This window comes from Cervus canadensis, chromosome 27 (genome assembly GCF_019320065.1).
Source record: "Cervus canadensis isolate Bull #8, Minnesota chromosome 27, ASM1932006v1, whole genome shotgun sequence".
NCBI lineage: Eukaryota > Metazoa > Chordata > Mammalia > Artiodactyla > Cervidae > Cervus > Cervus canadensis.
The window spans coordinates 23,166,790-23,238,878 of NC_057412.1; positions in this window are offsets into that span (position 1 = coordinate 23,166,790).

Genomic DNA, 72,089 nt, shown 5'->3' on the forward strand with positions numbered 1-72,089 from the left:
CAACTAAAACCAAAAGAAAAAAGTAGGGTGGTTGGTTGGTCTCAGATTAAAGAAGGTCAGATCAATACACTAATCATGCATCTCCGATGTGGGCATAGAGAGAAATGGGTAGTTGTGATACATCTTTTGAGATAGATGTTAATGAGCTCTGTGTGTGGGAGATAGAAAATCCAGGACAACTCCTTGGTATTTGGCTTAAGCTACAGTATGCATGCTGCTACCACGTATTGACATAGGGATAAGGCAATAAAGTCAAGGGCTCCATTTTGAATATTCTAAATATGAAATGTCAAATACGTATTTATTGGAGATGTCAAGTACCATAACATCTGTAGCTCTAAGGAGAGGCAAAGATGACAGAGAGGCTTGGGAGTCATCAACAAATAGAAAGATTTAGAGTAAGGAGAATGAATGAGAACATGAGGAAGAGTTTAAAGAGAAGTGACACTTGCCCTTCAGCGTTTAAAGACAGGCTATGAAATAAAGAGCTGTTGAAGAGGAGGCAGGCACAAAGTGAGGTGGGCAGAAAGAGGAGACCATGTTGGCATAAAAATGAAAAATAGGAGCTGTTTTGTTTGTTTCCCCAGGAGCGGATGATCAAATTGTTTTAAACACTGATGAGAGACTGATTATGATGAAGCAAGACATAAAGATCACTGATGCATCATTGTAGTCTCAGTCAAAGGATGTGAAAAATACATTATTGGTTCTAAAGTGGGGCAAAAGTGCAAAAAACTCACTTAGGGAGTTTTACTGTGAGAGATACCAAACAACAACAACAAAAATGCAGCAGTAACCAGAGGTGATGCAGAATAAACAACTTTTTCAAGTGGAGAGATATTAGAGACATATAGTATTAGAAATGTAATAAAAATATTAGTGAATTACCCTGATATGTTTGGGCTTTTTTCTGAGGATATAACATCAGATTGGAGGAGGGCATGGCTACCCACTCCAGTATCTTTGCTTGGAGAATGCCATGGGCAGAGGAGCCCTGGTGGTTTACATTCTATGGGGTCGCCATCAGACACAACTAAAGAAATTTAGCGTGCATACACACAGATAGCATCAGATAAGTGTTAATTCAGCAGGTGTAGCTGACTGAAAAAGAAATGACTACCTCCTCCACCTTGGGCCTGTCAGATTGTCACTCTGAAAAATTGTAAGTAGGATTCTAAAATACCCATATGAGAATCCCTATGAGGTCTGAGTGATTTTCTATCCTTATATTACAATGCTGCTAGTTTCCTTCCAAATGACTCTTTTTTGTTTGTTTGTTTAAATGAATTTAAGTCGATTTCTCTGTAACACTGAAAGACTACTAGGAATACTCAGTTAAACTTCCCTGAAAATTTTCCAGATCTAATAATGCTCTTTCACATTGTGCAACTTCAAAGAGCAGACAAAAACTACAGTGTTTTCCAGTATGTTTGAATTATAATTAGTTTGTGAAGAATATTTCAGGGGACTAATGTAAACCATTTGAAATATTCAAATTCAAATATTCATATGAAAATAATTTGCAATATTATATAGTTTATGCTTTTAACTCAAATCACTTGGAGGTTCATCTTCATATTTTACTTCTAGGCTCACTTCATTCTGGTTTTACTTCTGCATTCATTTCTTTATCTTCTACTTATTTTACCAAAATTCTATATGTCAAACCTAGACTTTTCTTGCTAATTTTATTCCTGACTCTCTCTGAAACTTTGGGAGACTCCAAAATCACTTAGATTTGCCACTTGAAATGAGGATTTCATGGTCTCTCACAAATTCTTATTTATGTTTTGAGGAGTATCTCCTCAAAATACTTATGCCAATTTTTGAATACCTAAATACTCACAGTGTTTATATTTTCTTTACTAAAAAAGAAATAGCAGAATACATTAACTTCAGTACTATTTTCAATTTTCTTGAAGCAGAGATGAAACATCTCCTGTTATGGAACCTCAGAATACTCTATTTTCACAACTTGCAGAATCTTGGAATACTCATAAAGACGGTCCATGCCACACACATATTTCTTTTAACTATGAGGTGCTGTTTGGCTTTGTACTGCCTGATGATACGGTTCCATTTTAATGATGCTTGAATTTAGCATAGCAGTTGGAATTCCTTTCAAATCTGCTACATTGAAATTCCACCTGCTTATCCACATCTCTTCCTAAAAATTAAAATCTTAATGATCATGGTGAGGGAAAAATAATTAAGAACTTCCTAAAATGTTCTTTTTGGTACTTATATTTATATCACCCACGTGTTACCCTGACACATGTTTTGCATTTCAAACCAGAAACCCTTGCTTATATACACTTCCATGCATTTATAGCCTTAAACAAGACAGAAACCATTTGCTTTTTACGTAACAATTAAAGCACAGAAACAATTAAGGTTTTTGCTAAATAACCTCCTGCACTTTATTACAGTTTATCCTGTTTTTTTTGTTTTGTTTTGTTTTGTTTTTTTGTGAGGAGGAGCTATTATTTCTGCTCCAAGCTCTTGATCTCCCCAGGGAGTAGAAATGAGCGTCTGTTGAGTAACAAGCTGGGAGCGGAATTACAGGGAATGAGAATATAGAGAGAAGGAAAATGGGAAACCAGCTCTTGGAAATGCAGAGGAACTTTCACGCAGAAAGTTCTGCACCATTATCAGTTAGAGCTATTCCACAAGGTGTCCAGAGCTCATTTAGCTCTTTATTTTTCATTTATTTATTTATTTATTATTAGTTGGAGGCTAATTACTTCACAACATTTCAGTGGGTTTTGTCATACATTGATATGGATCAGCCATAGGGTTACACGTATTCCCCATCCCGGTCCCCCCTCCCACCTCCCTCTCCACCCGATTCCTCTGGGTCTTCCCAGTGCACCAGGTCCGAGCACTTGTCTCATGCATCCCACCTGGGCTGGTGATCTGTTTCACTATAGGTAATATACATGCTGTTCTTTCGAAACATCCCACCCTCACCTTCTCCCACAGAGTTCAAAAGTCTGTTCTGTACTTCTGTGTCTCTTTTTCTGTTTTGCATATAGGGTTATCGTTACCATCTTTCTAAATTCCATATATATGTGTTAGTATGCTGTAATGTTCTTTATCTTTCTGGCTTACTTCACTCTGTATAATGGGCTCCAGTTTCATCCATCTCATTAGAACTGATTCAAATGAATTCTTTTAATGGCTGAGTAATATTCCATGGTGTATATGTACCACAGCTTCCTTATCCATTCGTCTGCTGATGGGCATCTAGGTTGCTTCCATGTCCTGGTTATTATAAACAGTGCTGCAATGAACATTGGGGTGCACGTGTCTCTTTCAGATCTGGTTTCCTTGGTGTGTATGCCCAGAAGTGGGATTGCTGGGTCATATGGCAGTTCTATTTCCAGTTTTTTAGGAAATCTCCACACTGTTCTCCATAGTGGCTGTACTAGTTTGCATTCCCACCAACAGTGTAAGAGGGTTCCCTTTTCTCCACACCCTCTCCAGCATTTATTGCTTGTAGACTTTTGGATAGCAGCCATCCTGACTGGCATGTAATGGTACCTACTTGTGGTTTTGATTTGCATTTCTCTAATAATGAGTGATGTTGAGCATCTTTTCATGTGTTTGTTAGCCATCTGTATGTCTTCTTTGGAGAAATGTCTGTTTAGTTCTTTGGCCCATTTTTTGATTGGGTCATTTATTTTTCTGGAATTGAGCTTCAGGAGTTGCTTATATATTTTTGAGATTAATCCTTTGTCTGCTGCTTCATTTGCTATTATTTTCTCCCAATCTGAGGGCTGTCTTTTCACCTTGCTTATAGTTTCCTTTGTTGTGCAGAAGCTTTTAAGTTTCATTAGGTCCCATTTGTTTAGTTTTGCTTTTATTTCCAATATTCTGGGAGGTGGGTCATAGAGGATCCTGCTGTGATTTATGTCGGAGAGTGTTTTGCCTATGTTCTCCTCTAGGAGTTTTATAGTTTCTGGTCTTACATTTAGATCTTTAATCCATTTTGAGTTTATTTTTGTGTATGGTGTTAGAAAGTGTTCTAGTTTCATTCTTTTACAAGTGGTTGACCAGTTTTCCCAGCACCACTTGTTAAAGAGGTTGTCTTTTTTCCATTGTATATCCTTGCCTCCTTTGTCGAAGATAAGGTGTCCATAGGTTCGTGGATTTATCTCTGGGCTTTCTATTCTGTTCCATTGATCTATATTTCTCTCTTTGTGCCAGTACCATACTGTCTTGATGACTGTGGCTTTGTAGTAGAGTCTGAAGTCAGGCAGGTTGATTCCTCCAGTTCCATTCTTCTTTCTCAAGATTACTTTGGCCATTCAAGGTTTTTTGTATTTCCATACAAATTGTGAAATTATTTGTTCTAGTTCTGTGAAAAATACCGTTCGTAGCTTGATAGGGATTGCATTGAATCTATAGATTGCTTTGGGTAGAATAGCCATTTTGACAATATTGATTCTCATTTAGCTCTTTAGAACTTAGTGCCTTAGGTTCTACAAAATGGGGGGAAATAATGAGCCAGGTAAGGAAAATGGGCAGAATTTAAGAGAGGAAAAGGAGAGGGGAGGAAAGAATGAGAAAAGAGGGGAAAGAGGAGAAAGAAGAATGAATGACAGAGAATCATGAGATTTCATGGCTGCGTCTCACTGTGAACAACTAGGAAAACTGGTCACCTGATCATCATCTGAATGGTTACCTTCAGTTCAGTTGCTCAGTCGTGTCTGACTCTTTGTGACCCCATGGACTGCAGCATGCCAGGCTTCCCTGTCCATCACCAACTCCTGGAGTATATTCAAACTCATGTCCATTGAGTCGGTGATGCCACCCAACAATCTCATCCTCTGTTTTCCTGTTCTCCTCCTGCCTTCAATCTTTCCCAGCACCAGGGTTTTTCAAATGAGACAGTTATTTGCATTAGGTGGCTAAAGTATTGGAGCTTCAGCTTCAGCATCAGTCCTTCCAATGAATATTCAAGACTGATTTTCTTTAGGATGGGCTGGTTGGATCTCCCTGCAGTCCAAGGGATTCTCAAGAGTCTTCTCCAACACCACAGTTCAAAAGCATCAGTTCTTCGGCACTCATCTTTCTTTATAGTCTAACTCTCACATCCACACATGACTACTTCCTCAGTGATCAATGCAAAGAAATAGAGGAAAACAATAGAATGGGAATGCAGGGTGACAGTATACAGCCTTGACGTACTCCTTTCCCTATTTGGAACCAGTCTGTTGTTCCATATCCAGTTCTAACTTTTGCTTCTTGACCTGCATACAGATTTCTCAGGAGGCAGGTCAGGTGATCTAGTATTCCCATTTCTTTAAGAATTTTTCACATTTTGTTGTGATCCACACAGTCAAAGGCTTTGGCATAGTCAATAAAGCAGAAATAGATGTTTTTCTGGAACTCTAGCTTTTTTCATGATTCAGCGGATGTTGGTAATTTGATCTCCGGTTCCTCTGCCTTTTCTAAATCCAGCTTGAACATCTGGAAGTTCATGGTTCACATACTGTTGAAGCCTGGCTTGGAGAATTTTGAGCATTACTTTGCTAGCATGTGAGATGAGTGCAATTGTGCGGTAGTGAGCAGTCTTTGGCATTGCCCTTCTTAGGGACTGGAATGAAAACTGACCTTTTCCAGTCCTGTGGCCACCGTTGAGTTTTCCAAATTTGTTTGCATATTGAGTGCAGCACTCTCACAGCAGCATCTTTTAGCATTTGAAATAGCTCAACTGGAATTCCATCACTTCCACTAGCTTTGTTCATAGTGATGCTTCCTAAGGCCCACTTGACTTCGTGTTCCAGGATGTCTGGCTCTAGGTGAGTGATCACACCGTCGTGATTATCTGGGTCGTGAAGATCTTTTTTTGTACAGATCTTCTGTGTATTCTTGCCACCTCTTCTTAACATCTTCTGCTTCTGTCAGGTCCATACCATTTCTGTCCTTTACTGTCCCCATCTTTGCAGGAAATATTCTCCTGGTATTTCTAATTTTCTTGAAGAGATCTCTAGTCTTTCCCATTCTACTGTTTCCCTCTATTTCTTTGCATTGATCACTGAGGAAGTCTTTCTTATCTCTCCTTGCTATTCTTTGGAACTCTGCATTCATATGGGTATATCTTTCCATTTCTCCTTTGCCTTTAGCTTCTCTTCTTTTCACAGCTATTTGTAAGCCCTCCTCAGACAACCATTTTGCCTTTTTGCATTTCTTTTTCTTTGGGATGGTCTTGATCCCTGTCTCCTGTACAATGTCACGAACCTCCATTCATAGTTCTTCAGGCACTCTATCAGATCTAATCTCTTGAATCTATGTGTCACTTACACTGTATAATCATAAGGGATTTGATTTAGATCATACCTGAATGACCTAGTGGTTTTCCCTACTTTCTTCAATGTAAGTCTGAATTTGGCAATAAGGAGTTCATAGTCTGAGCCACAGTCAGCTCCCAGTCTTGTTTTTGCTGACTGTATAAAGCTTCTCCATCTTTGGCTGCAAAGAATATAATCAATCTGATTTTTCTATTGGTTACCTTACAACAATCTTAGAGATTTTAGATTTTACATGATTAATCTGAATACACTGCTGCCAGACTGGTTAACTCTCTAGATTAGACTGGATATTTCAGAAGTATCATATATCAGTCATCCATCCAGGTATATGTTAAGGTGATGATTTATTTATTTTAGGAATAATGGAATATTTTCACTTGTTTTATAGAACCATAATTAAGTTTATTAAGAGAAATAAGCATATAGTTTATAATTATATATACAGATGCATATATATATACATACACATGTACATATAGACACACTCATGCTTATAAAGGTCTCTGAAAGAACAAAACCATATGTATGCAAAACTTGTTCCCCTTCACAAACAGTCAGCTACATTAAAATAATATTGACAAGTATTCTGACACTTGGATTTTCATTCACACAGTCCTTATACAAAAGTCTTTGAAGTTAATATTTGCTCTCTTCTTATCTAAAACAGACTGTTTTGACAAAAGCTATGTCTGCCCTCCTTCATTAATATCCAATTCAGTGAGGAAAAAGACTGACTTTGATTTATACAAAACAATTTTGAACATATTTTAAGGTTTCAAAACTAAAATAGTTTCTTAATTTTTAAAATTATGCTTTACAGAGAAAATAAAGGATTAAATCAAAAGATAAGACTGACTTTGATCTTCAAAGCCAAGCCACATGCTTGTTACCTGAAGCTTGCAGGAAAACGTGTGCACCTTCTTAAATCCACATGGTACATAACTAGCCCTTAATAGCCTTGCAGACTGCTATTTATAACACACATCAGGCTTTTGGATAAACTGATTGATTGGAGTTAAAATGCATGTTTTTCATGTTGAGGGCTCACATAGGTGAATCAATGAATATTAGAAAATATGGTAAAATCTGAAAATCAAAACTGGAAAAGGGAGCATTGTTTTTATTAAGTGTGTTTATACTGTATGGCAGACCCTCACACACACACATTCTTCACACACACACACACACACACACACACATGCACACATGATATAATCACAACATCTCCAATGCAGTTTGCTCTTCAAATATGAGATTCACCTAACATTTCCTGATAGATATGTTCATCTAATTTAATTCTGCATTGATATCTAGGACTCATTTCTTCAACAGTCAAATACTCAATGAAAGCAGTTTGAGCAAAATAGAAAAGGAGTTTTGACTCAGGTAATTGGGAAAGTCAGGAGTGAAGCCAGCATAAGCAATATCTGAAACTATTGATTTGATACATATCAGGAGTATCTTTCTCACATTCTCACACCTTTGATTTTTCTCTCCACATGGTCCTGGTCTTTCCTGTTGCTGATGGGGGTAGATAATGGCCTTGGAAGGCTGATTATTTGCACATTACCATGATTTTCTTCTTGCCTTTTCCTCCCCTCTTTCCGTCTCCCCCACTGTCCCCACAGCAATCCCTGGTCAGTGTTTTGATTAGACCACCCAGTTCACGTGCATGTGCCTATTTCTGAGCCAGTCAGTGTGGTCACGAGCGTGCGGTCCTCTGAGCCATGGCATGAGCCAACCTGACGTAGGTGCCTGTACCAGGAGTGGGAGCACCTCACCTGTAGAAATACAGGAAGTGAAGGCGATAAAGAGAACATATGAACATTTATGACCACAGCCATCACTTCCCCTTTGATGATACCATATGGTTCTTCAGTGTTTGCAACATCCATGTGATCAGAACAAATTACAATTGAATAATAGCTATGAATCACAACCACAACAGCTATGACCACCATCACACACACACACACACACAAACAATAATAACTGTTTCTTCCTTGGGGGCAATTGTGCAAAGCGTTTTTCACAGTCTCTCACGTGATTCTCCTCAAAATATTTTGAAGTGGACTATTTCTGCTTTATATATGTGTGCGTGCATGCCCAGTCTCTTCAGTCGTATCTGGACCTTTGCAACCCCATGAACTGTAGCCCACAAAGCTCCTCTGTCCTTGGAATTTCCCGGGCAAGGATACTGGAGTGGGTTTCCATGCCCTTCTCCAGGGGATCTTCCTCACCCAGGGATCAAACCCGTGTCTCCTGCATTGCAGGTGGATTCTTTATCACTGAGCCACTGGGGAAGCCTGATTTATATATGAGGAGACTAAAATTGTATGTGCATAGCTCAAACAATGTAACCAAAAACTACAAAGTACATTCTGTTTTGAAGCGTGTGTAGATCAATCAAAGACTATAAATACAACAGTAGGAGAAATGGTGACTGTATAGCCTAGATTTTGTATCTCTCAGGGACTTAATATCAGCAAATGTTGATGGAATGCAAGACAATGCAAAAAAAATTGGCAATAATTAAAATGCAGTCATCAGTACAGTACACATAAGTTCAGTTGAATATGACCTAATTTGAAATAACAGTGACTTGCTAAGACATCCGTTTCTATTTTCCTCACATACATTCTGGGAGAGAGGGTACAGGCCATTGTTGCAACAGTGACTTGAAAATCATCAGTGATCCACCCACAGTTTTGCTTCTTATTCTAACATAACTTTTCAGGAGGCAGCTGTAACATTCTAGTCATCAGGAAAATGTCAAGGGCACAAGAGAGATCAGTTCCCCTGCCTTTAGAAACACTTCCCAGATGTGCATAGGACGCTTCACCAGCACGTCATCACATGGCCACAGTTAGCTACAATGGAGGCTTGTAAATAGAGTCTTTATTCCATTCAGTCATGTGTGCGGCTAGAAATCTGAGATTCTCTAATAGCAAAAAAAGAAAAATGGATATTGGAACGGGAGGATAGGAGTTTCTGCCAAGAACTCTCTTCCACTTTCCTCTGTAATATGTCATTGATATCACTTTTGGAGTACAACTATTACTGCCCTGGCCATATTCCTTTAAACAGTCAAAGGACAATATTCTTACCTATTATATCCAACATAAGATCTTTTTTTCTTTGTGATTTACTAGAGTTATGCTATGCTTATTTCTGTATACAAGCAGATTGCATCCTGACTGTTTCGTTAAAAACCCACTAAGCTCCACATTCTCTCTCTCTCTCCCAAATCTTACTGTAATGTTATGCTAAACTATAGTAAAATGACTTTATATTATAATAGATTGTATATACAAATGACTCCAAGAGTATTTCTTGTCCTGTGTTTTCATCCAGAAAACTGCCATTCCTTTATAAAGAGATAAAACCTATTTCCCCTCCTCTTGAAATCTGAAAAATCTTTTTGACTGTTTTGATGAACAGAATACAATGAAAATAATGCAGCATGTCTTCTGATAATAGGTCACAACTGGTGAAAGAGTTTCCACCTGATGCCTCCACTGTTGGAAGGCATTACCTTGGAACTCAGCAGCCATGCTGTGAGGAAGTCAACCAGTCACATGCAAAGACCACTGGTAGGTATCTGGCCACAGCCTCAGATGCTTGCGCTGTCCCAGTTAACTGAGAACATGCACTATCAGAGCAGTAAGTAGGAGAGCCTCCTGATGATGACTGAGTCCAGTCTTTGGGCTATCCCCGCTGATCCAGGGTGGAGCTGAGCAAAGCTCTCCCCACTGAATCCTACCCAAAGTGCACATTACTGAGCCAAATATATATAGTCATTTTTCAGGCCACTATGTTTTAGGGTGGTTAGTTATGCAATACTAAATAATAGTAACATACATATTGATAAAAATTTAGCAACATACTTGTAAATGTACACCAGTTAAGAACTAATACATTACAGGGCATATGATTCAAAAGTATACATATAACCCAGTGTTTATTGCAGCACTATTTACAATAGCCAGGACATGAGGCAACCTAGATATCCATCAACAAATGAATAGATGTTGTGGTACATATATACAATGGAATATTACTCAGCCACAGAAAAGGAAGGAGTCTGTCAGTTGAACTGAGGCAGATGAACCTAGAGCCTATTATACAGAGTGAAGTAAGTCAGAAAGAGAAAAACAAGTATTGCACATCAATGCATATATGTGGGATGTAGAAAAATGATCCTGGTGAACCTATTTTCAGGACAGGAATAGAGACACAGATATAGAGAATGGACTTGTAGACACAGCAGTGGGAAGAGAAGGTAGGAAGACTTGAGAGTGTAGCATTGACTTATATACACTACCGTGTATAAAATAGATAGCTAACGGGAACCTGCCGCATAACACAGAGAGCTGTCTAGTGTCTGTAATGACCTAGAGGGGTGGGATGGGGCAGTGGGAGGGAGGGAGGCTCCAGACGGAAGGGATACATGTATACTTATGGCTGATTCACGCTGATGTATGGCAGAAACCAAGAAAACATTGTAAAGCAATTAGGCTCCAATTAAAAATAAATTTTACAGAAGAATTTGGATAAAAAAGAACTAATATATTAAAGGTATGAATAGTTAATCATCCAATCACATCATTTTAAACATGAGATAATCCAGGGTGAGTTTATTCAGGCAAGTTGCTTAAAGCCATATAATCATTTAGCATTGTGTACCCAAGAGTCTTTTCTAAGTACTCTAATTTTTCCTATGCATAGTTTTTTCATTACCTCATCATATTTAAAATATGAGTTTAAGTTTTGCTATAACAGGTTTATACTGCTAGATGAGTCATAATTCAGTGATTCTTTACCCTGACTCTGGGATATGATCACCTGTGGTTCCTCTAGAATCATAGGGTCCTTTGCATCACTTCAGCCTCCTGAATGAGAATCTCCCTTTGGGTGCATGCATTTATGTACACATCCACCAATTCTACGTATAATTCAAATGAACAGACAATGTTGAACCTTATTGGTATTGATCATGTTCCCTGAAGGGATGTTCCTTTATAGCAGAAAATCACAGTTAAGAAATATTTCATATATTCAACAACTCTGGATCTATCCTCAGATCCCATTGCTTTTGTGTGTATGTATGTATATATATATCTATCTATATCTATATCATCTATATATCTATCTATATATAGAGAGAGATATAGATACATACCAAAACAGAAAATCAACAGACCATAGTTAAAAAAAATAAAAAGAGCAGACAATAGATAAAATTAAAAAGAAGACAGTTACTCTGTTGCACAATTCCATTCTATATTAAATTTTTCTAAGAGTCTTCTGTGCATTAGTCCTTAACTGGTTCAATTTAGTTCGACATACTAGCCAGGAACTATGTTGGGCAAGGGGATTCGAAAATGCAAGAGATCTGCCAGTTTAATGAAGGTTTTCAGGAAGTTGCCAATTTCAGATTTCTGGGAGAAAGCCATAACACTATTTATGGGTCGCCATGGGATCACAGAACAAAGGCTCTTATTCCAACCTAGAAGCACTTGAAAGAATTCATAGAGGAGACAATACCTAAAAGGACTCTTAAAGGATCAATCACACAAGTGTTATCTGGAGAAAAAGTTTGGGCATGTTATCCAAGAGGAGAACAGTATAGGACAAGGTCAGCAAACTATGGCCCAGGGGCTACATCTGGTCCACTACCTATTTTTATATAGTTTTATTTGAACATAGTCATGCCACATTGTCACAGCAGGATTTAGTTGTCTCAGCATTGTATTCCCTGCAAAGCCAAAGATGCTTACTATCTGGGTCTCTCTAGAAAAATCTCTGACCTCTGATATAAAGAGGAAGATAACATCTGATGTACCATGATATATTCAAGGAATTTTAAAAATTCAATATAATAGAATATAAACCTTACAGCAGAGAAAAAAAAGAGTGTTAGGTCTAGAATCTTAAGTAGGAATCATGAAAAATTGTTAGGTTAAGGTGCCTGTGTCTTATTCTTTCTGTCATGGAGAACAGGCTATGAGTTTGAAGAAACAGAGTGATTTGGTCAGATTTTAGCAAGATTACTTTGGTTGCATTGTGGAGACACTTAAGAAAACAGACAGAAGACCGATTTAGAAGGGAGATATATTGAGGGCCTGAAGTAGGACAAAGAAAAGGGAAGAATAAGGGGAGCTGTGCAGAAGCTTTTCAATAGGTATAATTAGCAATATTTGCTGAAACTTACCTCTCTTCATTGAAATATATCTATAAATTTTTGATACCTTCCCCTGAAAAAGTGGAACCTAATTGCCCTTTCCTTGAACCAGACCTAGGGACTCCTTTCTAACCAACACACTGTGGCAGAAGTGATGGTATATGGCCTCCCAGGCAAAGTCACAAGGATCATAGCTCACTCCTGACAATCTTTGCTCTAGAGGAAGCCAGCCACCATATCATTAACACTCAAGCAGCCCCAGGACAGTTGTATGGGAAGAGGAATGGAGATCTCCTGCAAACCGCCAGGACTAACTAATTTGCTAGCAATGTGAGTGAGCCACCTGGGAACCTCTGAAGCCTTCAGTTGAGATGAACTGACATCTTTTTTTGTTTTGTTTTGTTTTGTTTTGTTTTTATTAGTTGGAGGCTAATTACTTCACAACATTTCAGTGGGTTTTGTCATACATTGATATGAATCAGCCATAGAGTTACATGTATTCCCCATCCCGATCCCCCCTCCCACCTCCCTCTTCACCTGATTCCTCTGGGTCTTCCCAGTGCACCAGGCCCGAGCACTTGTCTCATGCATGACATCTTTTTTCTTATTATTATTTAATTCTAGAATTCAACGCACATACATTTTTTAGAGAAAAAGCTAAAATGATACAAGAATATATGGAGTAAAAATGAAATTTCTTCTAAGACCCCCTCCTTCAGTTTCTCTATTTTCTGAGATAACTATGGTTAGCAGGATAGTGTGCACTCTCCCTGGACTTTCATGTGAATTTTCATGCCTGTATATTTGAGTAGCCTAATATCTTGACTATAACCTCAGTAGAGATCTGGAACCAGAAATCTTCAGACACACTGCTTTCATATTCCTAACTCAAAGAAACTGTGAGAGAAGTCAATGTTTATTACTGTGATTCAGCACTGATTATAGGGATCATTTATTATATAGTAATAAGGAAATAATATATCATCATTGATTGAAATGAGAAATGCAAGCAGATAAAAAATTATGGGGAAAATGTTATATGCCATATTAGTTATGCTGATTCTGGAGGTCCTTTGGAAGAGCCAAATGAATGTGTTGAGTAGAACATCCACGTCTTCCCCTCGTCTGACAATTGAGAGAGGTCAGAGATTTTACCAGGATTCCCTGAGGCACCTATTTGTTCTAATGTACAGTGTCCAAACTCTCATCAATTCTATTTTTATGTCAGTGAGTATATCTTCATTAATAGAAAGCTGTTTGCCTTTACTATTTGCTTTTATGTCTATTGTTGTGTAACTCATGATACAGCAAATATGTTATAAAATGAAATTTTATGAAAATAAAAGAACTTGAAAAGATAAGACTTCCAGCCTTCTGGCTTATTATAGTCAAGTCCTGTGGTAAAGAAATAAGACTCTCAACGAGTGACCAATTTACCCGGAAGCTAGAAATGGTTTCCACAGAGAGCCAAATAACCCACACTAGACACTATCATTGAGTCATAGGAATGCAAACCCCAGAGTTTCATAATATTTTCCTTAGATACTCCATTTTCAAAGGCAATATCTTCAAGTTGGAATTTGCTTGGATGTGGGCAGTAGATAAAGCCAGGGAGATTGGTGAAGGGTCCAAATATATGCATATAAAGATAGGAAGTGGCCCTATGCTCTTATATTCTTGGGCTCAGCTTCTAGCTTCTAGCATTAATATGTCCCTTACATCATGCTTGAATTACTCCCCATCACAGTTGAGCACACCAGAATAAAAATATAGTTAAATATTTATGTATCAACAAGGAATATCTATAGAAACTAGACTCATTCTAGTTCACTGGAGATTAAATTTGGAAATTATCAGCAAGGAAAACATGTACAGTATCCCAAATACGGTCATGGATTTGAGAAAATACGTTAAATAATAATTTATAAAATGATATTTACCATTTGAAGTCTTTAAAACTTGGACATTTGTAGTTCTTTGTGTTTAAATGTTCAATAAACATTTAAGAAGGCACCATCGTTCATAAAGCATGAAGGTAGGCAATGAGGGTATGATAACACAAAATACTGATGATTGCTCCAAATTGAAATGTGTCACCTTTTCTTATTATTAAGGGGACTAAATTCTTCATGTTCACAAAATTAAACACACACACACACATAATTCAAAGATAAATGGAATCATTCCTGTCTATGTCAGACATGATGAGTTCTGTCATTTGCCTTGTCCCCGAAAACTGTCCTGAAAAGTTTAGAAACATAGCCATATGCTACTTCACAAGTCTTTAAACTTTGTTTACCATCCTCTCCCTCTACCAATATAATTTCTCCATTTTTTTTAGTCTGATTTTCTCTTCTAGAAAGAAAATCATTCTAAGAAAATCATTACTGAATTTTTGAAAAATCCTTTTATCTTAGATAAAAGGTTAAGCCTACTCTGTGGCTTTCAACATGTGCGTGGTGAGCAGGATTTCACTTGCTCAGTGGACCCAAAAGTTAGTGTGTCCTTTAAATATTGAGCGCAGAATGGATGTTAATTTCTCACCAGAGTGGGAGATAGATGTGGTCAGGAAGGGGAATGTGAGACTGATTTTAATCAGTTGTCATTAGAAAAGAACATAGAGCTCTTACTATTCAAAATTAATGATGCTGTTAGAGCTTACTTTATCCTAAGAACTGCCAATGAATTAAAACAGGACCAGCCATCTGAGTTTAATTTGCTTGGTAAAACAGCAAAATATTTGAAGTCCTTGTAGAGCTTTGAAAGACAGTACCCAAGCAGCTAAATAGGGGTGGAATTGACAGCTCCCTAAACTGTTCTGACAGAACTCCTATGAGAGTAAGTCATGAAAAGGACAGAGCACATTCTCACCAGGGCATCTCTCCCTTACAAGTGATGCTCCCTTCCCCCAAAGCTGAACAATAAACACATAACACTACATAGAATTTTGATTGGATTGCAAAATGGGTTAAAGTCCAAATCTACAGATAGCAAATAGCAAAGGCAATCATCCCTAATAGCCTTCAAACATGCCAAATGGGAAGTTCTTTCAGAGACACCTACACAGACAATTATTATTTTTTAAACATTTGTGTTCCGACAGAATTGTTTTCATGATTGTGTACCCAATTTCCTCTAAAAGACTCTCCTGAGGTCCTTTTTTGAAGATGGAAATGAACAACGGGTTCTTGTGGTTTATTAGAGGAAAACATATTTAGAAGATCTCAAAGGGAGGAGGGAGTTTTCACATTTGAAATATCATAAGGATTTAAAAACAAAACCTCCATGACATTCATAGATTGTCCAAAGATTTGTTTGTATTAATTCCTGAAAAAGACAAATTTTAAGTTGCATAATCAAAAGTTGCCTGGTAATATAAATAATAACATTTATTATCATTTCTATTTTGTCTTTGCTGCTTATATTCACATTATAACTATGCACCTTACAAATATATCTATTTTCAGAAAACAGAAGCTATACTCATGGAGCTAGTTATTTTTAAAAGTACTTTGTGTTCTGGAGAGGTGCTGTGACTTGTTCTCAACTTGTATAAAGAAAGAATAAGTGCAGGAAAAAGTGTTTGCTCTGTTTTTAAATAAGTTGTTGGATGTTACATGTTGAAACTCCTAACAGGGACAAAGAGCTGAAGGAAACTTGCAAGGATTTAGCTCACAGTTCTAGGAGGTTCTACTCTATTATGCCATGAGACTGTAAGTTTCCAGTAGGTTTCATGAGCAATTGTATTTGTTGTCACAAAACAATGAATAATGTGTTTGTTAATTATTTGTTGAGTCTTACTTTTGGTTTTGCACTGAACTTTAGCTTTAGAAAAATTTTGAGACAGAAAACAGCACCACACCCTTATTAGGTCATAACTGTTTTCTAACTAGAGCTCTGGAACATTATTTATATAAGTAGACTTATTAGCCTCATTAGCAATGAAGTAATTATATTTGTTGTTCAAAGTCAAACATGATGTACTTTTGGCCTTTTGTCAGTTTTAGACGAGATGAGAAATCTTGTCATTTATCTAATGCTTCACATAAGATACTGTATGTTTCTTTGTACCACATTGTATTATTTCCACATGCACAATAAATGAACTGTTCTGGAACAGAATATACAAAAGTAGAAGAGGAGTAGATTAAGGAATTATCAAAGGGGATTTCATAACACAGGTTAGGTGGACTGATGCCCCACTTTAACATTTAATTTTGTTTCAGGAAGTCTTAGGTTGGGTAAGAACAGGTCAGCATATTTAGTGAAGCCAGACCCTGGTGTCTCAGACAGTAAAAACGTCTACCTACAATACGGGAGACCCGGGTTCAATCCCTGGGTTGGGAAGATCTCCTGAAGAAGGAAATGGCAACCCACTCCAGTATTCGTGCCTGGAAAATCCCACGGATGGAGGAACCTGGTAGGCTACAGTCCATTGGGTCGCAAAGTCGGACACAACTGAGCGACTTCACTTCACTAAAGGGGAAAGTCTACTATGACATAATCAGATAAGCAAAAAGACAAGAGTTGATTATCAAAAGAGGTAAAGAGAAAGAAGTGGGAAGACCAGATAGAAGAACCCCTAGTTACACTATACTAGGAAGATTTGCCTTGCTCCATATTATTCAGCAATATTTGTCAACTACCAACCATTTGCAAAGCACTGTACTAGGTGCTTTATGTCTTATTATTCAGGTTATAACGATGGAAAAAAAAAAGGAATTTTTAAGCACTTGTATATACATGTTATTTAACTTGACATCAACCATAGAAGGTGAATATTGATATTCCCTTTTCTGTAGTTTCAGATAAATTAGGTAATTTGCTTTAGATCAAACTTACATAGAACAACAAATTTTGGACCCATGATTTGAACAAGTTCCTCTCCAAATATTCACACAGTTTACCAATGAAGCAAATTCACAAATATATAAAATAACCAATCTTTGTACCCCAAACTAAAAGCACCTTGTTTTTTTCAACTAAAGATGGATTTGTGCTACTAATGATGCAAAGATAAAAATACGTGATACTGAATATGTTCCCTGTTATTTCAGTTTTATGGCAAATATGAAATTCATGGTAAGAACAGAAGATATGCAAATTTATAAACATTTTCATTTATTCTACAATGGAATTTAATATCTAACTCAAGCCCTCAAGCATTGTTTAATAGTTTATCCAACTATGACTAGGAAATTCAGAAAATTTCAGAGATCTCTAAATTATCTTGGCTCTAAAACAAACTTTTTCAACCCTGCGGTTGATGTTAGATTGTGAAGGTTTCAGTAGGCAAATAAGAAGATTTATGCTGATAGTACTTAGTCCTAAGTAGGAGGGGGCTGTCTGCCTCTAAATCATGAAATAGCTCTATTCAATGGATTTAAAGCTGGCCTTTGCTTTGGCAATGATGTGTCCAATTTAATACATTGTCATGTTCCAATCCCTGTTGACACCTGGCTGAGAGTGAAGCAGCTCCTGGGACGAACTGTCACACTTCAGAGTCCCTTCCTGTGTCATTCTGAACCTGGGGAAACTTAGAGAGGTGGTCTTGTGCCTAGATCTGCCACAACGGCTGTCTTAGGTTGTTTAGGCTGCTGTAGCAAAATACCATAAACTGGATGTCTTCTAAACAGAAACCTCTTTCTCAAAGCTCTGGAGGCTGGAAGTCCAAGACTAAGGTGACTGCATGCTCTGCAGTGTTCTGGTGAGAACCCTCTTTCCATCTCAGACTGTTGACTTGTTGTTGTCCTCTCACGTGATGGAAGGAACGAGGGAGCTTGACCTGATCACCTCCCAAAGACCCCACCTCCTGGATACCATTACCTTGAGGGTTAGGCTTTTATCATGTAAATTTGGAGGGGACCCAAGCATTCAGGGGCTTCCTAGATGGCGCTAATTTGTAAAGAATCCACTTGCCAATGCAGGAGACTTAAGATACCGGGGTTTAATCCTTGGGTTGGGAAGATCCCCTGGAGGAGGGCATGGCAATCCATTCAAGTATTCTTGCCTAGAGAATACCATGGATAGAGGAGTGTGGCCAGCTATGATGCGTAGACTCATAGTCAGACAAGACTGAGGCAACTTGGAAAGCATTCACTCATGCAAACATTCAGATCTTAGTAACATTATTCTGGAGCAAAAACACCATAACAACATGTGGGAAACTTTGCTCTAAAGCTTGATATCTCTTTAGTCTCCATCTAGGAAATGGGACACAGACTAAGATACTATGTGATTTTATCCTTTCCTTTAGACTTCATCTGTGGGTGGATGTAGCTGTTGGGGAGGGGAGGTAGGAAGTCTTTGTCTAACTCTGTGTGGAATATTCTTCTCTCCTTCCCCAAACAGAAGCTATTTTATATTACGCAGGGAGGGAGGGAGATACACTGGTCCTTGCTGACCCAGATAATATGAGATTAAAGAGTAAAATTTGCCACCTTTGTTTTCTTGCCTAAATTGACACTCCATCTCTGGGCTCATGGCAATGGTGGCTCCAAGAGTCAAATTGAAGAGGGAAAAGTCACAGGTCAGAAAGTGTATCAGAGAAGAATTAAATACCTGGAATTGAGTTATATTACTACCATCACCTGTCTCTAGAAACTGAATGATTATACTTAATCAGTAAGGCAGATATTAATGAATTTTAAATGCAGTCAATTTTAAACTGGGATTACTATATCTCAGGCACCTGGATGAAAAAAGAAATACTAAGTCAGTCACTCAGATGCTTCCAGGTATTTAGTACTGTGAGTATAATAAAATAGCTGTACCTATTTACATCCTGGAGACTGTTTGAGGGGCTGTATATAAAATTATATAGAATAGGTTATTTTAATTTTGAAACCAGTGTAGTAATAAATAACATCTTTGGAGAAACCAGAAGAGTAGGGAAAAATAATATAACTTGTGAAAATTTTTAAATATATATATATATGTATTGACTTATTTTTCTGTCTCACAATTCATTCTACCTGATGGGACAGCTAGCTGCATTTTTAATTTGCCTTTGATATTTAATACAGTAATTTTATTTAAAAATAAATTTGATGCTTGGGCCTCCTCTTCTACATGTTTAAGTTCTTATGATTACTCTAGATGTAAGAATCAGAAATTGTCCAAAAATGCAGAAAGTTTCTATTCACCTATTTTATTTTTATTAAATTGGATTCTTCTAAAGGGTCTGATACTACATTAGCCACAAATAGGTCATATATCAGAGAAAGTCAATAATGCCCTGATCTAATCGTTTACATCCTAAAATTTCTGCAAACTTCTTGTGTAATAAATATTTGACAAATACACATATTTTATGTTTTATGAGAACTGCTGTCTTTTTAGGGGACAGAATATTTTTTTAAAAGCCAAAAGTGGTTTATGTCATAATCGATTACTCAGCTACAGCTTTAAAATGGTTATTTATAAATTACTTAATATGGCTGCCTTGTTTAATGGTTATTTTCATTATTTATTAGATTAATGTTGTAAACATAGTATTGATCCAAAGGGCAATGCTTTTCATAAAATATATCTTACCATAAAACCGAGCAGTAAAAGTTGAAATATAAAAACTCCTAGATCCGTTTCACAGACCCCTTAGAAATGTGTGTAAACTTGCATGTTTGAGTTATAGACAAAGGGGTGACCTAAATGTTAAACACACATATTGTCAAACTGTCATCATTAGGGGCAATTGTCTTACCAAGTGTGTTTTAATTCTGTACTTTTTAGGAAAATATTTTAATTTAGAATATTCTTTTTAATTAAAACACAATTTCATATATACAAAGGACATATTGAATTGCAACACTTGAAATTACTTTGCCCAAGACTCTTATATTTGTGAATCCTGAGACTCTGAGATTGAGAAACTTGCCCAAAGCATCATAATGTGTAATTAATTCAAGACTTTTTCCACTCTATACACATCCTGTTATTTCTAACCACAGACAATTTGGGGCAGTTTAAAAATTTTTTTAATATTTTAATGATAAGTTACTATAATATTTCTCTTTGGATAAAGTTTCATTCCTAACACAATTTGTTTTGTGTATCAAATCACTGTAAAAGTTTTAAAATAGATGTACCTATTTGTGTGGTCTGTGAGGGATTGCAAGTACTTACAAAAATTTGAATCATATCCAAAATGTCTCTCGCATAGACCTCCTTTCTTTTCGCACTGCTAATATAGTGCTGCCCCTCTCAACTTCCTGGCTCTGTACTTCAATGGTCACCCTCTCTGATCAATACTATACATGATTGCTAGAGTTATTGCCATCCCCCTGCTGTAAAACAGTCACTTCCTAGTACTTGGAATAAATAACCAATTACTTAGCCTACATATAAACTCCCCATTATATGACTACAACCTATATTTCAACCTTCTGTCCCTCCACCCTCGTGTACAGCTAGTTGCAATTCCTCACATGGGCCTGGTTTATTCTTTAGTTCCTTCAATCATGGTCAAGTTTCCTCCTTCATCTGAAATGACCTAATAGATTCAGGATTCAGACTAACTCGAACCTTCCTACCAACGAGTCACAGATGTCACCATATAAAATTCATCTTCTTTCCTATACTGTCACGAGATTGTTTAAATCACAGCACATATTAGAGTCTTCTACTACATTTGACCACGTTCAGCTTCCCTACAATAATGACACACACAGGCAAGAGAAAACTTCCACTTTGTCTCTGTGAGTCTACAGTGAATTCAGTGATAAATGTGCGCCAATTGAATTGACTTGGCTGAAAACTTGGGTGAGTTTTAAATACATTGCTTATATTTTTCTTCCTTAAAAATTATAGATCATGTAATTTATTTTTTCAGATAAATGAGGAAAAATTTCACTAAAATTTTTGTATTATGCCCTCAGGAATCACTTTTTTCCTTGCGTGCTCAGTCATTTCCAACTCTTTGCTGCCTCGTGGACTGTAGCCCACGAGGCTCCTCTGTCCATGGGATTCTCCAAGCAAGAATACTGAGTGGGTTGCCATTCCCTTCTCTAGGGGATCTTCCTGACCTAGGGATCAAACCCACATCTCCTGCATCTTTTGCCTTGGCAGATTCTTGCCTTGGCAGAACGTGTCTTGGCCGACACAGTTCCTAGTGTCAACTAGGAACCCTAAGGCATATCAAGTTCTTCATTTCCCTTGCAGGAAAGCCTGAAAGTGTCACTCTCTTTCCTACAGAGTAAACATCCAGGTCTCTGTAGCAGCGGTTTGCTTAAGAGACTCTCCTGCCCTTCGTGGTTGGTAGATAATCCCAAAACACGGTACAGTGTTGGTGCCAAAGAATTAGATGTTTTCTCAATGAGGAAAAAAGAAACAACTAGTTAAAGTAGGGGCATGAAAAGTTGAAGCTTGGCTTTCGATAGTCCCATTTCTCATTGGGATGGAAGCTCTCCTTTTCAAAGAGTAGAAGAGACTGGACTGGAGGCTTGTGCTCCCAGGAGTGACGGATAATCATGTCACAGGTGGGAGGGCACAGTCCCTCATCCCCTTCACGTGCACAAAAATGGAGCAAAACTTCTTTCTGGTGGTGGCCATGCTCAGCCCTGCAGCCTTGCTATTATTGGTTCCTTTTCAATAGAAACAGATAGCATTTCACTACTGTTTGTTGGTTGGAAGGTCATACAAGGGGCATGAGGTCACTGAAGCCCTCAAGTGAGGTAAAATATAGCCAGGGCAAAAATGCAGTGCCAACTGAGTGGACAGCAATTTGATTTCTTATAGCGATTTCCAACCATGCTTCACTCCCACATGCCCTGCCCTCCCCAAAGTTATAACTTCTGGATTCAATAACAGCTACTGTTCATTTCTTTTTGGCCTTTCCTGTACTTTTCCAAGCAGTCTCAGGTTTTCCAAATGGATGTTTCTCTCTCTCCCTTGAAAGTTAAGAGACATATTGATTTAATCTGAGCAATTGGAGTAGCAACAATATTTTTGCTTCAGGCATTTGGGTTTTCTCCTATAAAATTTGTACTTAAGACTTCTTTTCAGAATTCTCCTCATGAACAGAAATCATTCCAGGTGGCATTTGGGAGCACAGGAAGCGTATGCACAGAGGGAAAGAGAGGAGTCTGTTCTCCTCCTACATTTCCTACTAGAGCTCAGCTCCTGCTTGGCTGCCAGAAGGAAATATTTTTCAGAGCAGTTTTTATATGGTCATAGATTTGAGGTCAGTCACCCTCTCTCTGCTTCTTTTTAAAAAATGCTTTCCACACAAATGATTACAAGTCCAGAAATCTAGAACTATTTTTTGGTTCTGCTTCTCCTGCCAACAAAAAAGCAAACCTTAAATACGTCACTAATATTTGAGCCTCCGTTTCCTTCCTTGTCAAATAGAGAAGATCCCTGGCCCCTTGCTCCATGGCACTGATGTAAAGATCAAGTGAGGCTGTGAAAGAAAACATGCAAATATATTGAATAATAATGGGATAATTTATGTGACCATACTTTGTAAGCTCTAAAGTGATATATAAGAGTAATTATGCCTTTTGATTAAAATTGTTCCCAAAGAGTCCTGAGAACATTGGCTAGCCCTCAAGGCCAGGAAGGTGATACTGCACATTTAATTGCTACTTTTCCATCCTTGCTTAACTACATCTTCCAGAAGTTTTTTTTTTTTCTCATGATGGCTCAGCCACCTTTTTGTCTGCAGCTATAAAATCAAGCCTTTTATACCTTGAATGCAAATACTTAGGTTCAGGAAATACAGGAACATTCTTGGAAACTCATGCAAAATATCTTTACTTCCCTCATTCTCTGGCACCCAGAAGCCCTCACATTATTTGGAGACCAATGTTTCAGAAAGGAAGTGGTTATTTAAAACTTATGACATGTAAATCAGTGGGGGGAAGAAAAAAATGTCACCTTCCCATGTCTCCCTAGTTGGAGTACCAGTTATTCTTCTGGAAAATTACATTATGAAAATATCTGTGAAGGCTTGAAGTTCATCTTGCACTTTATATCTATAGAAGTTTTGTGTTTATGGAGAGCCTTATATTTTCCTGGAAAATTTTGGCCTGAGGAGGTATGGCTGACTTCCTGCCACATGGAGGTACTAAAGCAATGCCCACAGACCTAAGCAAATAAAAATTTGGAGGTGAACACTCTATCAGCTGTTTACCAACCTCACATCAAAAATACAAGGCAAGTCCCAGAAACAAGCATCTGATTTTTGTTTTGCTGTGTATTGTTTTAATATATCTTATTTTTAAAGAGGACTTTTAAGTTCATGGTAAAATTCAGCAGAAAATATAGTGATTTCCCCACATACTTCCTGCCTCTGCACATTAATAGCCTCCTCCTTCATCAACATCCCCCACCAGGAAGATATATTTGTCACAACTCATGAATCTACATTGACATTTCATTATCACCCAAAGTCTTTAGTTTACATCAGGGGTCACTCTTGGTCCTGTAAATCCCATGGGTTTCAACAAATATATATATATATAATGACATGTATATACCATTATAGTGTAACACTTCACTGCCCTAAAAATATCTGTACTGTCCTTTTATTATTTCTGTAGGGTTTTTTTTTTTTCATATCTAGAGTGTTATACAGTTGGAGTCATATAGTAGATAACCATTTCAGACTGGATTCTCTCACTTCGTATTATGCATTTAAGGTTTCCTCATGTCTTTTCATGGCTTGACAAATCATTTCTTCTCAGTGTTGAATAATACTCTACTGTCTGAATGAAGTGCAATTTAACCATTCACCTACTGAAGGACATCTTGATTTCCTCTAAGTTTTGGAAATTCTGAATGTGTACTTACTGGCATTTTGTTAATTGTTTTCTGGATGTCTTTGTAATTCATTGCACTTACTATTCTCTTGCAACTTGATGGCTATCTTTACTGTTATGTTTGGATTCCTCTCTATTTTTCTGTATCTAATACAGGTTTTTGGATTGTTATTGCTATGAGGTTTATATCCAATATTCTTGCCTGGGAAATCTAATGGACAGAGGAGTCTGGTGGACTACATGTAATGTAATAATATGTATATATATTTTAAGTTGATCTCTTAAGCTAAACTCATTCTAACAACCATACACTTTTACTCCCCAACCACATTTTATGTTTTTAACTTTATATTTAGCCTCTTTATATTTTGTGTCTCTTAACTACTTATATATATAGGTAATTTTACTACTTTTGTCTTTTAACCTTTCTACTAGCTTTATAAGTGGGTGATCTACTATCTTCATTACATGTTTATCTTCACCAGTGAGATTTTTCCTGTAGTAATTTTCCAATTTCTATTTGCAGCCTTTTCTTTTCTGCTTAGAGAAGTCCCTTTAACATTTCTTATAAGGCTAGGTAAGTGATGATGAACTCTTTCTGCTTCTGCTTTTCTGAAAAACTCTACATTCCTTCGAATCTGAATGATAGCTTTAACGAATATTGATATAATATTTTTGACAAATGGAATATTTCATGCTGCTCCCTTCTGGCCTCCAGAGTTTCTACTGAGAAGTCAGCTGATTGTCTTACGGAAGTTCTCTTCCATGTAACTAGTTACTTTTCCCTTGCTGCTTTTAAGATTTTTCTCTTTAACTTTAATTCTTGCTATTTTGAATATAATAGCTATTGGTGTGGAACTCTTTGGATTCATCTTTTTTGGGACTCTCTATGGGCATGAGTTTGAGTGAACTCCAGGAGTTGGTGATGGGCAGGGAGCCCTGGCATGCTGCAATTCATGGGGTCACAAAGAGTCAGACATGACTGAGCGACTGAACTGAACTGAACTAATGCTTCCTGGACCTGGATGTTTGTTTCCACCCACCAGGTTAGGAAAGTTTTTAGTTACTGTTAATTGGAATAAGTTTTCTGCCCTTTTTCTCTATCTTTTCCCTCTGGGACCCCTATAACACAAATGTTAGTACATTTAATAATGTCCCAAAGGTATGCTGAACTGTCTTCATTTTTTAATTTAATTTTTATTTTTATGTTAAACTTGGTTGATTTTTACTACTCTGTCATCAAATTCCCAATTTGTTCTTCTGAATCCTCCCTCTAGCCTATTAGGGGCAGGAGCCAAGCTTGCCAGTGGGCTGCAGAGTGAGCCAGGCCAGCGGCCAGCCCCAGCTACCAGCACGCCTACCGTAGTTAGCCTACAACAGTGGAAGGACCTTATGTAGACGCCTACCGTAGTTAGCCTACAGCAATGGAAGGACCTTATGGAGCCCAGGTAGTGGACATTCTTAGAGCATCTAGCTCTGGTGGCCAGAGGGAAGTGTACTGTTGGGTCTTACAGAATGTTTCTTACATAAGACCACTTCTCCAAGATTAGAATGTAACAGGCCTACCCAGTAGAGAAACAAACAGAGAATTGGGTAAATTAAAAAGAAAAAGGACCATGTTTCAAGTAAAGGAACCTGACAAGAACTCAGAAAAAGAGCTAAACAAACTGGAGATAGCCAATCTATCTAATGAAGAGTTCAAGGTAAGCATTATAAAGATACTCACTAATCTCAGGAGAAAAATGGATGGACAATTCCACAAAAAAACTAGAAAATAACATTGACCCTTGAGCATCACTGGTTTGAACTGTGTAGATTCATACAGATTTGCAGTTTTTTTTTCCAATAAATACTACAGAACTACATGATGGTGGTTGGCTGAATAAGCAGATGCAGAACCACAAATACTAAGGGCTGACTATGGAACTGGAGCATCTGCAGATTTTGGTGTCCATCGTAGGTCGTAGAACAAATCCTCCATGGATCTTGGATACTGAGGGATGACTGTATAAAAAGGAACCAATCAGAGTTGAAGATTAAAATAACTGAGATTTTTAAAATGAATCTTATCTTGAATTGCCCCGGAGGGTAGATTACTCTAGAATCTGCTAACACTGGCATTTTCCCCTTCATTCAGAGAGCTTAAAGTCTTGTCACATTGTTTCAGATCCATTTCAATGAATACAATATCACTATGATTGGTGTTTTATATCTTCTTATTTAAATACAAAAAACAAAAAGCAAGCACCCTATTAGGAAGATTATATATTTTTTACTTTTCATTTTAAAATAACCAATAAATAGAGGCTTTACATCAAAAAATACACTTAACGTACACTCTACAGCAACAGAATTCATGTTTTTCTCGACTACACATGAAATATTCTCCAGAAAAAACCATATATTAGGCCATGAAGCAACTCTTAATAATTTAAGAGTACTGAAATTATATCAACCTTCTTTTCCAAATACAGTAGTATAAAACTAGAAATAAATTACACAAAGAAAACTGAAAAATTCACAAATATTTGGAGACTAAACTTTATACCACTGAAAAATCAATGAATCAGAGGAGAAATCGGAGAAATCAAAGAATCCCTTGAGAACAGTGAAAATAGAAATATAACAAGCCAAAACTTATGTGTTGCAGCAAAAGCAGTTCTAAAAGGGAAGTTTTTATAAATACCTACATCAAGAAACAGCAGAAATATCAGACATGAAGATAATTTGGCTGTAGCATCTGTCACCCCATTAATTGCCAAGGTTTATTTCACTGATCCGGCAGTATAGTGGGTATCCCCTTCCTCTCTCACTGCTCCTGAAGCTGAGTACTCTGCAGAAGAGGACATCCTCCCCTGTTAGAAGAGGGCCATTCTTTGATCAAGAGTATATGAATAGCTGCACACCCCTGCTAGAATCTCTAAACAAGCTCTCAAGAAACAGGAAAAATTTCAAGCGATCTAACTTTATACCTCAAGGAATTAGAAAAAGAAAAATAAATGAAACACAAATTTAGCTGAAGAAAGGAAATAAGGATCAATACGTTAATAGTAATAAATGACAGCCAAAAAAGAAAATAGCAAAGATCAATGAAAGAAAGAGCTGATTTTTTTTCAAAGGTAAACAAACAACAACTTCCCTGGTGGCTCAGAGGTTAAAGCGTCTGCCTGCAATTCAGGACACCTGGGTTCATTCCCTGGGTCGGGAAGATTCTCTGGAGAAGGAAATGGCAACCCACTCCAGTATTCTTGCCTGGAGAATCCCATGGACAGAAGACTCTGGTGGGCTACAGTCCATGGGGTCGCAAAGAGTCGGACATGACTGAGTGACTTCACTTTCACTTTCACTTACCAAAAAATAGAGAACTTATAAAATAAAAAAGGAGTGCATCAAGGCTGTATGTTGTCATCCTGCTTAATAAACTTATGTGCAGAGTACATCTAGCAAAATGCCAGGCTTGATGACTCACAAGCTGAAATTAAGATTGTTGGGAGAGATATCATTAACCTCAGATATATATATGATAACACTTTAATGGCAGAAAATGAAGAAGAATTAAAGAGCTTCTTGATGAGGTGAAAGAGGAGAGTGAAAAAGCTGGCTTAAAACTCAACATTCAAAAAACGAAGATCATGGCATCCAGTCCTATCACTTCATGGCAAATAAATGGGGGAAATGTGGAAACAGTGCCAAATTTCATTTTCTTGGGCTCCAAGATCACTGTGGACAGTGACTGCAGCCACGAAATTAAAGATGCCTGCTTCTAGGAAGAATATCTATGACAAGTCTAGGCAGTGTATTAAAAAGCAGAGACAGTACTCTGCCGACAAAGGTGTGTATAGTCAAAGCTATGGTTTTTCCAGTAGTCATGTATCTATGTGAGAGTCGGACCATAAAGAGGGCTGAGTGCCAAAGAATTGATACTTTTGAACTGTGGTACTGTTGAAGACTCTTAATAGTCCCTTGGACTGCAAGGAGATCAAAACCATCAATCCTAAAGGAAATTAATCCTGAATATTCATCAGAAGGACTGATACCGAAGCTGAAGCTCCAGTAATTTAGCCACATTATATGAAGAGCTGACTCATTGGAAAAGAACCCAATGCTTGGAAAGATTGAAGGCAAGAGGATGACAGAGGATGAGATAGTTGGATGGCATCACTGACTCAATGGACATGAGTTTGAGCAAGCTCAGGGAGATAGTGAAGGACAGAGAAGCCTGGCAAGCTGCAGTCCATGCAGTTGCAAGAGTCAGGCATGATTTAGTGACTGGACAACAACAACAACAAAATCAGAAATGAAAGAGGAGACACTGCAACTGATGTCACAGAAATATTAATACAAAGTATAAGAGAGTACCAAGGACAATTGCACAGTAACAAATTGGACAACTTAGGAGAAACAGATAATTTCCTAGAAATATACAGTCTACTAAGACTGAATTCAGTCTACCAAGAGTGAATCATAAAAAAAATTTAATCCGAACAGACCAATTTTTAATAAAGAAATTGATCAATAATTTAAAAAAAATTCCCAGCAAATAAAAGTATAGAACCAAGCAATTTTGCTGATGAATTCTACCATGTATTTATAGAAAAATCCATATCAATTCCTTCTCAAGCTCTCCCAAACAACAGAAGAGGAGGAAATACCTCGAAATTCATTTACCAGTCAGTATTACCTTGATACCAAAACCAGATAAGGACACCACAAGAAAAAAAAAAAAAAGCCAATATCCATGATGAACAGAGATGCAGAAATCCTCAACAAAATATTAGCAAACCAAATTCAATAATACATTACAAGGATTACATACCATGATCAACTGAGATTTATTCCAGTGATGCTAGGATAGTTCATCTGTAAAATAAGTGTGATATACCACATTAAGAAAATGAAAGATAAAAATTATGTAATTTTTCTCAGTAGATGCTGAAAAAGCATTGACAAACTTCAACACCCATTTATGACAAAAACTGCCTATAAAGTGGGTATACAGGGAACATATCTCAATATAACAAAGTGCACTTATGACAGGCCAACAACTAACATTATACTCAATAGGTTATGAGATTAGGACTAAAACAAGAATATGCCCACTCTCACCACTTTTATTTAACATAGTGTTGGAAGTCCTAGACAGGGCAACTAGGTAAGAAAAAGAAGTGAAAGTTATCTAAATCAAAAAGAAAGAAGGTAAAAAATGTCACTATTTCCATATGGAATGATATTATATTTAGAAAAATCTAAGGACTCTACCAAAAATCTTAGATCTAATAAATTCAGTAAATTTGCAGCATTCAAAACCAAAAGTCATTAAGGACCAAGGCGTTAAGACATTTGCAAATGTAACTTCAAAAAAAAGACAATTTCTCTTCCATTATAGTTCATTATTACCTATAGACACACTGCTATTTCTATACAACACTACTATTTTCTTTAGCAACTATGTTGCCTAAACACATTTCTGTCATGATTTTGGAGTTCCATAGTCTGACTCTCAACATCTATTCCAACTTTATTTCTTCCTGTGTCAATCTGTATATCCATCCCACCCAACAACTTTCTCATTTTATGTATGATCACCCTGGTCCCTGAGTACGGAAGACATCTCCACTTCTCTCATTCTATTGAAATACTTCCAGACCTGCCTCATATATCACAACCCCTCTTCTTCTATTCCTTCCTTTCAGAAATACTTGTTCTTCTCTTAATGTATCAACAGACTTTTCATTGCTATTTAGTATTTATTTACTTGTAATTTGTGTTTAATATTAGGTGTTTACATGCCCACCTCTCCCTCTATGTAGGAAATTCATTGAGAAGAGTGATGAGTTAGCCACCATCTACTGCACCAAGAGTTCAGACTCCAGTCGAGGCAGACCTGGTTTGAATCCCAAGTCTGCCTCTTATAATTTGTGTGTGCGTGCAAGAGTGCTAAGTTGCTTCAGTTGTGTGCTTATGGTAGCTAAGGACTGTAGCCGACCAGGCTCCCCTGTCCATGGAATTTTCCAGGCAAGGATACTGGAGTGGGTTGCCATTTCCTCCTCCAGGGGACCTCCCAATCCAGGGATCAACCCTGCCTCTCCTGCATTATTCTGCGTTGCAGGTGGATTCTTTACCACTGCTACCAGATCAGCTCATATTCATTATGCAAAGTGAAAAGTGATAAGTGCAAATGAAAGCTGCTTAGTCATGTCCGACCCTTTGTGACCCCATGAACTATACAGCCCAAGGAATTCTCCAGGCTAGAATGCAGGAGTGGGTAGCCTTTCCCTTCTCCAGGGGATCTTTCCAACCCAGGGATCGAACCCAGGTCTCCTGCATTGCAGGTGGATTCTTTACCAGCTAAGCCACAAGGAAAGCCCAAGAATACTGGAGTGGGTGGCCCATCCCTTCTCCAGGGGATCTTCCTGACCCAGGAATCGAACCAGGGTCTCCTGTATTGCAGGCAGATTCTTTACCAACCTACTAGGGAATAAGGTATTATAATTAATGATTACTATATGGTGGTCAAATGGCCCATAAACATACACAAAATTATTCAATTAGAAATCATGGAACTGCCAGCAACAATAAAAAAGGTGATACCAATATTCACCCACCAGAATAGCAAAATGAAAAAGTCAGATAGAAACAATTCTTGGTAAGGTCATGGAACAGCTGTGACTCCCTTAACCTGCTATGGGGGAGAGGGAGGTATAAATTGCTCCAGCCACTTTCCAAATCTTTTTGCCAAAATCTATTAAAAGCGAAATTATGCATACCCTATTGCTGAGTAATTCCAATCCTAGGAATATCCCATCAGAAATTTGAACAGAGTTCACTAAAAGACACTAACATGTTCAGGAGTTCAGTTCGGTCACACAGTCATTTGCAACTCTTTTCAACCCCATGGACTGCAGCATGCCAGGCCTCCCTATTGATCACCAACTCTGGAAGCTTTGTTAAACTCATGTCCATTGAGTTGATGGTGCCACCCAACCATCTCATCCTCTGCTGTCTGCTTCTCCTCCTGTCTTCAATCTTTCCCAGCATCAGGATCATTTCCAATGAGTCAGTTCTTCACAGGAGGTGGCCAAAGTATTGATGCTTCAGCTTCAGCACCAGTCCTCCCAATGAATATTTAGGTTGATTTCCTTTAGGATGGACTGGTTGGATCTCCTTGCAATCCAAGGGACTCTCAAGAGTCTTCTCCAGCACCATGGTTCAAAAGCATCAATTCTTTGGAATTCAGTTTTCTTTATGGTCCAACTCACATCCATACATGACTACTGGAAAAACTAGATAGACCTTTGTCAGCAAAGTGATATCTCTGCTTTTTAATATGCTGTCTAGCTTGGTCATGGCTTTTCTTCCAAGGAGCAAGTATCTTTTAATTTCATGGCTGCAATCACCATCTGCAGTGATTTTTGGAACCCAGAAAATAAAGTCTATCACTGTTTCTATTGTTTTCCCATTTATTTGCCATGAAGTGAGGGACCAGATGCCATGATGTTAGTTTTTTTGAATGCTGAGTTTTATGCCAGCTTTTTCACTCTCTTTCACTTTCATCAAGAGGCTCTTCATTTTCTCTTTGATTTCTGCTATATGGGTAGTGTCATCTGCATATCTGAGGTTATTGATATTTCTCCTGGCAATCTTGATTCCAGCCTGTGCTTCATCCAGCCCAGCATTTTTCATGATGTACCCTGCATACAAGTTAAATAATCACGGTGACAATATACAGCCTTGATGTATTCCTTTCCCAATTTAGAACCTTTCCATTGTTCCATGTCCGATTCTGACTGTTGCTTCTTGACCTGCATACAGATTTCTTAGGAGAAAGGTCAGGTGGCTGGTATTCCCATCTCTTAAAGAATTTTCCTTAGTTTGTTGTGATCCACACAGTCAAAGGCTTTGGTATAGTCAATAAAGCAAAAGTAGATGTTTTTTCTGGAACTCTCTTGCTTTTTTTAATGATCCATTGGAAGTTGGCAATTTGTTCTATGTTTCCTCTGCCTTTTCTAAATCCAGCTTGAACATCTGGAAGTTCTTGGTTCATATACTGTTGAAGCCTGGCTTGAAGAATTTTGAGCATTACTTTGTTAGCATGTGAGATGAGTGCAGTAGTGCAGTAGTTTGAGCATTCTTTGGCATTGCCTTTCTTTGGGATTGGAATGAAAGCTGACCTTTTCCAGTCCTGTGGCCACTGCTGAGTTTTCCAAATTTTCTGGCATATTGAGTGCAGCACTTTCACAGCATCATCTTTTAGCATTTGAAATAGCTCAGCTGGAATTCCATCAACTCTACTAGCTTTGTTCATAGTGATATTTCTAAGGCCGACTTGACTTCTCACTCCAGGATGTCTGGCTCTAGGTGAGTGATCACACCACTGTGGTTATCTGGATCATTAGGGTCTTCTGTGTATACTTGCCACCTCTACTGAGTATCTTCTGCTTCTGTTAGGTCCATACCATTTCTGTCCTTCATTGTGCCTATCTTTCCATGAAATGTTCCCTTGGTATCTCTAATTTTCTTGAAGAGATCTCTAGTCTTTCCTATTCTATTGTTGTCCTCTGTTTCTTTGCATTGATCACTGGGGAAGGCTTTCTCAACTCTCCTTGCTATTCTTTGGAACTCTGCATTAAATTGGGTATATCTTTCCTTTTCTTCTTTGCCTTTCACTTCTTTTCTTTTCCTAGCTGTTTGTAAGGCCCCCTCAGACAACCGTTTTGCCTTTTTGCATCTCTTTTACTTCAAGATGGTCTTGATCACTGCCTCCTGTACAATGTCAAGAACCTCCTTCTATCATCTTCAGGCAATCTGTCTATCAGGTTGAATAGATAGACAATCCCTTGAATTGTCTTGAATTCAAGGGATCCCTTGAATCTATTTTTCGGTTTCACTGTATAATCCTAAGGGGTTTGATTTAGGTCATACCTGAATGGTCTATGGTTTTCCCTACTTTCTTCAATTTAAATCTGAATTTTGCAATAAGTAGCTCATGATCTGCACTACAGTCAGCTCCCAGTCTTGCTTTTTCTGTCTGTATAGAGCTTCTGCATTTTTGCCTGCAAAGAATATAATCAATCTGATTTTAGTGTTGACCATCTGGTGATGTCCACGTGTAGAGTCGTCTCTTGTGTTGTTGGAAAAGGGTGCTTGCTATGACCAGTGCATCCTCTTGGCAAAACTCTGTTAGCCTTTGCTCTGCTTCATTTTGTCCATAACAGTACTATTAATATTTGTATTAACCAAAACCTGGGAACTACCCAAGAGCAGAATAAATGGATACACTGTGGTATATCTACTAGATGGAATACTGTGCAGTGACAACTATCACAGTACACAATAGTCCCTTGGACAGTAAGGAGATCAAACCAGTCAATCCTAAGGGAAATTAACCTGAGTACTCATTGGAAGGACTAATGTTGAAGCTCCAATACTTTGGCCACCTGATGCAAAGAGCTGACTCATTGGAAAAGCCCCTATAGCTGGGAAGGGTTGAAGACAAAAAGAAGAAGAGGGAGGCAGAGGATGAGATGGTAGGATGGCATCACTGATTCAATAGACATGAACTTGGGCAAACTCCAGGAGATGGTGAGGGACAGGAAGGCCTGGCCTGCTGCAGTCCATGTTGTTTTAAAGAGTCAGACATGACTTAGTGACTGGGGAACAACAACACACGAAATAGGAGCATTTTAACAACATTTCGCAAAGAGGATATATATATCAAATAATTCACCATCACATTTCAATCATAAAATGTGGAAAAAAAAAAAAGATGAAATTGATCTATGCTGTTAGAAGTCAGCAGAATAGTTAAAAATCTATTTTCATGTTGGGAGGGTGATTAGATTAAGAGGATCAGACCTAAAAGGATTAAGTGACAGATCTGGTATTCAAACATTTACTAGTTCCTAAAACATGTGTCCTTTGTCATCAAGTGTAGTAGGAAATTGGATGAAGGGCATCGCATCATCTAGGAGCAGATTATGAGTATGTTCAATGTGTTGAAACTCATGGAGCTTTATTTACACTTGTGAAGTATCTACTTTTCTTTCTATACATCTCTGTTCAGTTCAGTTCAGTTCAGTCACTCAGTCGTGTCTGACTCTTTGTGACCCCATGAACCGCAACACGCCAGGCCTCCCTATCCATCACCAACTCCTGGAATCTACCCAAATTCATGTCCATTGAGTCAGTGATGCCATTTAACCATCTCATCCTCTGTTGTCTACGTCTCCTCCTGCCTTCAATCTTTTCCCAACATCAGGGTCTTTTCAATTGAGTCAGCTCTTTGAATATGGTGGCCAAAATATTGAAGTTTCAGCTTCAACATCAGTCCTTCCAATGAACACTGAGGGATGATTTCCTTTAGGATGGACTGGTTGGGTCTCCTTGCAGTCCAAGGGATTCACAAAAGTCTTCTCCAACACAGCTGTTCAAAAGCATCAATTCTTCTGTGCTTGTTTTCTTTATAGTCCAACTCTCACATACATGACTACTGGAAAAACCATAGCCTTGACTAGATGGACCTTTGTTGACAAAGCAATGTCTCTGCTTTTTATTATGCTGTATAGTTTGGTCTTAACTTTCCTTCCTGGACATGAAATGCAAAGGAGACGCAAAGGAGTAAGCATCTTTTAATTTCATGGCTGCAATCACAATCTGAAGTGATTTTGGAGCCCAGAAAAATAAAGTCAGCCACTGTTTCCACTGTTTCCCCATCTATTTGCCATGAAGTGATGGGACTGGATACCATGATCTTAGTTTTCTGAATGTTGAGCTTTAAGCCAACTTTTTCACTCTCCTCTTTCACTTTCATCAAGAGGGTCTTTAGTTCTTCTTCACTTTCTGTCATAAGGGTGGTGTCATCTGAAAATCTGAGGTTATTGATATTTCTCCCAGCAATCTTGATTCCAGCTTGTGTTTCAACCAGCCCAGCATGTCTCATGATGTATTCTGCATATAAGTTAAATAAGCAGGGTGACAATATACAAGCTTGACGTACTCCTTTTCCTATTTGGAACCAGTCTGTCGTTCCATGTCCAGTTCTAGCTGTTGCTTCCTGACCTGTATACAGGTTTCTCAAGAGGTAGGTCAGGTGGTCTGGTATTCCCATCTCTTTCAGAATTTTCCACAGTTTATTGTGATCCACACAGTCAAAGGCTTTCACATAGTCAGTAAAGCAGAAATAGATGTTATTCTGGAACTCTCTTGCTTTTTCGATGATCCAGTGAATGTTGGCAATTTGATCTCTGGTTCTTCTTCCTTTTCAAAACCAGCTTGAACATCTGGAAGTTCATGGTTCACATACTGCTGAAGCCTAGCTTGGGGAATTTTGAGCATTACTTTATTAGCGTGTGAGATGAGTGCAACTGTGCAGTAGTTTGAGCATTCTTTGGCATTGCCTTTCTTTGGGATTGGAATGAAAACTGACCTTTTCCAGTCCTGTGACCACTGCCGAGTTTTCCAAATTTGCTGGCATATTGAGTGCAGCACTTTCACAGCATTATCTTTTAGCATTTGAAATAGCTCAACTGGAATTCCATCACCTCCACTAGCTTTGTTCATAATGATACTTTCTAAGGCCTGCTTGACTTCACATTCCAGGATGTCTGGCTGTAGGTGAGTATCACACCATCATGATTATCTGGGTCATGAAGATCTTAATATCTTCTGTTTCTGTTAGAGCCATACCATTGCTGTCCTTTACTGAGCCTATCTTTGCATGAAATGTTCCCTTGGTATCTAATTTTCTTGAAGAGATCTCTAGTGTTTCCTTTTCTATTGCTTTCCTCTATTTCTTTGCATTGATCGCTTTAACAATAGAAACAACCTGACGCCAAGCCACCTGGCTTGAGTGATATTCTTCTCTCTCATTATATGATTACATACACATTCAGACTCATGCTTTCAAATCGTGGGGCTGAAGAAGACTCTTCCGAGTCTCTTAAATAGCAAGGAGATCAAACCAGTCAATCCTAAAGGAAATCAACCCTGTATGTTCATTGCAAAAGACTGGTGCTGAAGCTGAAGTTCCAATACTTTGGCCAACTGATGTGAAGAGCCAGCTCATTGGAAAAGACCTTGATGCTGGGAATATTTAAGGCAGAACGAGAAGGGGGTGAGAGAGGATGAGATGGTTGGATAGCATCACTGACTCAATGGACAGTTTGAGCAAACTCCAGGAGACAGTGAAGGACAGGGAAGCCTGGCATGCTGCAGTCCATAGAGTCACAAATTGTCAGACTTGACTTAGTGAAGGAGCAACAATAACATTCAGATTGTTTTCCCAACTTTCTTTAACTTTTCTACCTCCTCATTAATTTCTTAGTCAATGAGAACATGTGCATTAAGAGAATAATTTTTGTATGAGTAAATTTGTAATAATGATAATAATTTTTAAACATTTTTATATATACTCTTTGCCAAATCTCTCACTCTATAATTTATTTTTCTCCTGCTTCCATACCATTGACCCTGTTAGAAGTACCTTTTTGAGGATATAGACTAAAATCAGATATTTTTCAAGTTTCTTCTTAAATATTTAATACATGAGGATGGATTCCTGTTTAAAAGTTGAAGATGTATTTCATGTAACTGTAACCACAGTCTTTTAATAAAAACTCCAAGTAAGAACATCACAAAATGAACAAATGTATGAGGAGCACTAAAAATTGATTACTGCAATGCTAAAACACACTTCTATTTCAGTTAAATGCTACTTTTATTCTGTTTCAACTTGAATTCTGTTTCTTGGACTCAATAACTATAGGTATTTCATGGTAATAAAGCTAAAAGAATACCAAAGGAATAAACAAATGCTGAAACTAGAATGACCACACAATTGGTAGGTAAACATACCAGTTAAAAGCTTATGAATGAATTTCAGGTAATAAAATATCAATAATAATTCACTCCATGCTTAGCAGGTAACAGACACTGTGCTACTTTATAAGTATTTTCTTATTTATGACTTACAAATCATTTGTAATACTCTATTAGCACCTTTTCTTTTGTGAGTGGAGGGAGGTAGATTAAGACAATAAGGCTCACAAAGATATGTGACTGACTCCTAATCTAGCATTCACATACATATTTTCTCATAAATCTACGTCTTAATCACCAGATGTAGTCACTAATTATATTCCTTTCCTTCAAAAAATGATGATCAATATGAACAAAACAGAAATTTTTCATGTCTTCATGAAATTTGAATTCTAATGAGATTATTCCTTTTGGATACCTAAGAAGTTTTAACCTAAGACTAAACAAACAGACTAACAAACACTGTCTAAATTGAATTTATATATATATATATATAAAGGACTTGATTTATTAGCCTGGAAACATAACTGTCTTATACTTGTTATGCTTAAATATACTGAAACAATGCTGATAATCATTAATAAAAAATGAACACTGTATATTTCTGTGAATGTTTGATACAGTAAATGAAACAAATCAAGATAATGTAAAATTCACTCCAAAGCTTACCCTCAAGAAACCTGTGGTGAATATTCAGGTAGACTTTCAGACACACTCCGATGAATCTACTAACACACTTCCGTATTTTTAATGGCTGCTACATAGTCCATTATATTGAGACCTCAAAATTTGTTCAACTAGCTCCCAAAAGATAGACATTAGGCCTTTTTTTTTTTTTTTTTCTTTTTTTGAGAAGGGCAGGAGAATACTTCCATGAACAGCTCTGCAATATAAATATCTCTATGTGGTTTTATTCAATCATCTTATTGCCACATTTTAAAAAATCTGTTGGCACATTATATAGGAAACAGTAGGATCTGTAGCTCCAAGAAAAATACAGTTATAACTTTTCACCTCTTCAAGTTGACTACAGACCTCCAGGGGCCCTTGCTCTGGCAGCCTGTGGGTCCCTGCAGGACTTGCCTTGTGTGCTGTGGCCAGGAATTCCACAGACAGGTTTCAGCAAGTGCAATAACATAGGCTGACCTGCATTTATCCACCATCACCTGAGTCATCCCCGAGAAAAAGCCATAGCTCTTTTTGAGAGAAGCCGTGGGCAAGCCTTTTAAGTTGTAGATCCAAAAAATTGATCGCTTATCCACATTCCAAACATAATGGCCTAAAGTCATCTATTGTTTTACAGCCTGTTTTTAACTTAAGGCTAGAGAATTCATCTAACATAAGGGACAGTCTAGTGACAAAGGGAGAAAGTCTCACAAAACTGTTGATGAAAGGATAACCTAGGTGGGTGGGAGGGAGGCTTAAGAGAGAAGGGATATATGTCTACATAGAGCTGATTCACTCCACTGTACAGCAGAAATGAACACAACAGTGCAAAGCAATTATACTCCAATAAAAAAGAGGAGATCTCAGAACCCCCAGAAAAAATTATTCTCAGAGTCCCTACCAAACATCTACTGTGTAGGTAGCTGTGATTATTAAATTACATTGTAAAATTTGTAGCTCCGTGTCTGATATACTAAGAGATCAATAAACGTTAACCATTATTATGTTTTCTCAACTTCTCCATATGTTTCCTTTACCCACTTTCTCTAACCGAAACCCGTTTTCTCAGGAATTTAACTGGCTGCCTTTGTGTGAGTGTTTTCCCCCCATAAAGTCCTTTCATCCCCACTGTAAAAAGTATCATCTATCCAGTCTTTTACCAAATTCCCCCCAACATTCCAATTCAAGCATCTAACATCTCCTGTATGAATTACTCTAATGACTCCTCACTGGTCCCCCTTCATCTGCTCAAATTCCCTTTCAACCCCGCTGTATAGAGAAGCAGAATAATGTTTTCAAGTGCGAATCTGACCGTGTATGTTCCTGGTTTAACGCTGCTCGGTGACTTACCTTCACTAAGGGATGAGGTCTGCATCTCCGCCACGGCCTCTCCTATCATCTCCCCTCCAGCTGCTCCAGCCTTCTGCTAGCCATGCCCCTCCCTGCCCCCCAGAAACCAGGTACTTCCTCTTGATATCCTCGAAAGTGCTATTACCTCTCTCTGGAAACCCTGTATCCTAAACCAGTATCTGTCTACATAGCGCCTTTTAAGTTTCAAATTTTAGCACAGAAGTATTTTTTTTTTTCCTTTCCCATTCTCTAGTTAAGCCATGGTTCTTGCCATTGATTCATTTCTTATGTATCTGTTCTGCTGCATCTATCAGCTTTCCATGCTTCCTTCAGAGTTCCATTAATTTCATATCTTGGGCCTCCCTTCCTGCTCTGTTTCCCCACCTAGTTCAGTTCAGAGTGTCCAGTGGGTGTATAATTTCCTCGGTTCTGTCTCTTCCCAACAAAAGTTTGAAGCAACAGACGGACCAGTGTTACAGCCCCATGTAATTTCCTCAGACAGACTGGTGTTACAGCTCCATGTTTCAGCTCAGGTTTATTTAGAAAGCAAAGGAGAATACACCCTCAAGGTGTGAAGACGGGCTGACCCAAAAGACGCGAAGAAGAGAAAAATCCCCTGGCCGAATTTTGGCTTCTCTTTTTATGTTTTTTTTTTTTCCTTCCCCTGGGCCTGGTGTATGTAAAGTGGACTAGCCAGGAGTGCTGTTTGTTTTACCTCAGGTCCTCACTCTGGTCCTCGGACCTTCCTTTGTTCTATTTTTGAGGGCTTTTCCCTTCTTTGTCTTTTAGCCACTGCCATCCTGTACTTCTTTTTCCTATTCTAACTACCTAACATGAGCAAATGGAAAATTCTCAAGACTATCTGATGAATGAATGAAACACTAAAAAGTCAGATATTTGGAAGTAAAAACAACTTTTTTATGCACTGATATTGTATCCATTTCTTCAGAATGGTGTATGATGAAAACAATATTTCCTTGTTTACCAAAGCTGGAATAACCTAATACAAGAACAACTCATCAGTTATATAAACACAAACCACTATTAGCACATTAGAAATGACAAATTTAAGAAAACTTGATATACTCCTCTATCCCCAAATAATATTTACTCATTTCAACCTAAATGGAATGTGATATTTTATTAAAGTCTCTATAATACACAATATCTTATCTATTTCTGAAATTAAAGTAAATGAAATCAAATATGTATATATGTGTGTGTGTGTGCACATATGTGTGTGTGTGTGTGTGTGTGTGTGTATATATACACCAGGCTCCTCTATTCATCGGATTTCCGAGGCAAGAATACTTGGGTTTGCCATTTCCTTCTCCAGGGCATCTTCCCGACCCAGGGATCAAACCCACTTCACCTGCTTGTCAGGTGGATTCTTTGCCACTGAGCCACCTGGGAAGCCTATATGTGTGTATATATGTGTGTGTGTGTGTGTGTGTAAACAAATATTACAGATTGAATAGTGAGGCTGTAAGTCCAAGATCAAGGTTTTGGCAAATTGGGTTTCTCCCAAGACCTCTCTCCTTGGCTTGCTGCTGGCTGCTTTCTCACTGCATCTCATGTAGCCTTTTGTCTGTTTATAAGCATCTCACGTCTCTTCATTTCCTTTATAAGGACGCCAGTCATACTGAATTAGGGCCCCATCCTCATGACCTCATTTAACCTTAATTATCTTTTTAAAGGTCCTATCTTTAAAAGCAGTCGTGTTGGCAGCTACAACATATGAATTTGGGGGAGACACAATTCAGTCATAATTCCAGATCTCTTACCACACACAAACAGAAAAACATCGACCTGAGTAAGTACATGCTATTGACTCCTACAGTGTTTTGAAGGCCCAGAAAAATTCATTTTTTGAGGTTGTGCAATGATAATGACAAACTTCTCTCATTATTATTCTACCTAGGTTTCTGTTAGCATAGGTTAATTTTTTAAAAGAAACCAGCAGATCAACATTGTAAGTAATTATTACTGTTCCTGTGTGCAGACTAGCCCTCAGGGCCACACAAACACTGTGTCATTTTTTTTTCTTCCTGTCACCCTCTTTTGACCCTTGGAGCTCTCTAGTCCTCTTGAGTAAATAGTGTGAAAGCTGACAAAGTAACAAATGTTAGAGCTGAGTTTAATATTGCAGTTGCCATTCATCTTCTGTAAAACAGCCATGTTTCTGGTTAAAATTAAAGGCACATTTTTATGTAAAATTTTCACAGTGATTTCATATTTTTAAAAATTAAGGGCGCTTCTTTATTAACTGCTGCTTTCAAATCTCCTGATAACTAGACTATACATCACATCAAATTTTAATGGTTATTTATTTACTTAACAGAATATTACTGTTGAGAGTAACAGATTTCTATCCCTACACCCATATTTTATATTCCCCTAGTGTTTTCCTGGTTGAATTTCTAATCCTCACTCTAGACATCTTAGCCTTAATCATGTTCATTTCAGTTCTGTGCTCTGAATACAAATAGCTCATTTTGCAACACAAGCATATAGATAATTTTACCTTTTTCTTCTTCTTAACAAACAACTTATTTTGCAAATCCACTTTCCACCTGCAACCCTGGTTCAGAATCCTTTTCTACATGGTTGTTAAGCAATTGCAAGCTTATGTTTTATGTTTTAGCCTCTGTAACACCACCACTTTCACTCTTTGAAGAGAAAAAGTATCCTCTAACTTCAGAATTGTTTTACCATTCTAATATGATTGTCGTCTCAGTTCTAATTCTACATCTCTAAAAATGCCATTTCTGATCTTTGCCTTTGTAGAAGAAAGTCCTTTAATCCACTCCTCTAGGTACAAGAATCAAATAAATATGCAAAAAAAAAAAAAAAAACCACTAGAGATAGTTTTTATCATTGGTTCTTGTTCCTTATGTGCTATTATTTTACTTCTTTCGAAACCAGAATCCTTCTCACCTCTTATCTCTGCCACGGAAAAATTTTCTTAGATATTTAGGATGTGCTTGCCCCTTCCTACTGCCTGCTGTGCAAAAGTCGGGAGAAGGGTAAGGAGGGCGATCCCAAGGCAACACAGTGTCCAGAGATTTGCTCTCAGCTCAGGAATGTCTTTGTAATACTGCAAATTTCAGGCAATATATAAGGTAGGTCTGGGAGACACCAAGTTACACTGTTAGGGTACCCAGTCATTAAATACATGAGGACACTCTGACAGTAAGAACAAATGAGTTCCCACATATTTGTTCAGTTAAGATTCACTTAAAGAACTACATAATAAACTATTACATTCAGTAATTTTGCGACACTAGCGTGTAGACACTTTTGACAATCTGAGCACATGTGGTCAGGAGAGATTGCAAATGCTGTCAACAGGTTATCCTTTCTAAGGATCTGGATCCTTATAATCCCTGCAACAGTGGTTTAGCTCGTCTTCAGATTTGATGGCCACAATTTGAAAACAACTTGGAGAAATAAGAGACCTGGATTAAATGCTCCCTACTTTGGCTGTATAATTTTCGGTAAATCACTTAGCACCCTAGGTGCTTGAGTTTCATGAGGCTTCAAACTAAATTGATAATGTAAGAAGCCCCTTGCATGCATGCATGTATGCTAATTCATTTTAGTCATGTCTGACTCTTTGCAACTCTATGGACTGTAGCCTGCCAGGCTCCTCTGTCCATGGGATTCTCCAGGCCAAAATACTGGAGTGGGTTGCCAAGCCCTCCTCTAGGGGAGATTCCCGAGTCAAGGGTCAGACCCATGTCTCCTTTGTCTCCAACATTGGCAGGTGGGTTCTTTATCACTAGCACAACCTGGGAAGCTCAGAAGCCCTCTCTAGACCACCAAACAGGATATACATGCAAAATACCATTATCTTAAAGAACAAGAGGAAAAGGCCTGAGTGAGAATTACATGTGATGTGATGAAGAAGGATACAAATTTCTGGAAGCACCTTTGGAGAAATACCATTGTGGAAGTATTTATGGAGGGCAAAACATACATTCTGGATTCTTCCACCCTGCCCAACTCTCTTCCTGCTGGGACAGTGGCAGAAGACTGGGGGCAGCCCCACTCAATTTATCACGGTTCTTCTATCCTATGTTTAATAATGGGCTATTTTTAATGCCTCCTTTGGGGAAGGAAAAATCTCTTTCCTCTGTAACAAAAGATGGATGCATACCAATTTATTGAAATGTAAGTTTTATGTGACACTGGAACCTTCAAAAGGAAATGATGATCTGAACAAATGGTAAAAATGAATATTTTTGTGCAAGGTCTGATGAGGCATGGAAAGTTGTGGAATGATAGGACAAAGAGTATAAGCTAAGTCATTACTGGGGGACAGTTAGCAAGGCTTGTCCCTTAAGAGTCCTCTCTGTATCCTTTAGTCTTCAGAGATAAGGGTGCTCCTTTCCTGTGGTTATATGGAGGGCACCTCTTATACGAGAATTCTAAGCTCCACTTTAGGAAAGATAAGAAAATTCTTTCTACATCTCTCATTTCTCAAATTTCCTCTAGCTTGAAATATTTAACATGTTAAATATCCTATTTTGAGATAATATATCCTGAGTTCCATCACTTCCAAGGATCATGCTTACCCAGGTTTTCCACCCAAACTCATTTCACCTACATGAAAAGCACAGCACAATTCTCAGTGGTATAGGGAACAAAATTGCCACTACTAGTGTGTCTCTTTTGTATGAGGATTAACTTAGGCTGATTATTTTAAGACCCCAAAGACTCAGGAAGAACATCTGACCTTCTCCTAACAGTCTGAAAGAATTAAGATAGAGGATGTATTCTAAGAAGGGAGCTATCACCATAGATAGCTATAGTATGAACTAGGTGTGTAAACAGGGAGAAACTTGGGAAAGTCCATCACAATTCTACCAAAGTCTCATTGTCTCCACATGGCCCAACAAAACAGTTGTTTACCAAACATTTGCTTTTCCATCTCCAAGTGAATTGCCTTTTTCCCTTCTGAAGTCCCAAATCACTACCTCCAACATTCTGTTTTGTCTTTAGCTGAAGATAGCATTTAAGGTGAGAGTTTCAGCCATTTGGGTAAGTTACTCAGTCTTCCTAGGTCTCTGCCATATGTACATGTTATTAAACTTTTGTTTTATTTTCTCCTGTTAATCTGTGTCTTATCAATTTAATTCCTAGAGCAACCAGAAAAACTTAAAAGGATAGAGAAAATTTTCTTCTTCCCTGAAAATGGTATAAGTATTTTCTTTGGACTATCACTATAAAAATGAGTGAAAGATTTTAGAATAATTTGTCTTTTCTGTTGTAGTAGGGAAATGAACAAAAGGGTGGTTTTCTAATTTATAGAATCAGGACATGTATTGGAATAAATCTATAAGTTAAACACCTCAGTGTTCAAAATAATGCATGTCTGAAATATTCCAAGCTCTTACTTCAGAATACCATGTGGGGGGGGGGGGGTGCGGGGAATTAGGTCACAGTTCTAAGTATACTCCCTCAAATATAAAATATTTATAGTTTAAGGAAAATCAGAGTATCCATTAATGGTTATGATGTGTGAAGGCATCATTGTTCTATGGTTTTCACTTCAGTGAATATTGAATCAATTTAATGAAATAACTGAGAAAAATGTTATTTAGGGCCAGTGTGATCAAGGGTGTGTCACTTGAGGTGTGACATGATTTGTCACCTGAGCACTTCTCTACTAATAAACAGAGTGTAGCCAAGTCCGTTGGCACACTTATTGAGAAAATTATGAAGCCAACCACTTGTAACAATTTTCAGCCATGGCTGATCTAGGCCAGATTTGAACTGCTGACCCAGAGGTGCAAGATCCCATATCCGGCTCCTCATTACTTTTGTAACATTGTTTGCTTGCAAAGAGTCTTGCTAAAGAACTGTTTAGAAAAGAAACATATATTGCTTCAATGTCTTCAGAAAACTTCCTTAACATACTGTTTTAAAATGTGTCCCTTTCACTAATTTGCTGCAGTGATTTGCTTCTATTATTAATATTCAGGAATCTGAAAGAAAGTAACGTATGTTTTATGCAAAGAAGGGATTAGGAGATTGAATCAACCAGTCCTGCTGTGAGATATAATAAGTATGTCTTTATGACTTAAATTTTCCTAAAGAATGATGGAAGAGAGCAATTCACAAAAGTATGCATTTCTACTTGGCAGTCTTATTTATAATTTAAAGGCTACCATTTCTCTCCCAAATTCAGTAAACTAGAAAACAACCAAATTAGAACAAAAGAAAATCTTTCACAAATCTTAGGACAGTGACAAAGTATTTCAAAAATATCAGAAAAATAGAGTAAGATTAGACAAATGAAAAATTTAAAAAAAAAAGAAAAATACATTTATTGCTTTTGCCCACCCAGTCTGTGCCTCCTAAGCAGATTCTCATAACTTGGAAAGGGAATATATATTATCCTGAAGCCATGATTAATTCCATGTAAATTTCAAAGCAAGCTGAATAGCTGATCACCTTTGAGAAAGGGATTTTATAAATACATTATTAACCTCATCAAGCTAAATTTTAAAACTATTTTCCCATATGAAACGAACTTTCTCACACTTTGTAAACTACTTCCTGACCCCTTTCTCTAGATATGTTATTATATATATTTTTAACCTATGGCATGACTTTCTGACAAGCTCTGAAAACACAAATTTCTCTCCCATAGGTTTCTGCAGTGAGACATATTTCTCTCAACTATTCAGTTATAGTGTATTTCATGCAAAAATGTTTTCAATGGGGTGTACTGTAAAAAGGACATCATATTTAAGTGTCAGCTCAAAAAGAGATTTTTTTTACAGAAATCTCTTTGAAGCATTAAGAGGGACCAAGTTTAACATGAGATGCTTATTTTTTTCTCTTCTGATTTTAGAGCACCCAACGTTCAGAAAATTATCATTTGCTTTACAAAAACAGTAAATGTTCAACTTCAACAGATATCATGCCTACCATCTTATACACTAGGTCATAGTCTTTTCTCCACTCTGTAACGTTTCAAGTAATGGGAATCTGACCCAGTCACAAAACTCAATTCTGTGCCCCTCCTAGAAATGCAGTTTATCTGCTGGCATTCCTTAAATACATATATATATATATATGTATATATTAGAGCAAGTAGCTTTTGTAACCTTTTCCTGATTCCTTTCAGCAGGTGAGGTGATGAACAACGGTAGTGCAGGTCTGGGTTATGGGTTATAATGAAGGCAGGGAAATAACTCCATGCTTTTAGTCCTACACACATGGCTGAAACTCAAGTCAGATTAAACAACATAATTTTTCTAACCAAAAGCAAGTCCAGAAAGTCTAAATGGCTTGTAGCTTTGTGAGTATCCCGGCCTTTTATGTGTTTGATTATACTATCTTTATTATAATTTTCTGTTTAAAAGAAAAATTTTGGTGGTACTCTATTGTTGAAAAAGCAAAGGAATTCCAGAAAAGCATCTACTTCTGCTTCATTGACTATGCTAAAGCGTTTGACTATGTGGATCACAACAAACTGTGGAAAATTCTTCAAAAGATGGGAGTGCCAGACAACCTTACCTGTCTCCTGAGAAACCTACATGCAGGTCAAGAAGCAACAGGTAGAAGCAGACAAGGAACAAAAGACTGGCTCAAAATTGGGAAAGGAGTACATCAAGGCTGTATATCATCATCCTGCTTATTTAACTTACGTGAAGTGCCAGGCTTGATGAAGCACAAGATGCAATCAAGATTGCCAGGAGAAATAACAATGACCTCAGATATGCAGATGACACCACCCCCTATGGTGGAAAGCAAAGAGAAATTAAATCACCTCTTCATGGAGATGAAAGAGGAGAGTGAAAAAGCTGACTTAAAACTCAACACTTAAAAAACAAAGAGCATACCGTCCCATCACTTGATGGCAAATAGATGGGCAAACAATGGAAACAGTGACAGAGTTTATTTTCTTGGGCTCCAAAATCACTGCAGTTGGTGACTGCAGCCATGAAATTAAAAGACACTTGCTCCTTGGAAGAAAAGCTATGACCAACCTGGACAACATATTAAAAAGCAGAGACACCACTTTGCCAACCAAGGTCCATCTAGCCAAAGCTATGGTTTTTCCAGTAGTTATGTACAGACATAAGAGTTGTACCATAAAGAAGGCTGAGTGTCAAAGAATTGATGCTTTGAACTGTGGTGCTGGAGAAGACTCTTGAGAGTCCCCTGGACTGCAAGGAGATCCAACCAGACCATCCGAAAGAAGATCAGTCCTGGGTGTTCATTGGAAGGACTGATGCTGAAGCTCCAATACTTTGGCCACCTGATGTAAAAAGCTGACTCACTGGAAAAGACCCTGATGCTGGGAAAGATTGAGGGTAAGAGAAGGGGGTCAAAGGGGATGAGATAGTGGGATGGCATCACCAACCCAGTGGACATGAGTTTGAGCAAACTGCGGGAGACAGTGAAGGCTAGGAAGCCTGGTGTGCTGCAGTCCATGGGTTTGCAAAGAGTAGGACATGCCTGAGTGACTGAACAAGAGCAACAACAAGAATTGTTGAACAACTAACAATTTCTCAAATATAAACACACAGCCACTATACTGAAAGGAATGAGCATCACCCTCTTATGAAATGATGTAATGTCTAGATAAACAAATAATCCTTCCAGCAGTAGCTCCAATTAAGAAGCCGATTTGACACTGTCTGCTCCTCCACATCCTTACTCTTATATGAATGTAGCATACTCATCCTGTGGTCTGATGTAGACCCACATTCAAAAACTTTCTTAAACACCTTTTCTGATTCTACAATGCTAAAATTTACATTCATAAACAAACACAGACTTTTCAAGAGGAGAACAAAAGAAAGCTAAAAATATGCAACTAACATATATGTGTATGGCTGAATCCCTTTATTGTGCCCCTGGAACTATAACAACATTGTTAACTGGCTATACTCTGGTACAAAATAACAAGTTTAAAAAATACAGCTAACAAAAATTCAACTTTAAACTGATATCAAGTGGAAATGATGGTTCTGTGATCAAGGAGGGCAAATGGGTTAGGTACTAATGACAAAGTTAAACATTAAAAGAACCTAAGTAATGCCAACACAATTACCCACCACATGCTATGGAATTTGAAATGTTTCAACAAGCTGTACCTAAACCACAGTTAAGAAACCTGACTTTGCTGCTGCTATCAACCTGACCCTATGGACAAACGCCTACTTTGTCTTTGCCAAGTGAAGAATCCTTGAACTGGTATAGAATTCTGCAATCACACTGGGTTTTTGAGGGGGATGTGAAGCTGAACAAATCTGATAAACTGCTTTAAGGAAATGACAGTGACAGGTGACAGGAATTGGGCAGGATGATATAATCCATTTAATCTTTATCAAAGATAAATATAATTTCTTTATATTCTGCATCAAAGACTTGTGTTTGAAATAAATAGGTACTCCCATGTGGGGAGAAAACAATAAGAAAAGAGAAAGGTTATCAATTTTCTTGATGACCAAGAGGATCTAGTTCAGTTCAGTCACTCAGTCTTGTCCAATTCTTTGCAGCTCCATGGACTGCAGCACATCAGGCTTCCCTGTCCATCACCAACTCCCAGGGCTTGCTCAAACTCATGTATGTTGAGTCAGTGATGACATCCAACCACCTCATCCTATGTTGTCCCCTTCTCCTAGCTTCAATCTTTCCCAGCATCAGGATTTTTTCTAATAAGTCAGTCCTTCACATCAGATGGCCAAAATATTAGAGCTTCAACCTCACCATCAGTCCTTCCAATGGATATTCAGGATTGATTTCCTTTAGGATTGACTGATTTGATCTCCTTGCAGTCCAAGGGACTCTCAAGAGTCTTCTCCAGCACCGCAGTTTGAAGGCATCAATTCTTTGCACTCAGCCTTTTTTACTGTCCAGCTATCCCATCTGTACATGACTACTGGAAAAACTGAAGCTTAGACTCTACATCTTTATAGGCAAGCTAATGCCTTTGTTTTTTAATATGCTGACTAGGTTGGTCATAGCTTTTCTTCCAAGGAGCAAGTGTCTTTTAATTTCAAGGCTGCAGTAACCATCTGCAGTGATTTTGGAGCCCAAGATAATAACATGTGTCACTGTTTCCTTTGTTTCTCCATCTATTTGCCATGAAGTGATGGGACTGGATGCTGAGTTTTAAGTCTGTTTTTTTACTCTCCTCTTTTACTTTCATCAAGAGTCTCTTTAGCTCCTCTTCACTTTCTGCCATAATCCATTAAAAATTGGCAGAATCCAGAAGAAAAAATTTAAGTGATATTCAAACTGACTCTTTCCAATATTCCTCTCTATGCAGACTGTCAAAAATTTGAACTTGTCAATCAACTTTTTCTCCTTTCTGCCTAGCATCTGTGAGAGTCTACAACATTAGGATGAACATAAGAATTTTGTAAGTCTCTTACCAAATATCATCTAATAAACCTGTCGCCTAAAATAAGATGCACCATTTGAGAGTTGTGAGTAAGGTTTTATTTGGGGAAAAATGAGGACTGGAGCCCGGGAAAAAGCACCTCAGAAAGCTCTGAGAGACTGCTCCAAAGAGGCAGTGGGAGGAGGTCAATATACAAGGTTTTGGTGAAGGGGATGTACAATGTAATTAAAGACTCATTTTACAAAAGGTTTTCAGCTAGTTACTAGGAGCTGATGTTATCATGAGGGGATTTAGTGCTTTTCTAGATGAGGAGATGGGCTTCCCAGGGGGCACCCTAGGTGGTGTTAGTGGTAAAGAACCCACCTGCCATTGCAGGAGGCATGAGTCAGTTCGAGCTCTGGGTCGGGAAGATCCCCTGGAGAAGGAAATGACAACCCACTCCAGTATTCTTGCCTGAAGAATCCCATGGGCAGAGGAGCCTGGCGGGCTCCTCCATGGGGTCCCAAAGAGCCGGACGTGTCTGAAGTGACTTAGCATAGCACAGTACACAAGGATCGGGATCATGAAATCAGACCCTGAAAAGATCTAACCATCTAAAGACCTGTTCCAGCAGTTTCCCCGGAGCACGGAGTGCCTCCTTCTCTGCTCTGAATTCCCCTCACGGGGTTAGGGTTAGGGTTAGGGTTAGGGTTAGGGTTTAGGGTTAGGGTTTAGGGTTAGGGTTAGGGTTAGGGTTAGGGTTTAGGGTTAGGGTTAGGGTTAGGGTAGGGTTAGGGTTAGGGTTAGGGTTAGGGTTAGGGTTAGGGTTTAGGGTTAGGGTTAGGGTTTAGGGTTAGGGTTAGGGTTAGGGTTAGGGTTTAGGGTTAGGGTTTAGGGTTAGGGTTAGGGTTAGGGTTAGGGTAGGGTTAGGGTTAGGGTTCGGGTTAGGGTTTAGGGTTAGGGTTAGGGTTAGGGTTTAGGGTTAGGGTTAGGGTTAGGGTTTAGGGTTAGGGTTAGGGTTAGGGTTTAGGGTTAGGGTTGGGGTTTAGGGTTAGGGTTAGGGTTAGGGTTTAGGGTTAGTGTTAGGGTTAGGTTTTAGGGTTAGGGTTAGGGTTAGGGTTTAGGGTTAGGGTTAGGGTTAGGGTTAGCAGCTTCAGCAGCTAACCTTCAGCTGACGGTTGGCAGCTTCAGCAGCACAGCGTTCAGTCTCCACAGAGGCAGAGGGCAAACACCCCGTGGTTGTTGTTCAGTTGCTGGCAAATGCTCTTGGCAAGTGCCAATTTGCACTTGACATGTAAGTGCCAATGTGTAACTGACAAACCAAAATATCATATATATTTATAACATAGGAAATTATCTAACTCCTTTCCCATTTCTGTTCCTATCCATATCATTAAAAACTGATGCTTCTTCAAGCTCATTATGTTTCCATAAAAGTGTACATTAAAGACAGTGGAAAGCATTAAGTTTGAATACCTTTGGTTTTAGTCAGGAGGTGACCTGAGCCATTAATGCTATTTAAACACTCTTCCTTTGATATTCAAGACTGCAGCATGCTGTCTTCATGCAATGTACTGCTGAAAACAAGACTTTAATGATAAAATAGAGGCACAAAGACAAGCTACTAGTGCCAGTGTCAGTAGGTAAATAGCGCTAATCTGTCTTCATTATTGCTATGCGGGCCATAATACCAGGTGGGAGGGTGTGTAATATCTTTTACCATTATCCAAGCGGTAAGGACCAAGAGAAACTTCATCAACACAACTGTGGCAATCATTTCAGCCTGAAAATTATAATACTTTCAAAGAAGTTTGACATGTTTCTTTTAAAGTGAGGCAACCTCTTACTATCCTTTATTATCCTTCTTTCCCTAGATGGTAAAATATGTTAGATTTGAATACTTAGCACAAGCTTCTTCTTGGCCAAAAACTGAATAAATAAAGCCCTCCAAAACAATAAAATACCTTGATCAGTAGATTTTCTTTCTGTGCTCCTCCTAAAGAGATAAAATCTAAAAGGTAGGAAAAGCAAACTGGAATGTAAAACATGAAAGTACCTACAATCAAAATTAAATCTATCACTGTTATTAAATCCTTTTTTGAACAGTTTTGTTTGTGACCTGTATAGTAATCATTCCACTAAAAGATACTATTTTGTCTTTACTTTTAAAATCTTATATGTGACCAAAACTAGGTAAACCCAATTAATCAAGATTGACCCATGAAGAATTGTTAAATAAATGACATTTGCCTTGGAGTTCTTTTCTTTTAATGCCTCTTCCAACTGCCTCTGTTGAGGCAAGGGGTAGATCCCCTCCCCACCAGGTTAAAGCAGTTGGAGATCCATTCCCTATTGAACGAAACTCCAGGGGGAGAATAGAGGGGCGATTAGAGGAGTTGGCTGGGCCCTGCCCAGACCGCATATTTCTTTTCTTGAAGTCATGAGGCCTCCCCAACCACACATGTGCAGAAAAGGCTCTTTAGAGGCCGAAGGGGAGTTTTGACAGGGGATGTTTCCTACCCATAAGCTTTTTCGGTAAAATCCATCTTGGCTAAGAGATGCAAACACACATATGAAAGGGTCCTGAGACATACCAAGTATGGACTGTGTACGCTGCCTTTTCCGACTCTTTGAGAACCTATGGACCATAGCTCCTCTGTCCATGGGATTCTCCAGGCAAGAATACTGGAGTGGGTTGCATTTCCTCCTTCAGGGGATCTTCCCAGGGATTGAAACCATGTCTCTTATATCTCCTGGATTGGCAGGCACATTCTTTACCACTAGTACCACCTGGGAAGTTCTATGGACTGTGAACCAGGCTAATTGAAATGATTGGCCAAAGGAAACCCAGAAGAAATGCCTCATAAAAGTAATTCAAACTGCCACGAGAGGGTGACTCAGTGACTGTCTCTCCCTGAGTTTACCCTTGTGTCTATCCACATGTACTGTACTCTTTCTTTCCCCTTAGTAAAATACTTGATTTGTTTCACTACTTTCCATTTTGGGGGGATTCTTTTCTGCAAAGCCAAAGGGCCAGGGTCCTTGTCACTGACCACTGGTCTAGTGGCTAGGATCTGGTGCTTTCATCACCATGACCCAGCCCAGACTCTGTCTGGGAACCCAAGCCCCACTTCAAGCTGCTGCTTAGTGAGGCCACCTGAAATCACTATGCTGTAGTTCTTAAATAACTCTGTTAAAGACAAAACAATAGGTTCCAAATAGAGTCACTTATGTGAAATCCCATGTCACCAAATTGAGACTTAATTATAGTTTCGGTCTCTTCCAGAAAAGAAATCTTAAACCAGGCAGTCAGGAATCACCTGGTCATCGTTAGTGAGGTCATCCGCCTGATAGACCCCTATCATCCCCTGAAATAAAGTGACCTGCCAACTCAGTCCATTTTTTGCTAGTAAAACGTCCTTGTTCCCAGATCCTTCTTGCCTATAAGAGTCTACTGTTGTACAGTATCTCAGAGCTTTTCACCTGCTGGATGGGATGCTACCTTATACATGAAACATTGAATAAAACTAATAAGATATTTAAAGTGAACTCAGTTGAACTTTTTAAACAACCTATCATCAAAACTGATCAGTAACTCTGCTCACACCCAAGCCCCATTTCTCACAATACTCTTCCCATGTTCTTTATGTTTAGTAAGTAGACTTACCAGTCATTGAGTTATTAAGGTAAGAAATATGGGGTCATCCTTGATTCTATATTCCAATCTTTATATGTTGTTGATTTTACCCTCTAAACATTTCTTGAATTTGACAGTTTTACTCCATTCCCATATGTAATTTCCCCACTATCTCATGGTTCCCTCAATCTGTTCTGTATTGGGTAACCAATGATTTGATTAAATAAATAAAATCTGGTCAGCTTACTTTTCTGTTTAAACTTATCAATGGATCCTTACATATTTGGAATAAAGGTCGCGTCCTTTCATTTTGCTTATGAGACCCACTTTGCTCTGCATACATGCTCAGTCACTCAGTTGTGTCTGACTCTGTGACCTATGGACTGTAGCCCACCAGGCTCCTCTGTCCAAGGGAGTTCCCAGAAAGAATACTGGAGTAGGTTGCCATTTCCTTCTCCAGGGAATCTTCCCAACTCAGGGATTGAATCCGTGTCTCCTGTGTCTCCAACATTGGCAGGAAGATTTCTACCACTGGATCACCTGGGAAAGCCCAATTTTGTTCTGGACCCTACTCACATCTTCAGTCTCTTTTTTCTCAGCTCTCAGTTCTTCTCTGATATCTCCAAATTTTTTCAGTGCCTAAATATAATTACAGTTTACAAAATTATACATTTACACAGCAGATATGGTCACCTGTAAGAAGGCAGTGTGATTTTAATATATGTTTTATGAAGAGCTTTCAAGAGAGAAAGGTGAACTGGTGGATTGTGATTAACTCAGAGGAATCAAAGTGACGCACCAAGGAACATGGGTTTAACTTTGAAGGAAACAGAAAGGTTTCAAGGTTTTTGAGTCAAGGATAAACCTGATCAGTGCTATAGTTTAGGAAAAGAAAACTTAGAGCAATTGGTAAAATTAACTGGGTGGAGTGTGCAAGACTGGATCTAGTGCAATACTGGATCAGGAAACTAGTAAAGAAGCTACTGCAGTAAATTAGAAGAAAAGTAATGAGATCTTCCAATATGAGAAGGAAGGAATCAAAGTGAAAGTTATTATGAAGGAAAATCAATAGTGCTTGGTGAGCAATTGGCTGTGGAAGGCAAAGAGAGTCAAAGATGACAGAGGGGATTCATGCATATGACTAGGGAGAAGACAGTACAATTAACACTTACGAGATACTGGAGAAGCAGCACAACATGTCCAGCTTTAGCCTTATTGGATTTGAAAAATATTGTGTTATGCCATTCAAGTAATGTTCATAGTAGGAAAATGAAAATTTCAGACTAAGTATTTTGTATGTTAAAGATTTCTACCTGGTTATTATTCTTGTGAAACACATATTCCCTGTTGCTAGTATAGAAAAAAAAAATTATACTGCCTGTGTAATTTATAATTCTGTACAGAAATATTCAAATCACATTGAGGCACAGGGCAAGACTGGTTACTCAACTTACAGGGTCCAGTAAAAAATGAAAATATAGGGTTCCTGGTTCAAGTATTAAAGGGTTTCAAGACGGCAAGAGCATTAAACCAAGCCCAGGGTTCTTCTAAGCAATGAGCCCTGTGCAACTACATTGATTTTATACCTATGACACCAGCCCTGGGGTAAGGATCAAGTACGCTACCTCTATTAGTGTCATGATTACCAGGGAAAGAGATTTCAAGTGTCCATCTGTGTCCTCTTATGCATCTCAAAATGTACTTAAAATTCTAATGGGGCACAATCAGCTTTACTCAATTTGTATGTGCTTGATAGAATCATAATTACGTCTAATATACTTTCTTTGATAGAACTCCCAACACATTTACTACTTGTCAACAAAGATAAAAGTGTTAGAAAAAAATAAGTTGAGAAAGTAAAATTGTTAAAAAATATTCTCCCTTTTGGTCTATTCTTCCCTATTATGTTAGATGTTTAATCCTAAAACTGTTTATCAAAAGTAGGCCAAAAAAAAATGAAACATGAATTGGCACTGGAAAACAATTTGGAAGGAGTTACACTGCTACTCTAAAGTGAACCTCTTGGTATTTTCAATGAACACTGTCTAGTGCAAGTTACAAGTACTCTTCTAAACACTTTATAAAGATTAACTGACTTAAAAACTCTTATGAAGTAGGTCTACTTTTCCTATTTCCCAGGTAAGAAAATCAAGACACATAGAGGTTAATGATTGCTTAGGGTTGACATTACTTTGCCAACAAAGGTCTGTCTAGTCAAGGCTATGGTTTTTCCAGTGATCATGTATGGATGTGAGAGTTGGACTCTAAAGAAAGCTGAGTGCCGAAGAACTGATGCTTTTGAACTGTGGTGTTGGAGAAGACTCTTGAGAGTCCCTTGGACTGCAAGGAGATCCAACCAGTCCATCCTAAAGGAGATCAGTCCTGGGTGTTCATTGGAAGGACTGATGCTGAAGCTGAAACCCCAATACTTTGGCCACCTGATGCAGAGAGCTGACTCATTGGAAAAGACCCTGATGCTGGAAAAGATTGAGGGCAGGAGGAGAAGGGGACGACAGAGGATGAGATGGTTGGATGGCATCACCGACTCGATGGACATGAGTTTGGGTGGACTCCGGGAGTTGGTGATGGACAGGGAGGCCTGGCGTGCTGCGGTTTGTGGGGTCGCAAAGAGTTGAACATGACTGAGCAACTGAACTGAACTGAAGGTTATACAGCAAGAAGTGGCAAAACTGAAACCTCAACCAGGGCCTTCTGGCCCAAGAATTCATGTTCTTCCCTAATACACAGTGCTATTCTCCCAGTACACCACAACTACCCTACAAACACAAGCCAAAATCAAATGGCTATATAATTTTAAAATTCCACGGAAAATGATTATTTGATGTATATAAAAGCATTTTTGAAAAGTATTCCAACAGAATGAACAAAATTGTTAATAATTATTGAAAGTGTCCAAAAGAGAAATGGGCTTCTCTGGTGGCTCAGATGCAGGAGACTAGGTTTGATCCCTGGGTTGGGAAGACCCCCTGGAGAGGGGAACAGTAATTCACTCCAGTATTCTTGCATGGGAAATCCTAGGGACAAAGGAACCTAGTGGGCTACAGTCCATGGGGGTCCCAAAAAGTCAGACATGACTGAGTAACACTTTCAACAGAGAAACAGTAAAACATTGGGTAAATTTTGCATAGAAAATATCGAGGTAGTTTAGCATTACAAATATGTGCCATCTTTAATTGGAATTCCTGTAACTATCCACAATTTGAAATTTAAATCAGTAAGTTGTCATCTAATGTATAAACTCTGATTTTGTATGTCTTTTGGGGAGGGTAGAATGGGATCTTATTGAACTTTTTAATTGACTGCTTGAGTTTTTGTATCTCCCAGCCTTATGCCTAATATATTGAAAAGTTAAGGAATGCTTATTATCCTGTGTTTCATTCTATACTGTAATACCTTTAAGTCAGCAATGTGTACAGCTTATATTTTTCAGGAGGTTGGACATATTTGGACAGTATGCATTGATGGAAAGTTACTAATAGGGAGGAAACTTGAACTGGTGAGCAGTCAGACCCATAGAAGAGAGTCTGATATTAGTTTTTGCAGAATTCAACTCAACATACATGTATAGTTTTCTAACACATATGGAAAAGAAAGCAATCACCTACTATTAATATTAGTGCCTATTCTGATTCACTGTTTACCTGTTTTCAAACTTTTCTAAAACTAAGGTGATTATAAAATCTTCCAAACCATGGAACCCTTTGGAAAGTAAAAAAAAGTAATAATAAAAATTATGCTGTGATGGCAGGTACACCAAGACTGTCCAAGGCAAGCTAGGGTGTAGAGTCATTCAATGTATAACCAATGCAATCTAACCCAGCTTTACTTTAACCAATCATTCATAACCCAACAGCAAAAAATTAGAAAATTTTATTATACTCTTCCTTTCAAAGTTGATAATATTAGCTAATTGGCCCAGGTACAACCCTATGCATTTTGACTCATTTCCTATGACTCAACCACATGAATGTATAAATGATTTTCAGCTCACCCACTCTGAATTCTCAGATACATAAGTAGAAAATAAAAGCTTAGAAAAGTGAAACTTATCATGCTTATATCAATTTTGAAAGATATGAGAGAAAAAGGTGGGAGTAGGGAGAGAGAAGAAGGAAGAGGAAGGAGACAGAATGTCAATGAGAAATCTGGGCAGATGAGATAGGTGACAACAAATTGAAGCATTAATACCTGTGAATACCTGGTTCACTGACTGCATAAACATACCCAGACTCAATGAGGCTCAGAGTTATTGAGAACAACTAATCAATTTTGAGGAACACCTATATATTAATCAATGTCAATGCATACTCTAGAATTCTGATATTGATAGATTTAACATTTATGTATGAGATCCTAGAATCTATGACATATTCATTTGTGATTTTCCCAAGTCACCAATTTTACTAATAATCTGAGTGTGGGAGTAAACCACTCAACTAGTAAGTGATCTCAGTGAACTATGTTCACCGCACTCACACCTTAAAATTGGCTCTACTTTTCTTCCCTCATCATTATCATATATTTTACGGGAGGAATTTATGCTATGATAGTACACAATGATCTGATGGCTTACTATTATCTACAATGAAAAATTTTTCTTCCCAAGAATTGGAGTCATTTGGGTACATAGGCAACCCCCTTCTAGTAGGAAAATCCAAAAGTATAAGTCATAAGACTGTTGAAAGAAACTGAAATTTGTAGAGGGAAAATTGGATATTTTCACAGGATAGGGTGAAGCTATGTGAACTATTGGATTATCCTTCACTTTAGGAATTTTTCTAAAGAACTTTGGCCCTTTGAATCAAAGTACTGCTTTTCCTGCATAGTATTAGATAAACACTGAAAATTCATGCTCTGCAGTGTTCCTTTTCTCTTTGAATGCCCACAAGCACCATTATGTCAAGTCAAGCAAGGTACGACACGATTGACTAGCCTGCAATTTTCTTTAACATCAATCACATTTCAGACCTGTCTCCTTGAGGTTACACTCTGGTCACCTTGATCAGAGTAGGCATATCCCAGGTCCCTACCATTAACCCATTTATAAATCATTTTCAGGATATGGGCAGCTAACTTCTGCTCTCTACCTCTTAAAATCTGCTTGATCTTTTTCTGTTTTGGTCTCAGAGTGAGACTTTATCCCCAAATTCAGAGGCTTCCTCTAATAGTCAGTATGTACCAAATGCAGTTTTAGAAAAAATTTATTTCAATATTTAGACAATTTCTGAGTAATTAATCCCTTCATAGAAAATTTTACTAATTCAGTAGCCAAAAAAAGTGAGATTGCTATGAACAAATAAAGGCAAAAAAAAAAAAAGGCATATGATAATAGATGTTTTGCCTATACAATGTAAAGATCTTTAAGGCTTCACTTTTTTAAAATGTATGTATTTTTTCAGCAGGGGTTTCAATTATGAGACTAGAGATGACTGGTGTCACTACTTATTTTGGTCTATTATTTTGTAACTAAACCACCTCAATAGTAAAAGGTGAAAGTGTTAGTTGCTCAGTCATTTCCAACTCGTTGCAACCACATGGACTGTAGCCTATCAGGTTGCTCTATCTATGGAATTCTCCAGGCAAGAATACCGGAGTGGGTTGCAATTCACTTCTCCAGGCGATATTTCCAATTCAAGGATCAAACCTGGTCTCCTGCACTGAAGGCAGATTCTTTACGATCTGCACCACCATGGAAACCAGCTCAATACAACAGCTTAAAACAATGTTTCTTGTTTTTTTCTTCATGATTCTGTGTTTGACTGGGCTCAACTACATGGTTCTCTCCATGTGTGATTGGCAAGAGTTATTCACATGGCTGCCTTCACCTAGGTGTGTGGTAGCACAGCTGGGGCTAGATGTGCAAGCAGACCTCATTCTCATAGCTGGGAGTTGATCTTGGCTGTCAGCTGGGCACTTGTTTGGCTTCCATGTGGCTTTTTTCTCTGCAATAATCAAGACTTGCTTTCTCACATGGCGACTGCATTTCAACAAAATGAAAGCCAAAGACAATGGGCCTCTTAAAGCTTAGATTCAGAACTGGCATAGGATCATTTCACCATGTATTATTGGTCAAGGCAAGTCATAGCATGAACACAGAATCTAGGGGAATGTAATGTTCAAAGTCCTTCAAGCTAAGCTTCAACAGTGGGTGAACCAAGAACTTCCAAATGTTCAAGCTGGATTTAGAAAAGGCAGAGGAACCAGAGATCAAATTGCAAACATCCATTGGATCATAGAAAAAGCAAGAGAATTCCAGAAAAAAATATACTTCTGCTTTATTGACTATGCTAAAGCCTTTGTTTACGTGAATCACAACAAACTGTGGGAAATTCTTAAAGAGATGGGAATATCAGACCACCTTACCTGTCTCCTGAGAAACCTGTATGCAAAGTTAAGAAGCAACAGTTAGAACAAGACATGGAACAATGGACTGGTTCAAAATTGAGAAGAGAGCATATCAGGACTGTATATTGTCACCCTGCTTATTTAACTTATATGCAGAGTAAATCATGCAAAATGCCAGGCTGGATGAAGCAAAGCTAGAATCAAGATTTTTGGGAGAAATATCGATAATCTCAGATATGCAGATGACACCACTCCAATGGCAGAAAGTGAAAAAGGAACTAAAGAGCCTCTTGATGAAGGTGAAAGAGGAGCATGAAAAACCAAGTCATTGAAACTCAACATTCAAAACACAAGGATCATGGCATCTGGTCCCATTACTTTGTAACAAATGGGGAAAAAATGGAAATAATGATAGACTCTATTTTCTTGGGCTCCAAAATTACTGTGGATGGTGACTGCAGCTATGAAATTAAGAGACACTTGCTCCTTGGAAGAAAAGCCATAACAAAACTAGACAACATATTAAAAAACAGAGGTGTCACTTTGCCAAAGATCCAATTAGTCAAAGGTATGGCTTTTCCAGTAGTCATGTATGAATGTGAGAGATGGACCGTAAAGAAGGCTGAGTGCCAAAGAATTGATGCTTTCAAGCTGTGTTGCTGGAGAAGACACTTGAGAGTCCCTTGGACTGCAAGGAGATCAAACCAGTCAATCTTAAAAGAAATCAGTCCTAAATATTCATTGAAAGGACTGATGTTTGTTCCAATAGTTTGGCCACCTGATGTGAAAAGCCAACTCACTGGAAAAGACCCTGGTGCTGGGAAAGATTGAAGGCAAGAGGAGAAGGGTGCGGCAGGGGATGAGATGGTTGGATGACATCAGGGACTCAGTGGACATGAGTTTAAGCAAACTCTGGGTGGTTGAGAAGGACAGGGAAGCCTAGTGTTGCAGTCCATAGCATTTCAAAGAGTTAGACATGACTAAAGGACTGAACAATGAACAACAACTAGGGGAATGGAAATAGTATTCAACATTTAGTGTGAACAGAGGTACATACAGGTAGGAACAGGTATATATATATATATATTTTTTACAGCTATCTTTGGGAATAACTTCTGACACGAAGTTGTCACTGGAAGGAAAGGACAAGGCTATACAACTGTATATGTTGAAATCAGGGAGGCAAAAAAAAAAAAAAAATTAGATTTGTAACAATTTTTCCTCTTCGTTATTCAGATATAGGGTTTCCCAAAAATGGTGCTACTGGTAAAGAATCCGCCTGCCAATGCAGGAGATGCAGGTTTGATCCCTGGGTTGGGAAGATGCCCTGGAGAAGGAAATGGCAACCCACTCCAATATTCTTGCCTGGGAAATCCCATGGACAGAGTAGCCTGGAAGGCTACAGTCCATGGGGCTGAAAAGAGTCAGTGACTGAACACACACTGAGGGACTGAACACACACACACATTCTGATGTAAATTGTTTAATAAAAGTTACTCCAAATTGTCTTCGCTCAAATTTGAAGTAAATCCTCAAGTCAGTAGGTTAGTTTGGTGCCTTAGGCATTTCTCCAATTTCTCAGTTCTTGAAAAACATTTGTTTGTATCAGAGAGGTTTTTGCAAAGACGCAAAAGCAGGACAATGTATAAAATTTCTCCATTTAGTAGAGATTTAGCTAAGAAAACTAGGTATAAAAAATGTATATCAAAACTTAGTCACTAGGTAAAATATCATCGGATTCAATCCATGCAGATTTTTTCTGACCCAAAATTGTATAATGTATAGCAAAAAATCATTAAGTATAAATTCTAATATCACTCCTAACTTAATATTACTGATGTTCAGTCGCTAAGTCATGTCTGTGCATGGTGAAATCTGAAAAGTTCATAACAAAAATACTTAGTATCTGAAGATATTCTATTTAAAAAAATAAAATTCAAAAATTATAACTCATAAAGAGCTTAATTATTTTCCAATATTGTATTATTCAAAAATAATATTTTTTAATTTTTGGTTTGTTTTTCTCCAGGAATTATGGCAAACTTGGAATCACTCAGAGCTACAAGTCCCAAAGACGGACTACCTGAGAAGAGAAGGAAGAGAACTCTGTATCTCCAAATGACCAAGGATACACTCGGGGCATGTTACATCAGCTGCTGCAGAATTTGATTGGCATGATCTCACCAGGCAGAGGTGATTTATGGTTTAGGTTTTATTTGATTCCGTCCCCTTTTACAGAGGCCTCCCCAATGGCTCATTGGGTTAAGAATCTATCTGCAATACAGGTGACTCAGGTTCAATCCCTGAGTTGGGAAGATCCTCTGGAGAAGTATTTTTGCCTGGAGAATTCCCATGAACAGAGAAGCCTGGCAGGCTACAGTCCATGGGGTTGCAGAGAGTAGGACATGACTGAGTGACTAAGCATACATCTTCTTTTACAATAATGTATCTATTTCTGTTTACTTGGACAACAATGAGATTTTAGATTTCTTATGCAGAAAAGCTTAGACTATATAAAATATATATTTAAACTTTAGAAATAAAATCAACCTGATCTATTCACATATATATGCAAATATATATATTCAAAAGCTATAGGTATCCAATAAAAGTTATTTGAAAAATTGGCCATGGGTTATTTTTTAGTCTATACATAAAATAATAAAGTATATTTTAAAAATTTCCATTGGAGTATATTTGATTTAACTCTACTCAATACTCTGTAATGGGAAAAGAATCTAATTAAGTACCTGTTTACTTTTTTTCCTTAAAATTATTATCTCAGAATGTAATAATATACTAGTATTACAAGTGAATAATTTTCATTAAAATTAGAAAAAAATAATTTGTCAACTGTGGTAGTGCCCTGTCCCACCAAAGATGTTCATGTCTTAGTCCCCGAATTCTGTGGACATGTTACTTTACACCAAAAGAGAATCTTTGCAAAGTGACTAAAGTTAAGGATTGTGAGATAGGGAAGACTATATCCTGAATTACGTGGGTGCTGTTGTTGTTCAGTTGCCCAGTCATGTCCTACTCTTTGTGACCCCATGGACTGCAGTACTCCGAGCCTCCCTGTCCATCACCATCTCCAGAAGTTTGCCCAAGTTCATGTCCATTGCATCGGTGATGGGGGACCCAGTCTAATCACACAAGTCCTTAAAATTGGAGAACCATTCCAGAGAAAAAGACAGGACAATGGAAGAAGGGTCAGAGAGCTGTGATATGTAAATGACTCAAACTGCTATTACTGACTTTGAAAATGGAGGACAAGGGACATCAACCAAGGAAGGCAGGTAGCCTTTAGAAGCTGAGAAGTGCAAGAAAGTACATTCTTCCCTACAGCCTACAGAATGAAACACAGCCCTTTCAACATCTTGATTTTAATCTGGGGAGACTTATGTTGGACTTCTGATCTACAAAACTGGAAGGTAATAAACTTGTAATTCTTAGACCACTGAAGTTTAGGCACTTTTAATTTAAATTATTTGTATACAGTGCTACAACCAACCACACCTGAAGATACATAAGACATTTAGACAACACCAACATTCAAACTCTTTTACATATTTGCATATTTCTAATATACATCTATGTTAAAACCAACCTCTGGGAAATTAATATTGCTTAAGTCAGTTCAACATATAATTAAATTGTACATGCTTGTAGAAGTGTAAATAAGTGTTTTAATTGTACTATTTTAAAATGTAGTTGATATAACATGGTAAACTTCCTACCAAAAGTATTGATTTTTTTTCTTCCAGGAGTGATGTGGCAGATACTGTCATAACTTTAAAATATGTATATCTACCTGTCATCTTTTCCACAAATTCCCTGATTTTGACCCAAGTAGAACCTTTTACCAGCTTCAGAGAACAACTTATAATTGGACAAAAACTACCATTATCATGACTCTATTTTTTTGTCATTGGTGGGTCTAGGGTTGACAACTACCTAGTTGTGTCAAGTGAGACACAAGAAAAAATCTTTTAGGTGACCTCTATATCCATGAAAGGAGTTTTGCATCCTACATTTTTGCCTTTGGATGAAATTTTGATGTCAGGAGCCACAGCAGCCATCTTGTAGCTCAAAGAGATAAAGAAATGCAAATATAAAAAGTGTACATGAAGGGTGAAGTAGAATGATAAAATCTGCTTTGCATTGCCAATCTTGGTCTTATTCAAGACATAATTAGATGCTAACTTTGAATAAAAGGTCTTACTACATAAGTTACTGTTATCAGGTTTTTGTAAGTATACAAACACATGTTAATTGATATAGATGAAAGGACATTTCAGTCACCAAAATACAAGTAATCATAAAGAAAACTTTACATTATTATCTGGGCTTATATCTTTAATGGGAGCCTAAATTTTTGAAAGTTAAAAAAAGTAAAATGTAGTTAGATTACTACCATGTGTAAGATAGATAGCTAGTGTGAATCTGCTCTGTCACCAAGAGCTCAGCTCAATTCTCTGTGATGACCTAGAGGGGTGGGATGAGGGGGCATAGAGGTCCAAGAGGGAGGGGAGATATGTATACATATACCTGATTCACTTCAATGTACAGCAATTGTACTCAAAAAAAAAAAAAAAAAGTAGATCAGAGTTTTTGGAAACACACGGAGTTCCCCTAAAAGCTTTCCTCAACTGCAGAAATGTTTGGACCAAACTTGTTTTATGAAATTTCTGTAACTTTTGTAGAGAATTCAGTGTTACTTATTAGTGAGATAGTGGCTAGTGTCAATTGATAAATACAGTCATGCAAAGAAAAACATCATTCAAAACTGCTGTGTTCAGATTTTTCAAGAAAGATATTTAGGGGATAATACATCTGACAAAATTCACAGAGCTTGGTGATATATGTACATAGCACTCAGTTGGTGTTGTTTAGTTGTCAAGTCTTGTCTGACTGCTTTGTGACCCCAAGGACTATAGCCTGACACACTCCTCTGTCCATGGGATTTCCCAGGCAAGAGTACCGGAGTTGGTTGACATTTCTTTCTCCAGGAGATCTTCCTGACACAGAGATGGAAACTGTGTCTCCTGCATTGTTAGATTCTTTACCACTGAGATACCTAGGAAGCCCCATAGCATTCACTGAAGTGAAAAAGAAAGTGTTAGACATTCAGTTATGTCTGACTGTTTGTGACTCCATAGACTGTAACCCTCCAGGTTTTTCCGCCCTTGGGATTCTCCAGGGAAAAATACCGGAATGGGTAGATTCCCTTCTCCAGGGGATCTTTCCTACCCAGAGAGTGAACCCAGGCCTCCTGCAATGCAGGCAGATTCTTTATTGTCTGAGCCACCAGGGGAACGGGTGACACCCACTACTATATCATCATTAGTGATCCTCCCAGACCTGTTAACCATCTTCTCAATCTCCCCAACTCATTCCACAACACCACCCACTCACCAAATCCTTTTATAAAAGGAAAAAAAAATTATTTGTTTCAGTAATGTAGTCACTTAAAGACACATATGTTTAAAGCAACTTAATATGTAAGATGAATTTCCACAGAAAATGATTTGCCATTAAAACCTTTGGCAAAACTGCCAAATATGTTGAGCTTATGTTTGGTGCTCTTTGCCCATTCCAATTTATGTATGAATCTTTTCATACCTTTACCCTTTTGGATCAGCGTATACCTTTCTTTGTTTTATTTTTAAAACTTCAATCCCTTTTCTCCTTCCTTCAACTTTTGACACTGTTTTCTCTGTTGAAAATGCCAATAACCCTCTTTCCCTTCCCCCAAAGGCTTATTAGCCCCCTCATTTTTGCAACTGATATCATTTAAGAAGAAAATAATTTAAATTCATTCACAGTAAAGAATGACTGGCTGATAGGCTCAACTACCCCCCATAATTATTTTTATTTTAAAACAAGGAGATTATTAACCTAAATTACACTCATTAGAGAAGCAGCTGGCATATAGGATTTAGCTTCCTTTTCAGCTGACCACGTCACTCATTCTCACCAGGATTCACTCTTTTCTTTTAAAAGACAAGTTTGAATTAGAAAATTTTTACAAGTTCTTAAAAAAGTCAATATCCTGTGACTCTTCACATATGCAAAGAGGACAATTTTGAGTTAGGGGACCTGTACATTACACCATTTCTATAACACACGTATGAATAATCTGGCAAACTGGTTCACAAATTTCATTTTGACCCAAAAGATGGTGATTCTAAAAAATGATAGTTTTGAAACACAGAAATTCTCACAGCTGAGTTTTTCTGCTTGCTGATTAACTCTCCTAAAGAGTTTTTTCAGTTATTACCACATTGAGAATGAATAAAGAAAGATTTGTGTGTGGGAAGATATTTGATCATTGTGCTCATTTATTTTTTAAGGACAAACTCCAGCATGGTCAGAGCATTTTGACAAGTGTGACAGGTTGACAGCTGTAGAAACACATTGTCTTCTGCAAGAAGACCTACATCTGCATGCAGAAGATATTGGTCCACATTAAATACTTGGAACCTTCACTATAAGCTAGAATTTTCCTTTGAAATGTAACTTGCTACTGTGTCCTAAGCAAACAGTAATAGTAATTAAGGCTAGCATGCATCCCTTGAGCAAATTCAACTTCAGTTACAAAAGGGAAAAAAAAAATACTGTCTGGATTTTAATTGGCTAGATTTGCCACCCATCTACTGTATGTGATGAAAGGTGACCAGATGAAGAAAAGCAGCAGTAAATTCTAGTTATTGCTCAGGAAATTGCTGTAGCATTTCATTTTAAATGCAATTCAAAGTGAAATGCAATTAATAAAAAAGCTTATGACAAGAAAAGTTTATTTTACAGTGGTATAATGCAATTTAGGGTGATGCTGTAATTCTACAGAGGAATGTTAGATGATCTACAGAACAGGAAATGACTTCCATTAGTGAAACCTGGGACATAATTGATATCAGTCAGGAAGTACAGATGACAGGGAGTCCAGTATTTCCACAACATGTCACTTCTCCCTCAGGATGCTTACTGCTAAATAGCTGAGGGAAAAGTTTTAAAATACCCATTTACCTCTTGATAGGTAGCTTAAAGGTACAGGAGATTTAAACTCAATCTGAAACTGACGACCAGCAAACTCTTAGTACTGTGCTGAGAGTTTTTTACAGAATGGTACAGAAGTTTGCAACCACATTAGTTCTTGCCCCAAATAGAAACACTGATCCTTAACTTTGCAAAAGTTTCCAGTGTGGGTTCCAAATTCTTCCAACATCCTTTGGACACATCCCGTGGCATATCTTTATGTAATATATTTTGATTCTAGGTTTCCATATATTCCATGCATCAAAGGTGTCATTTGTATGAATGTTAGCACAGCAAAAATTTCAATCCAATTTTTTATTGCACTTGAGATCCAGTGCATCTGATTCAGTTCTCTGTAGAGCAAGATTTAAGATTATTCACTCATTTCAGCATGTAAAATTAGAAGATATTTACGTTAGATGATGGATTTTTGATACCCACATGGGGATATAAATGGAAAAAAACACAAAACCAGAGCCATTCTATTTGTGCATATAAAAAGATTTCTTTGGTTTGGACCTTTGACATCTATTTACAAAATAGAGCTTTATTTGTGACAGACTGTATTCATAACGTTGCCACCATGTTTAAAACTAAATAAGTAGGAAAATGGAGTGCTGCGTCTTTTATATGCCCTGAAAAGAGCATATAATGGATCTCTTTCAAATGTCCATGAATTCAGTTTCTTTGGCCACATCAGAAGGCATTGCTTTTCCTGTTGAAAAGATAGAGTGCCATTTGTTTCTCACGAGGTTTATCTACATGCTGCCTTGTCTCTCTTCAGGTTTCCCAGGTGGTGCTAGTGGTAAAGAACCTGCCTGCCAATGCAGGAGATGTTAGAGATGTGGATTTGATCCCTAGGTCAGGAAAATTTCCTGAAGGAGGGCATGGCAACCCACTCTAGTATTCTTGCCTGGAGAATCCCGTGGACAGAGGAGCCTAGCAGGCTGCAATCCATGGGGTAGCACAGAGTCAGACACAACTGAAGTGACTTAATAATGTAGCATTTGAAGGAAAAAAAATTAATGCAATGTAATTATGAAACAAAGTAGCTACTACGGTAAGTCTAAAATGCAGGCATTGCCATTGGGCCATTATTTTAATTTTAATGCTGATACACTGAGGATGCTGCCCTGCACATGGATATCCAACAGTTTTGAGTATCTTAATCTTTTATTACCCAGGGTGTCTTCTGTTTAAAGAACAGAATTCTGTAGCAACTTTCATCTCTGCATTACTAAATAATTATGCTGAGGGCATGTAAACTTTGCTATTAAATGTGGGACTAGACAGATTATAATAACCCATCCTTTTCAAAGTTTTATAAAGCACGTTTCAATACTCCTATCTCATTTGATCTTCAAAGCAACTCTATTTTTATCCCCACTTCATGGATGTGAAAGTTGAAATACAGCAAAGAAACAAAACTTCCCTGTTCTTTCAAAGCTAGCAAGTATCAGAGCCAGGAGAACACAGGTCTTCCTATCCTTGTAAGATGCTCTTTCTAGCAGGTGATGCTGTCTACCAGAGCTATGCAATACTATGATCTTCAGACACTATTAAATTCATAGCATTTAGCCGACCCTATATATTAGTCTGTAACTTTAGGCATACTTTCCTCTGCGCCCTTTAATGGAGAAGTTATTCACCACAAACTGGTTTCTGGCTTCTCTTCACCCAGGCTTCTGAGCACAATTATAGCTTCATGACTTAAGAGTTTTCCAGAGCTACTATTCTTTTCTGAAATGAGTTGCCCAGATCCTTTTTACAAATGATTTCATGCAGTAAAATGGAAATATGAGATCACCATTCTTTATTCTCTTGTTCAGATCCCCAAGTATTTTCTGAGAGTCTACTATGTGTCAGATCCTGGGATACAGTTCTTAGAAATGACTATTAAAGAAAATACTTGATACCACATCAGCTCTGATGGCCTCTGTTGAGCTAACCTTGGGGTCTTGCTCTTTTTCTAAAAGAGAAACTTAATTAACATTTGCTGAAGTTCAGGTTTGAACATCAATACTGATTTGAATCCTTTGTAAATCCAATAAATACAGTTCAGAAGTTTTGATGATGGTCTTTTTATTCTTCCCTTATCTGGCAAGCTGCAGAGATCATGAGTACTCTGGTATGCAGGGTTGAGAAGCACATTGCCTGTCAGGGCCTGTGTGGTTGATGATGCAGTCTGTAGTCCAAAAAGAAATAAGTTTCTCTGTATTCAGTAAAATATAGATACAGAAATCTAATGCCTTGCAGAGTTATTTTTGACCTGTTTCTTGTGACAATCTTGATAAAACAGATATACCTACATGCTTATACGTTAAGGACAAAACGTACAATCTTTGAGTAGTATCTTTAGGATTGTGATGGATTGTTTTGTGCTTTCAGAAGATAGCTCTAATAGTGTGGATGATAAGTTAGGGAAAACAGAAACGAACATAAGACAATGTAATAATCTACAGAAAAGGGGGACCTGAAAACCTACAGGAGAAATGAAAATACAGAGAAGTTAAAAAATTCAGTAGAATCTTTAGATATGATAGGGATTAAACATAGAAAGATATGTCAAGATTTCCAGTTGAGAGAGTTAAGAGACAATAATGTCCTAGCATAGATAACAAATACATGGGTATCAATTCAGAAAAAGAAAAAGTTTAGATTCTACAAAGATTACTTTGGCATCACTTTGGAATACCTATACTGGTGATTGATGGGAAACTAATGCTCAAGAAAGACTAAGAATGAGGATTTGGGGGTCAACAATGTTTGAACTAGAATCAAAGTCATGAACATTTAGAGTGATAAGACCGTGGGCCAAAGAAATTTGGAGACATGCAGCTTTTACAGAGAGAAGGGAGAACAAGAAAAGGATCTGAAGAAGTATTCTGAAATGTATGGAGAAAAAAAGAGTGATGGCAAAACAAGCTGAAAAGAGTATTGTTTATGTTTTTTTTAATGTTCAAGGCTGCCAAGTTCAATTAAGGAAAAATCACTAAAATGCATGCTTTGAATTTAAAGAACGTGTTCCAGGCAACTTAAAGAGAGCAATTTCCTTAGAGTGCTGGAAACAGAAGTCAGGTTGCAGGGCACTGGGGAATGGATGGAAGGAAGAAGTAGAGATCACACTTCCTGTGGCTAGGTGGGGGTCCCTCTTGACTTAACTTCCCCAACTAAGGTGAAAAAAAATTTTAAACCGCTTTCTCTTGCCTTGCATCTCTCCCAGTGCCACAGGAAAGAACAGCTATGACTCAGTTTTTACTTTTTTGAGGTATGCTTTACAGGGTAAAAAATGCATAGATTTTATGAGAATTTTGACAAAATGTATACATCCATTTATCACTCAACTTAAGACACAGAACAATTCTATTACTCCTAAAGTTTCCTCATGTCATTTTTTTAAACCATGTTGTAGTTCAATTCTTTTCATTGCTAAGTAAGTCTCTTATGTGTGTATATCATAATACATTTATCCATAATATCCATTCTCCTATTGGCAGGAATGTGAGTTGTGTCATTTGGGGCTATTATGAAGAGAACTACAATGAATATTCCTGTTAAAATTTTTGTGTGACCATATGTTTTCACTTTTCTCAAATGATTACCTAGAATGTATTAGTAGGCTATAGGAAAAGTTCATGTTTAACTTGCATTATAGAAACTGTCAGAACGATTTCCGAAGAGGTTGTACTATTTTACTTTCCCACCAAAAAAATATATATAGAACCAGGCATTCATCAAGCAGAGGAGGACGATGGCATAAGGGGTGAGGAATCAATTATGTGGGAGAATTCTTGGTTCTTGAATTGAACAATAATCTCCCACCACTGTGGACCACCTCCTTGAGCTTGCTTCCGCCAGAATGAGTCAAACGGTGACCCACCAAGGAGGCAGAACAATGGGCTCAGTCCGCCCAGTACAGGCACCAAGAGGTGACTTTGTAGAGAATTTGCGAAAGTGAAAGTTGGTCACACAGTCCTATCCGACTCTTTGCGATCCCAGACTGTAGCCTGCCCATTTCCTCTGTCCGTGGGATTCCCCAGGCAGGAATACTTGAGTGGGTTGCCATTTCCTTTTCCAGGGGATCTTCCCGACCCAGGGATTGAACCCAGGCCTCCTGAATTGCAGGCATATTCTTTACCAACTGAGCCACTAGTGCCTCAGAGAAGCCAGAGAATTAGTGGAAGCTAAGAGAACTAGTGGAAGCCCAGAGAATTTTTAAACAGTGATAAAAATCACCTAAAGTTCATTCTGTTTTTGTCACCATATATTGTTTTTGTTGTTCAGTTTCTAAATTGTGTCCAGCTCTTTGCAACCCACAGACTGCAGCACGCCAAGCTCCTCTGCTCTCCACTGTCTCCCGGAATTTGCTCAAATTCATGTCTATTGAATTGGTGATGCTATCTAACCATCTCATTCATGTATTGTATTTCTAAACAATGTCAGTGATACACACTCAAATAAATGACTTTCTTGTTCAAGTCACTGTAGATTTCTTAAAAAAAAAAAAACACGTATCCACTCTTGATCTTTTTCTCTAAAATATCTGTGTTTAAGATCGATAATCTTGAAGCAGTTTTATGATTACCAAAGAGGAAAGCAGGGATTATAAATTAGGAATATGGAATTACCAGATACATACTGCTGCTGCTAAGTCACTTCAGTCGTGTCCGACTCTGTGTGTTCCCATAGACGGCAGCCCACCAGGCTCCACCGTCCCTGGGATTCTCCAGGCAAGAACACTGGAGTGGGGTGCCATTGCCTTCTCCAATGTGTGAAAGTGAAAAGTGAAAGTGAAGTTGCTCAGTCGTGTCCGACTCTTAGTGACCCCTTGGACCGCAGCCTACCAGCTCCTCCATCCATGGGATTTTCCAGGCAAGAGTACTGATACATACTACTATATAAAAAAGATAAGCAGGGACCTATTGTAGAGCACAGGAAAGTATATTCAATATCTTGTGATAAACTAATGGAAAATAATCTGATATATATACATATACACATACACACATACATATACATTTACTGAATGATTTTGCTATATACCTGGAACTAACAATACTGCAAATCAACTATACTTTAAAAAAAAATCCACATTCTTGGATTATTACATACTTTCTTTTTCATGGAGTCAAATGTTTAATAACAAAGATACTACTTTAAACATGGTCAAATATACATAGCTACGTCCAGATTTTAAAAAGCAAAGGTATCTAGAGGATCATATATTGTGCCAATATTTAATATTATTGACAAATAAAATGGGGAGGTGGGAAGGAGGTTCCAGAGGGAAGGAATATATGTATACTTATGATTGGTTCACATTGTGTGGCAGAAACCAACACAATATTGTAAAGCAATTATCTTCCAAATAATTTTTTTTAAAGTCATTAAAGTTATGAGCATCTTCTTAAATATATGTTATGAACTATAATTAATCAAATCAAGTAACCTCTTACCTACTCTTTATATTACACAGCCAGAAACATTTATGGAATTAATGTTTTCATAGGAATGTAGAGATACATCATATTTAGGAAAAAAAAAAATATTGAGACCTGTATTTTGCAGCAGTATGTTTGGCCATCCTCCTGAGATCATTGAGCAGTAGACC